Source organism: Rhinopithecus roxellana, chromosome 4 (assembly GCF_007565055.1).
Source record: "Rhinopithecus roxellana isolate Shanxi Qingling chromosome 4, ASM756505v1, whole genome shotgun sequence".
NCBI lineage: Eukaryota > Metazoa > Chordata > Mammalia > Primates > Cercopithecidae > Rhinopithecus > Rhinopithecus roxellana.
In genome coordinates this window covers 51,287,432-51,359,520 of record NC_044552.1, presented here as the reverse complement: position 1 = coordinate 51,359,520, position 72,089 = coordinate 51,287,432, and the positions used below count along the sequence as shown (strand labels likewise).

The 72,089-nt window shown below is 41.5% G+C and overlaps 2 protein-coding genes and 2 pseudogenes across 2 annotated transcripts in view; all 4 read right to left on the bottom strand.

Annotated features, from left to right (window-relative positions):
- The window catches only part of LOC104663263 (aurora kinase A-like), a 33,537-nt gene extending 3,711 nt beyond the window's left edge, over positions 1–29,826 (bottom strand). The window contains exon 1 of the mRNA XM_030929006.1: positions 29,784–29,826. The gene's annotated coding sequence lies outside the window, so the exon portion shown is untranslated. The remainder of the gene's footprint in view (positions 1–29,783) is intronic.
- On the bottom strand, positions 2,416–14,465 carry LOC104662954 (glutathione S-transferase A1). The gene is made up of 7 exons (XM_010364093.2): positions 14,289–14,465; positions 9,539–9,655; positions 7,922–7,973; positions 6,913–7,045; positions 4,858–4,999; positions 3,575–3,706; positions 2,416–2,688 (listed from the first exon to the last, which is right to left on the bottom strand). The coding sequence occupies exons 2-7, from the start codon at positions 9,623–9,625 to the stop codon at positions 2,566–2,568; spliced, it is 669 nt and encodes a 222-aa protein (XP_010362395.1). The 5' UTR covers positions 9,626–9,655; positions 14,289–14,465; the 3' UTR covers positions 2,416–2,565.
- Positions 29,827–34,582: 4,756 nt separating the features above from the next.
- Positions 34,583–54,373, bottom strand: LOC104663253 (annotated as a pseudogene).
- Positions 54,374–56,189: 1,816 nt separating this feature from the next.
- LOC104663243 lies at positions 56,190–70,424 on the bottom strand (annotated as a pseudogene).
- Positions 70,425–72,089: the final 1,665 nt, after the last annotated feature.

Here is a 72,089-nt window from a genome sequence, read left to right as displayed (position 1 = left end):
CTTTCCCTACATTAATTTGACAAGGTGTATTCAACGTCAGATTTCCCCTTAGACCTTGAGCTCCTGAGAGCAGAGCCTTCTTATTTGAGTCCAGTCCTCATTGTCGGGGACAAAACCTGGACATTGTAGGAGCTCCTAAAATAAGATAGTTTTAAAATTTACATGGAAAAATTCTAGCAAATACAAAAGTAGAGGGAATAATATAACAAGTTTGAAGGTACCCATGACCTGGATTCATCAATTTCCAGCAACATTTCTTCATCTATACCAGGTAGTGGATTAAGTTATGTTGGCTCCCAAGAAAGAGAGGTCCATGTCCAAATCCTTGGGTCCTATAAATGTGACCTTATTTGGAAAAAGGCTCTTTGCAGATGAAGTTAAGGAACTTGAGATGAACTCATCCTGGAATATCCAGATAGGCCCTAAATCCAATGACAGGTGTCCCTGCAACATAGAGAACAGAAGACACAGACACGCAGAGGGTGAGGTGCTGGAAGCCCCAGGCAGAAAGTAGAGTGATGTGGCCATGATCCATGAAAGTCCAGAAATGCCAAGAGCTCCCAGAAACTGTAGGAGGCAGGGAAGGATTGTTGCCTAGAGCTTCCAGGGGAATGTGGCCCTACTCACACCCTGACTTCAGACTTCTGACCTTCAGAATTGTAAGAAAATGCGTTTCTGTTGTTTCAAGCCACCCAGTTTGTAGGAATCTGTGACAGGAGCCACAAGAAAATGATGCAAACTCCCACATACTCCCTCCACTACCATGGAATTCTTTTCAAGCAAATCCCAGACAGCATATCATTTCATCTGTAAATACTAGTATTCATCTCTAGAAAGGAAGAACTTCTTTTCTAAACACAATTACACTGTGATTATGTTGCATATAATTTTATCATATTAAAATTCTATAATTCTCTAATTTCATCAAAGCTTCAGCATTCTAGTTCACATAAGTGTCCCATAAAAATTTCTTAGCAGTTCATTTATTTTGGTCAGCATCCAAGCAAGATCCTAACAAAACATTTGAGGGTTATGAGCCAATTTTTTTTTTTTTTTAGAAATTAATGAATAAATAGAGACAGGTAGAGTCTGTGGCGGTTTGTGTGTTCTCAAAGCCCAGTCTCATATACCTGGGTTCTGGAGGTGCATAGAGCTGTGCATGGGTCTGTGCAGATGTCACTGTCCGTTGGTGAAGAAGTACTGGGGACTCAGCAGGCCAAGCCCCATACCATGAGCTCACAGTACAGGGGAGCAGACACAGGGGCCCTCAGGTGTTATTAGAGGCTCCCTGGGGCTCTGTGGAGGGCAGAGGACAGCCCAGCACTCCTGGGAAGCAATGAGGTGGTGTTAAGTGTGTCCACTGGGAAGAAGCTTGCCAGGCAGGGCTAGCAGCTGCACCCAGGCAGGAAGGCAAGAGGCCCCACCATGCTCAGAGGGTTGATTGGGCTGGAGATCAAGAAGTGAGGACAGATGTGAGGATGCATTCTGTATGCAGTCAGGACTCACTGAAGAATTCTGTGATTTTTTTTCTGATTTGCATTTTAGAACAACCACTCTGGTTGTAAATAGAGCAGAGACTAGAGCAAAGTGGAGCTGCAGGTAGGAAGCCTGTGTGTCTGTCTGCTCCCTCAGCCACATCTGCCAACTGTGGGGAAGCTCACTCTAACAGGAGGGTAGCTCAAATTGCAGAAGCCCAGGTGTCCTGAGAGAGATTCACATTATAGGACCAGTATGTGGGCGGAGCTACAAAGCACTCCTAATCGAAGCATTCTGGTACAGTGCCACACCAGGGAAAAATGATTTTGCATATACTTATTTGTATGTAATCCACACTTACCATCTGTATCTTGACAGCCCAGGCCTGAGTGGCACTGAGGGAACTGAGGGAAGGCTCATTCTTGGGGCCCCACAGAGCCTTAAGGAGCAGAGTGAGGATGAGCCAGGAGCACATACACTGTAAGGGACAACAAGGTGGCCTGAGAGCAGAGGGTGGGTCTGTTTGCTCTTCAATATTTCCTCACCTCCTAGAAAACTGAGGAATCCACAGCAGACAATCATTATTTTGCAAATGCATAAGAAAGAACGCTTTTATCAGAAATAAAATGACTGTCCAGGAAAAGAAGAAAATGGCTTTATGCCATTACCCAGAATGGTAACTCTTCTCCTGTGCATACCTGAAAATGTCGGAAGCGCATTTCTACATTGACATTTTAATAGATTGTATGAGAAATTGTTTGTTATATATTGGAATATATATATATTCCAATTCTTGGAAAAGTCAAACAAACCACATAATCTATAGTTTCCTTTTTTACTGAATTTTTAATTCCAAGGAAGTGGTAGGTTAGGAGGAGAATGGAAATCTGAATTCACATCAGATCCTAATGAAAGCAAATCAATTTTAACTAAGTGGGCGAATAGGAGTTGTATTATTTAATTAGCATGTAATTGGAAAGAGTTCATTAGCTTCACAATAGGCACAATCAACACTTAGGTAAAGCACTTTATTGTTGCAAAACTTCAGAATATTGGTTTTGTATGTTCTTGGCCTCCATGGCTGCTTTACTAAAACTTGAAAATCTTCCTTGCTTCTTCTAAAGATTTCTGATCCATGGGAGGCTTCCTGGGGCTGCCAGGCTGCAGAAACTTCTTCACCGTGGGCAGGTTGCTGATTCTGGTTTTCAGGGCCTGTAATTCATAAAGCACAGCCTGAGAGTGAAGCCAAGGACTGACACCACCATTAACACGACCCAGGGAATCTGAGCCCCTCCTGCCAAAGACCAAGCGAGTCCCCTGCATCAGCACTAGCATGGAGGCAGAAACAGACACCCAGTGAGAAATGAAGATCAGAACAAGAACATGTAGCTCACTTTATTTTCCCCAAAGATGTCTTTAAGTTTTAAACAGTTCAGTCAACCCTATCTTTCTCCTTAAGTATTAATCCTGTAGATTAGTGACTCTCATATTATACAAGACAAAAATAATGTGCCTGTGGGATATCAACACAGATCAGTCTCTAAGCAGAAGTAAAAATATGGGGAAATTAGTTGGGAAAGGGAATAGCTATAGAAAATATAAAGACAAACCATGGGACCACCTTTTCTCTGTGAGAGATACAGCGTGGGGGGCAGAGTGCTGGAGAGCTGTGCAGGGAGCACCAAAATGTCTGACAGCAGGAGCTGGAGCCCAGGGAGGAAACCAGATGGAAAGGGCCCTGCTCAGAGCGAATCAGTGAGGGACGACAAGTGCACGTGTGGGATAAAGGACATCACAGAGAATTCAGAAACAGAAACCACATTGAAATAGAGGGATGGGGAGGATGCTGGGCCCTGGGTTCTTTCCAGAATAAAAGTCAAAATACTCTTTGTGGGGTAGCATGCACCACAAATTTCCTTTCCATAAGAAAAGTGTTTTCATTCCTCAACATTGGACTCTGGAAGCTCATTTTGGAGACCTTGCGGCACTGAAGGCCTGGAGAAGGCTGGGGTCAAAACTTGGACAGTCCCAGGGCCCAGATACAAGTTCCCAAGATGGGAGATGTGGGGCTGCCACTCTGGGCTGTGAAATGGGTCACCTTCAGCAGAGGGAAGCTGGAGATAAGGCTGGAGTCAAGCTCTTCCACGTAGTAGAGAAGTTCCACCAGGTGAATGTCAGCCCGGCTCAGCTTGTTGCCAACAAGGTAATCTTGTCCATGGCTCTTTAAGACCTGGAGAATTGGAGGAATCAGATCAGGAACACATGCCCACCCAGGGTGGGACCCCTGCTTCTTTCAGAGCCTCTCCACCCTGACTTTCCCCATCCCTGTTGCCTTACTGCATAGGTGCAGAAATCCAGAGCTTTCTCTACATTATTTGAATGAATGAGAAAGTAAGAAGTGTAACTCTGCTCACTCCTCAATTGGAGCTCAGTCTCCCATTTTCTCTTCTCATCTACATCACTGTGGCATCTATACCACCCACCCAGCTTGCTTCTTCCACATGGGCCAGGGGCATAGCACCCGCCGCCACATGTTCTGTCTGCCCCAGGCCCTACAGTGTGGAGCACTCACATTCAGGACATGGCTCTACATTCTGCTCCCTCCCTCTCCAACCTCCCTTGGACAGCAACTCCACCTTCATGACAACACTCTTTCCCCAGAAGGAGACGATTTCAGAGTCCTCATTTCTCCTTGTCTGCTCTCCTTATTCCCTGCTCTGTCTCCCTGAGATCTGTAGTAAACCTGGGTGAACCTGAATTCATCATCTTTCTTACAGCATTGACTCTCACTCCTGACTGGCACTATGTTATAATCTGCAAGCTGAAGCATTTAGGGGTGAACTGCACTGATGTCTACAACTTACTATATAATGCATTTTACAAAATCTTCCTCTGCATCCCACAATCACTCTCCTTTTAAAAGATGCCCATCCCTGAAACACTACAGTATTCTCTAGTTGGGCAATTGGGATCCTGTCTTCCTGCATATGGAGCCAGAATGTTTTCTGATGGATCATTTTCATCATGCGCCCGTTCAATCAAAGTCTGTGGGGTTCCATAGACTCAACAGCAACCTCTAGTGTGGTCCAGAGCCTTCCACAGCCCACGTTCTACTTATGAACACGAGATTTTGTTGAACAGGTAATTCCATGTTGGGGTTCAGTAAATTAAAAGTTTACTGGAAAATTATAGTGTGGGTATCAGTGATAAAATTGTTTCTCCAAGCCTATTTTCATAAAATGCCTTGAGAGTCAGAGTGCTGCGTTGGTGTTCACGAAGTCTCACTGAAAGTGAAGGTCAATGGCCCCAGGAATGCCCAGCCACTATTTTTCTACTGGCCTCTAAACTCAGTTCCCCAAAACACTGAACAGTTTCACTTACTTTTTCAAAGGCAGGGAAGTAGCGATTTTTTATTTTCTCTTTGATCAAGGCAACTTTGGCATCTTTTTCCTGAGGTGGACATATGGGCAGAAGGAGGATCATTTCACCCAAATCTGCTATACCTTCTGTATACATGTCAATCCTAAAAGACAAAAACAACCAAATAGTCAAATACTTTTTGCCTTAGATTTCATAGGTTTACAAAAACCTAAGAGAGTAGAGTAACAGGTGATGGCAAAATAATTCACCTCCAGTGAGTGCTTTTCAGAGTCTAGTCATTATGCTCTATTTTTACAGGTATATTAACATTTATTTATTAAAACAACCTATCGAGGTAGACAGATCTCTAAATTTTGTTACTCAATGACCTAATACAGGAAAAAGAGCATCGGTGGTCACAGACATGAGAGAAATCCGTGGAATCACTGCCAGTACCCACTGTTGCTGTGCCAAGATTTGTCATCTCCGTTGTGGCTTGTTCTGTGCATGAACTTAGTGTGAGTCAAATGGCCAAAGACCTGCTTCCTAAGTAATCCTAAGAGAGTCCCTGGCCATCTTAGCCAAATTCCTCATCCTCTCTCATCATTTTACACTTCCTAGGGCTCCTTCTATGCCCCATATTAGCAGTTCTTCCAATTATTACACCCATGAAACACGTTTCCACAGCCCTCTCCATGTGCTGTTGCCCAACTCTAGCTATGTGTGCCTTTCTTGAGACCCCACCTGAGAATCCCCTTCCCTGGCGAAATTCTCTATACAGTTACAACCAGTGCAAACTTTTCTTCTTTTGTGTCAAACTGGAGTTTCACAACACTTTTTAAACAAGAGGTTTATTGATGCATATTCATATACTATAATTGCCACCAGTTATATTACACTATTTAGTGGTTTTTAGTGCATTCACAGAAATCTGTAAAAATAACCACAGTCTAATTCCAGAATTATTTTTATCACACTGATAAGGACATCTGTACTATTAGCAGTATTCTTCGTTTTTCTCCACACCCCACTTCTTTAGCTCCAAGCAACCACTAATCTACTTTCTACCTCTATGGATTTGAATATCTGGACATTTCATATGAAAAGAATCCTATAGTACGTGGCCTTCTGTGTCTTGTTTGTTTTATGTAACATGTGTTGTGGTTTAACCATCTTGTAGCATGCATTGGTACTTCATTCCTTTTCATGACCAAATATCTTTCCATTGCATGGCTAAGGCGCATTTTCTCCTCCATTTATTGATTGATGAATATTTGGGTTGTTTCTACTTTTTGAATACTATGAATATTGTTATTTGCATTATTCATTTATGTAAAAAATGTATTTTTGATTGTTTGGGAATATACCCGTTAGAGGAACTGCTGGGTCATTGGTAATACTATATTAAAGTTTTGAGGAGCTGCCAGCAGTTTCATTCAGGATTTATTTGGAATCATGCAGTCTGATCACAACAGCAAGGAGACCCCTTGGCTTTGCTAGTATTGAATCAATCTGGCTGTTCTGGCCTTCTAACCATGTGTCAAGGTAACCCCAGCATCCTTGGTGCCAGCCTCTACTAGCTCTGCTCAAGTATTCCAGGTGATATAGTTGGTTGGTAATTTAGGTTCCTGGTCATCATTCTTGGAGTTACTGGGACCTAAGATTTGGCTTCTTTTCAGCTTTCCTTCCCCAGTCCTTCATCTACAGACTCTCAAATATTCTATGCCTGTCCTAAGCTGTTGGTTGGAGTCCAGCCTCTGAAGTCCTGAGCACCTGGAATTGTGATTCTCCATCCTCCTCAGTTCACGTTTCATCCGTGTTTGGAAATCACCATGAGGTGCTGGATTCATGGACTGTATCCTCTTCTAGAATCACCCTTGTCTGAACCCACCCCATGTTCACTATTCCCTCATCTCCATGGACTCTTCAATACTCTTCAATACTGGACCCCAGTGTATAAATCCAAGGCCCAGCCAGGTGTTGGTCACGATGCCCTGCCATGGTCCTACCCACTCAAGGAAGGATCTAAATCATTTTGTGTTCTCTGTGGATGGAAGAACAGAAAATATACCATACAGGGCTCTCTCCTTTATGTCTTTCCCATAGAGGTTGTATTTGCTGGCAACGTAGTTGAGAATGGCTCTGGTCTGCACCAGCTTCATCCCGTCAATCTCAACCATTGGCACTTGCTGGAACATCAAATATCCATCTTTAGAAGGAAGAAGAAAAGGAGAGTGAAATGTCTATGAAACCCAGACTTTCAGGATGAAAAAAATGGTTGTGGAAATGACTAAATTCGTAAAATGAAAAAGAAATTATTGTCTAGTAAGATTTCACTTGAAACAGCTTTTTTTATTATTATTTTTATTTTTTTGAGACAGGGTATCATTCTGTCGCCCAGGCTGGAGTGGGGTGGCATGATCTTAACTCACTATAACCTCTGCCTCCCAGGTTCAAGTGATTTTTGTGTTGATTTACCTTCATGGATATTTTAGGAAGAGGTTGGGACAAGTTACAATAGGACTGGCAACAAGATGCCATTTAAAACAGGAAGTTTCCCAGAGTAAGTCTCATGGTGTTTGTGACATTTAAGGCAGGTTCTGAGAGCTTTTTATGTAAGGGTCCCTTTCTGTGCTCTTCAAAGTCTGCAATAGTGCTGCAGTGTTACCTTGTCATGCCCCCCTGCCATGAGAGAAAAAACTCAAGACATTGGCCACATCTATTTCTCTTCCTTTGGTCTAATGCATGTTCTTGCATGTGCTTGGATGGCGAGGGCTGTATGGGATCCTGTGCTGATGACCACAACTCATTCCTGGTGCCCCAAGCACAAAAACAGAAAAGGGCTGTCTCAGGGTGCAGGAGATTGTTCCTGTAGCAAACACTCTGAGAGGTCTGGTCCTTTTAGTCTGGAGAGAGTTGCCAGACTTGATGAAAGAGCCACATCCCTTCCATCTTAACCACTTTCTCTCTCTACACCATGTCCAAATATCATGCCCCATACACATAGACATTGCCGGCTGCTCAAACATCCCCTTGTACCTTCTACTAGATACCCTCATCAGAGGCACTTAGAGATTGATCTTACCATTTCTTAACTTGTCCAAATCTTCTGCAGATTTTAGATATATCTCTTCAAACTGGAAGCAGACACAGCAAATGGGTTCTTGTTAGTTCATTCTGTTATAGACTTGTGGCCTTGGATGGCCCCATCTGGTGCATAGTTTGGAGAATATAAGATTTCTGAGTTTGGCAGGGTACCCAGAGGGGGTTGGTCATGGCCATTTGGAAATTTAGACCTAAATCATTGAGAGAAGTGCATGGGTCACAGCACATAGCTGCTCAATCTTCTAGTTCACTTCACCTTCACCCTGATCTCATGAATATCTATGATTAGGTCATGTTTTGATAAGGGACGTCACTGGAGAAAAGGCACTGAGCAGTTCTCCAAGTTATGGTGTTGTCATATCTTAGGAAAGCCTGTGTCTCTAAGTGAGATCAGACCACAACCTTGTGTGTCGCCAGCATGGGGCGTGCCATGGGCTAATGGCCATCAAATATTCTGCCACCAAGGAGCCTCTGCTGTAATTTGTATCGCCCCACTTCTCAGGAACCCTGCTAAGGGTGAAATAGGTCACCACTGTTACACAGCTTTAACACTTGCAACTATAATTTTCTCTTCCGAAGTTCGTGAGACACAATAGGGTAAAATTCTCAATTTAATAAAGGAATGAGAGTCCCACACTAATATTATTTTTAATGAAAACTTCTAGTTTCTGATGTAGTTTTGTGTCACTGGGGAATGCATGTGTATTCTAGAAGCTTCCCCACCTCGTTTTAACCACGTGTTTATTTCTCTGCATCCTCATAGACATGTAGGCCGCCCCAGGGCAGGGACTGTGTCTATCTTCTTCACTGTCTATTTCCATGACCTAGTACAGGACCTGGAATTAGTAAGTGCTCAACCAAATAATTGCTGTGAATGTAGTCAATCTTTAATAGGTAATTTGTTACAATACACTCCCTTGCATCTCTCATGTGTAGTTTGCATTTTTACCTCTAATTACAACCTTTAATTACCTCTAAAATGTTATGCATTTTTATTTTTTATTGTTGAAATTATGAACATGAATAAATATAAACAGAAAAGCATAGTGATTCTCCTTATGCTTCTCACCTAGAATCAATAATTATCAATCAAAACCAATATGGTTTCATCTGTATGCCCACCTACTTCTCCTCTTGTAATAATTCCAAAGAAATCCCAGATCCGTATGATTAATCCTTAAATACTTCAATGTGTTTTCCTAAAACACATTAAGTATTCTAAAGATAGCCATAGTACATCATCACACATGAAATATTAACAATAATTCTTCCATGTCATCAAATATTCAATCGATATTCATGTTTCTAATTGTTGTATAAATGCCATAAATGTTTTTTACACTTTGTTTAAATTCTAATCCACTTAAGTTCTACACTTTGTGATTAGTTTCTTAAATGTATTTTAATATGTATGCTTTTAGATGAGAAGAAATTTTAAGAATTACTTGGTCAAATCTGTTCGTCTTTTTCTTAATTACAGCCCATTTGTATTTAAGGCACAATGCTTCGGTAAGTAATCATCTCATAGTTTCTGTGGGAAAAGTATGTGATAACGCAATTTTAAATCCAACTTACGATGACCTAACTCAGAACCTACCTCTACTCCAGCTGCAGCCAGGAGCCACCGGATGGACTCCATTCTGCCCCGTGCATTGAAGTAGTGGAGCTTGGGTTTCTCTGCCATGATAGCAGTCTTCTGGAGGTTTCTCTAAGCCTGAATGAATGAATGAATAATTGAAGCCATAGAACAAAAAAATGTACTTTTGGTTGAAAACCACCCATAATACTGAAGAAGAACCTGCCTTCTTCATGACTTGGTTGGAGGAGTTCCTGGAATGTTTTTTTGGTTCAAATTATTACCCATCAGTGGCCACCCTCAGATTCCAGCAAACCAGTCTCAAGTCTTCATTGGCTAACTGTAACTTTTCTTGACAGCCTAAGAGGTGAGAGTATGTGGTAATAATACATGTATAGGAGTTAATGGGAAGAGGAGGAATTAAAGGACTAATACTTATTGAAAACTTCCTAATGATCCTTCCTCAATGCTAGTCCCTTTTAATATTTTATATCTTTAACCCTCCTTATAGTACCATGAAATGGTTGTTATCTCCATTTTTTAGTTAATGAAATGGAACATCAGAGAAATACAATGTTCACAGTCACACTCCGGTTGGTGATAGACATGAATATCTGCACCAAGGACTAAAATGAAGGCACGCCTCGAAGCCAGCTGGGTGAAGGCCCTGGGAATCCATGAACTGGCCATGAAACCAGAGGATGTCACTGACGGAGGACCGGCAGGGAGCTAAGTCACTCTTCAGGTCTTTGGCTGTGAGACTGCATTTGATCAAAACCAGAAATTAGCCCTCAGACTTGTTTAACTGTAGCTAGAATATCCAAATTATTTCAACAGACAACGAATGCTAATCCCTTGCTTCTTTTGGAATTCTGTATTCTAACTCTGTGGGGGGCATTTTGTTTTATAACCTGGAAAAAGAGATTTGCTGCATTAACTTTGTAGGATATGGAAGGAGCTAGCATTTGTTCAATGTCAGTCACACACTGATCATTCTTCTAAACTTCTCTTCATTTTATCTTACAAAAATCACCTAAGGTGAATGCTGTTGTTATTCTCATTTTACATTTGAGGATACTGAGGTTTTTAAAGTAACTTGCCAGAGTAAATGATGGATCTGGGATGCAGACTCACTGCTATTAAAAACCAAAAACTGCATCTTATTTTCTGTTAGTGTTTCTCAAATATGCATGGTAATCTTTCAGCAGATTGTGAAACTGCATTACTTTAAAAAATAAAATAGAAAAGAATATAATAGAAAATATCAGCGAGCATGACATGTTGAAGGGTAAGTAATGTTTCATGAGTTGTTAGTTTCAGTTATCTGCATGTTGTGTGTATGGATGTTTGCATGTGTGCATGCTCACATGGTCATTGCAAATGGTTAGAGGTAAATTGACTGGACTCATCAGTGAAGTTTGATAGCCCTTGCTCTATCCCAGGCTGTTTGGGAGGTGGAACATAGCAGAGTATTAGAGAATGAAAACCAGTGGCTGCAGGGACAGATGCAACTAATTGTATCATGAATGTGAATGGAAAGACACAGGACTCTGAAAGCAGCAATTCCAGTACCAGGACTTAGGAACAGTTGCATTTTCTGTCCAAACTCCCAGCTCTGTTATTAAACATTAAGATTCTTCTTGCAAAGTTTTGTGGTTGTTGAGTGTGGAACAAAAATATACTTGCCTTTAACAACTAATGTATTTATTAATTATTATTATTATTTTTTGAGATGGAGTTTCGCTGTTTTTGCCCAGGCTGTAGTGCAACGGTGCGATCTTGGCTCACTGCAACCTCGGCTTCCCAGGTTCAAGTGATTCTTATGCCTCAGCCTCCCGAGTAGCTGGGATTAGAGGCACCTGCCACCACACCCAGATAATTTTGTATTTTTAGTGGAGACAGGGTTTCAGCATGTTGGCCAGTCTGGTCTTGAATGCCAGACCTCAGGTGATCCACTCGCCTCAGCCTCCCAAAGTGCTAGGATTACAAGAATGAGCCACCGCACCTGGCCTCAACTAATGTATTTGTAAAAAAGTGTGTATGACTAAAATTAGGCATCAAAATCTTTTAAATGTCTACATTTTAAAATATGGGAGTCAATAGTTTAACCTTTGGAAAGTAAAGAATTATTTGAAATCGTACTGAATCAACTCACCTGTTTTGTAATTAGATATTTTGGCATTGTACTTTCTTTCTTTCTTTCTTTCTTTTTTTTTTTTTTTGTATTTTTTTAGTAGAGACGGGGTTTCACCATGTTAGCCAGGATGGTCTCGATCTCCTGACCTCGTGATCCACCCGTCTCGGCCTCCCAAAGTGCTGGGATTACAGGCTTGAGCCACCGCGCCCGGCTTGGCATTGTACTTTCTATGATAACTCCAGGAGTAAATTAAAGTAACTTGGGATATGGAAATAGCATAACTCAGAAGAATGAAAGGGAGAGTGAAGTTCACAGGAAAGTGTGGGGCGGGCTTGTTTAATTGTTTTGGACTAGAGTTCACAGTGTTGTAATTCCAATCTCCAAACTAAACTCTCTTAGCCATTGATTGAGGATCATGTTTCAAAAGGAAATGAAATTTTATCTTACATAATATTTTACCACAACACTACTGCTGATAACTAACATACCACTTTCTCCAGTGTGAGGTTTCCAAGGGTCAGGCTAAGACAGACATAGGTTACCACTGAGCTTTGTTGGGTCAACAGAAAATGAGAACCAGAGAGTTCAAGGATTTGCCACGGGTCACACACGCAGGCTGCTCATTCACGGTCAATATCTAGGGAGTGCATCTACCTTCTGCAACAACCCTGGGAAATGGCTCCTATTATCCGAATTAAAGATGGGCACACTGAGTCTCAGAGAGCTAAAGCACCTGTCCCATGCTGCACATTTGGTGAGTGTTGGGTCAGCCTGAACTTCTGATTGCAGGTCGAGAGCTTTTCCACTCCGCCCCGTAACCTGGCTCTCAGCTCCTCTCTGAGAAGTTGTTTTATATTTTCCTATTCAATGTATATTAACCAACTAAATGTTGAAAGGAGAGGGCGAGACGGGAACATCTAATTCTTGAGTTCCTCCTGTGAGCAACTTTTCAGGGGCTTGCTTGGAAGAAAAAATTAATAAAAGTGTGCCTTTCTCTGATTTGACAACCTAAAAACCAGAGTGAGTTGAGGACTAGTATAACTGGATTTACATCAATTAAAAATGGGCTTGTTTTGAAAGGAATATAAGCTCTCATAATTCCAGGAGTAAATTCAAGGAGTTCCATCTCTGAGTTGGTCCCAATGACACTGTTTCTTATCAGAGAGAAGGGAGAATGAGATAAATCACGACTCCTCCCATTATGAGATTCATAAACTCAGTAGGTTGTTTAATCTCTGAGCCTCAATTTTCTCTCCTTAGAATCGAGTTAGTTATTTCTACTTTTGCAGGTTGTTGAGAAAGTTAAATGAGATAATGTACAAAAAATTCATAGTAGGAACTCAGCAATGGGTGTTTGCTCTGGTCCCAGTGCTTGGAAGATGGGTGAGTCTCTGGACACATTGAGTAGCCCATGGATCCTCTTTCTTTGATCTATCTATCCATCAATTATTTTACCTATCAACCATCTATGTATATGTATCTATTCATAATCTCTGTCTATTCATCCATATATGTGTTATTTCATCTATCAGTTGTTCTACGTATCTATCTCTCTGTAATCTGTCTCTTCATCATCTATTATCTATCTTGTATCCATTTCTCTGGTTCTCTATATTTTGTCCATAGAACTCTAGTAGGAATAAGATTTTATATGAATCTAGACTTACATGAAATCTGTCCTATGATGACTCTCTGTTTCTGTCTCTCTCTCTTTGCTTTTTAGCTCCTGTACAGAGGTTAATGATATTCATTAATCAGTCCATGTGGATTAACAGGAAGTTTTTGGTGAACGTCCAAGCAGTGGGGCACATCAGTAACGTGGCCTTGCTTAGCCCCATGAGGTCATGTAGTCCCATGGTTCTCAACCAGGGGGATTTTGCTCCTCTGCTCTGGAGGGCATTGAGCAAGGTTTAGAGATATTTTGGGTTATCACACCTGCAGGGAGGGAGAGGGGGCTACAAATCAGGTAGGTAGAGGGCAGGGTACCTAGAAATATCCTAGAGTGGGCAGGTCTGATCTCCATACAAAGAATTACACAGTTCAAAGGGCAGCAACAGTCAGAGCCTCTTTCTTAGCTATCCTCTAGATTGGCCAGGAGTCGGTAGAACTCCAGGGACAGAATATGACTTGTCATGGAGCTAATTAGTGGCAAAGGCTCAACTAGAATCTAGTTCCCCTGACATTCAAACTAATTTACTCCAATTATAATAAACCTTAGTTTTAAATTTTCACAGCCAATATAGTATTACAGTGTCACAATTTACAATTGTGTGTTGATTACTTATACAGAGAAAGACATTTTTGCATACATTGCCACTTCTTCCAGTACTGATTATTCTCAGGTTGTTTAAAATGCTACCATTTCTTTTTTTCTCCTCATGTCATTGTTTCCCATACCATTAAATGCTGAGGCCCTGGTTTTCTAAATTCTTCATTTTTACACTTTTCTAAAGATGCATCCAACAGAATAGAAATAAACAATTCTTGAACTGTCACCCAAACACACCAAGATGGCACAATATGAGTAAAAACAGACTTTTTCTTGTCTTAAGGACACATACTAGCATATTTTTCTAGGAGGCTAGAGAGGAGAGTGTGAGGCAATGTAGAGAGATTTATAAGATCAGTACTTACTTTGTTAAACGTTGTCACTGTCGTGGCTGGTCAACTGACTTCCAGGTCCTAATGTATTTATAAGCTTGTTGTTCCTTTCAATAGTTCCCTCCCACTGAAAGAAGGATAAAGTTACAGAAAAGCAACTCCCACACATTTCATGGCCAAGGGGCCACCTACTGGATTCTAAGACATGAGTAAGTGATCTGCTTATCAGAAGAAACTGGTTAATATGTTCCATTTCAAGGTTGGCAATTAAAGTTTAAACAATACATTTCACCTGGATTTTGCTCTTTTTGCAAGTCAGCAGAAACTGGCTTTTTAAGACACTTGTTTTCATGAGTTGGATGCAAAGACTATGGCAACTGAAAAACCTCTATTGTGAGCACAGCTTGGGGGGATGTCTGTGAAGGGCAAGCTGATGCCACCCTTTTCTTACTGGGCTGACAAATAAAATATAGGACATCCATGTCAATGTGAATTTCAGGCAAACAATCAATAATTTTTTAGTTATAGCTATTTCCAAAAGTGGTATGAAACCTGATTATACTGAAATATTCTTTATTGTTTATCTGAAATTCACATTTAGGTGGGTGTCCCGTATTTTATCTGCCAAATCCGGGAACCCTATTTCCATGTGCTTTCCTCTTTATGCCACTCAAATCACCCATAATATAACAAATCTGAAAGTATCCATCACCTGGATTCATCAATTGCAAATAATCTTTCTTCATCTATAACATGCAGGGCGTTTTGTTGGCCCCCAAGAAAGATAGGTCCATATAGAAATCCCTAGACCCTGTGAACTTGATCTAATTTGGAAAAACACTCTTTGCAGATGTAATGAAGTAAAAGAATTTGAGATGAGATCGTCTTGGTATATCTGGAAAGGCCCCGAATCCATTGACAATTGTCCTCTCCGCAGAGAGAAGAAAAGACACAAGACACAGAGGGTGAGGTGCTGGAAGAGGGAGGCAGAAATTAGAGTGATGTGGTCACAATCCATGAAAGTCTAGAAAGGCCAAGAGCTCCCAGAAGCTAGAAGATGCAGGGAAGGATTCCTGGAAATCACTTCTAATCCAAGCCCGTTAGCACAATGACACACCAAAGAAAAATGATGTTGCATATACTGACTTATGTGTAATTCACATATACCATCTGTATCTTGGCAGCCCAGGCCTGAGTGGCACTGAGGGAACTGAGGGAAGGCTCATGCCTGGGGCCCCACAGAGCCTTAAGGAGCAGAGTGAGGATGAGCCAGGAACACATGCCTGTAAGGGACAACAGGGTGGCCTGAGAGCAGAGGGTGGGTCTGTTTGCTCTTCAATATTTCCTCACCTCCTAGAAAACTGAGGGATCCACAGCAGACAGAATGATTGTTTGAAAATGCGTAAGAAAAAGTGTTTTCATGAGAAATAAAATGTATGTCAAGGAAAAAAAGAAAATTTCATTTGCCATTCCCCAGAATGGTAATTGTTTTCTTGTGCAAATTGTCAGGAGAAAATTGCTACCCCTGAATTTTTGACAGGTCATTTGACATATGTTACAGGACAATTCTTGAACAAGTCAAACAACTCACATAGTCTACATTTTACGTTTTTATTGAATTTTTAATTCCAAGAAAATTTATGGGGAGATTGGAAATCTGATTTCATATCAGATACTAATGAAAAGAAATCAATTTTAACTAAATCTGGTCATGGATGTTTTACTATGTAGTTAGCATATAATTTTTAAAGCGTTTATTAACTTCACAATAGCCACAACCAACATTTAGATAATGCAATTTATTGTTGCAAAACTTTAGAATATTTGTATTATATGTTCTTGGCATCTATGCCTGCTTTATCAAACCTTGAAAATATTTGTTGCGTCTTCTAAACCTTTTGTATCTATGGGTAATTTCCTCAGGCTGCCAGGCTGCAAAAACTTCTTCACTGTGCGGAGTTTGCTGATTCTGATTTTCAGGACCCGCAATGCACAAAGCACAGCCTCAGAGTGAAGCCAAGGGCTGACACCACCATTAACACAACCCAGGAAATCTGAGTCCCTCCTACACAAAGACCAGGTGAGTTCCCTCCATCAGCACCAGTATGGAGGCAGGAACAGTCACTAAGTGAGAGATGAAGATAAGAGGAAGAACATGCAGCTCACTAGCATTTTCCCAAACAATGTCTTTAAGACTTTATTCAGTTCAGTTTTCCCACCCTCTTTCTTACACTTGAATCTTGTATATTCATGGCTCTTGCAGAAGATGAGAAAGAACAATGTGCCTGTAAGATATCAGCACAGATCAGTCTCTAAGCAGAAGAAGTGAAGATATGGGAAAATTGAGTTAGAAATGAAAATAGAAAATGTGAAAGACAAACCATGGGGCCACTTTTTCCCATAGAGAGATATAGCGTTGTCGGGCAGCGTGTTGGGAGAGCTGTACACAAGGAACACAATGATCTGGCAGCAGGAGCCAGAGCCCAAAGAAGGAACCAGACGGAAAGGGCCCTGCTCAGACACGCTTGGTGTGGGAAGACAAGGGCATATTGGGATAAAGGGCATCACAGAGAACTCAGGAGCAAAAACCACAGTGAAATAGAGGGATGAGGAGAGATGCTGGTCCCTGGGTCCTTAGCATTATAAACAGTGAAATGTTCTTCTTGGGGTAGCATGCACATCAAATTTCCTTGGCATAACAAGAGGAATTTCTATGCCTCAGAATCAGGACCTGAAACCTCATTTTGGAGACACGGGGGGTCCTGAAGACCTGGGGAAGGCTGGGATCAGAATGTGGCCAGTCCAAGTGCCCACATACTAGATACCAAGGTGGAAGATGAGGAGCTGCCTCTTGAGGGCTGGGAAATGGGTCACCTTCAGCAGAGGGAAGCTGGAGGTGAGTTCTTCCACATGGTAGAGAAGTGCCACCAGGTGAATACCAACCCAGCTCAGCTTGCTGCCAATGAGGTAGTCTTGTCCATGGCTCTTCAACACCTGAAGAATTGGAGGAATCAGGTCAGGAACACATGTGCAGTGAGGTTGGGGCCTCTGCTTCATCCCTGAATATGTCCAGCCTGACTCTCCCTCTCCCACCTCTGCTTCCTTACTGGGCAGGTGCGAAGATCCAGACCTTTCTCCATGTTCCCTGACTCAGTGAGAGAGTAAGAAGCATGGCTCCGCTCACTTCTTGGTTGGAGCCCAGGTTCCCATTTTCTCTTCTCATTCCACATCAGCTGTGGCATCCACAGCACCCACCCAGCTTGCATCTTCCACATGGGCCAGGGGCTTTTCCCCTCTTGCAGCATGTTCTGTCTGCCCCAGGCCCTACAGCGTGCAGCCCTAGTGTTCGGTGGCTTTACACTCTCTCTCTCTCCAGTCTCTCTTGGGCAGCGACTCCACCTTCATGACAACACACTTCTCCCAGGAGTAGACTCTTTCAGAATCCTCATTTCTCCTTATCTGCTCTCCTCATTTCCTGCTCTGGGATCTGAAATAAGCCTGGGTGAACTTTAATTCATCCTCTTTCTTGCAATGTTAGTTCTTACTGCTTTCACTATGCTGTAATCTGCATGCCACTGTGTCCCGGAGTGAACTGCAAAGATGTCTGCAACTTACTTTGAAATGCAAAAAAAAAAAAAAAAAAAAAAAAAAAAATTGTTTGATTGAGGCAAACGGGGTGTAGTGACTGATATGTGATAAAGCAAAGATAAAAAGTTAACTTTGCTATTTAGATTCTTGGTGTATGTAAGTTCATAAAACATTTCTTTGGACTACACTGGATGTATACATTTTTTAATAATAAAATTTTTGGGTGATATGTGATATTTATTAAAATATCTCAGCAAATTAACATCATAAATAATAAAAAGAGAAGACATATGACACCATTGATTTAAGATAATATTTTGGCAAATACCTTTTCAGACTATGTATACATACAAAAGTATGGATAATTACTTGGTACACAAAGAAAACAACTTCAATGCTATATTGTAATATACATTGTTCAAATGCACATATCATGGGCTTTTTGGTAGAACTGGTAGAATTCTTATTCACAGTCTATTTTTACACCATGCCTTGAGAGTCAGGAGCTCCATTAACATCAGGGAAGGCTTTTGGACATGAAGGTCAGTGCCCCACACATTCCCAGGCACTATTTTTCTGTTACCATATGTTATGGACTGAATGTTTATGTTTCCCATAAATTCATACATTGAGATCCTGACCCCCATGTCTTTAGAAGAGGTCCCTAAAAATATAATACTCTTTCAAGCCATTAGTAGGTGGGGCTTTCAGGAGATGATCAAGTCGTGGGGGTGGAGCACTCATGAATGACATTAGTCCCCTTATAAAAGGGACCTTAGAGAACTCCCTTGGCATGTTTGCCATGTGAGGACACAGCCAGAGATTGGTTGTCTATGAACCAAGGAACGAAAATAACCAAACTACTAAGTGCTTTCTGCCTTAGATTTTATGGTTTAAACACTTGAGACAATGGAGCGTTAGATGATAGCAAAGTAATTCAGCTCCATTGGGTGCCTTTTAAATGTCAGTCGTTAGGCTATGATTTTTATAATATATTTACATTTATTTCTCAGAACACTCTACTGTGGTAGATCTATAACTAAAATGTTTGTAATACACATGACCAAATACAGGTACAAGAAACATCGGTGACCTGTCCAGCGTCACAGTCATGAGAGAAATTAGTGGAATTACTGCAAGTAACTACTGATGCTACAAATAAGGTTTGCTCACTCTGCTGTGGTTTGTTCTATACATAAGCTTAGCATGATTCATATGACTAAAGACCTGCCATTTACGTAATCCCAAGACAGCCTCCCCAGCACAGCCATCTTCAACGTGTCCGTTTTCCTCTCTCCTCATACTACACATCCCAGGCTCATTTTTATGCCCAATGTTAGAAGTTCTTAAAAAAGAAAAAAATAAAATAACTGAATGAAAAACTAGGAAATAAGGTACGTCTTTAAAAGATATCCCTAAACAATATATTTTTTCAAACAAGCTAGTAATTTTCAAAAAAAAAAAGAAGTTCCCTCAACTATTTTCCTTAAAACATTGTTCCATTACCTTCTCCACATGATGTTGGCCAATTCTAGTCATGGTTGTGTTTCAAGACCTCACCATTGTTTACATGGTAAAATTGGTAAACATGGTAAAATTATTCATATAGTTAAAGCCAGTGCATAACTAGGACATCTTCTTTCTTCTCATTTCATAACTGTGTTTCCTACAAAACTTTTATTTATTTTGTTTGTTTATTGTTTTGTTTTGTTTTGTTTTGATACAAAGTCTTGCCCTGTCACCAGGCTGGAGTGCAGTGGGGCAGCCTTGGTTCACTGCAGCCTCTGCTTCTTGGGTACAAGTGATTCTTCTGCCTCAGCCTCCTGAGTAGCTGGGACTATAGGTGCACGCCACCACACCTGGCTAATTTATGTACTTTTAGTGGAGGCTGGGTTTCACCATGATGGCCAAGATGGTCTTGATCTTTTCACCTCGTGATCCACCCACCTCGGCTTCCCAAAGTGCTGGGATTACAGGCATGAGCCACTGCCCCTGGTCCTGTATTCTATTTTTCTTTGAGACAGAGTCTTGCTCTGTCACCTAGGTTGGAGTGCAGTGGGGCGATCTTGGCTCACTGCAACCTCCACCTCCCAGATTCAAGCGATTCTCCTGCCTCAGCCTCCCAAGTAGCTGGGATTACAGACACCTGCCACTATGCCTGGCTAATTTTTGTGTTTTGAGTAGAGATGGGGTTTCCCCATGTTGAGCAGGCTGGTCTTGAACTCCCAACCTCACGTGATCTGCCTACCTCGGCCTCCCAAAGTGCTAGGATTACAATGTAAGCCACTGTACCTGGTGAATACTTTTAAATAACAGCTTTATTGACATGTATTCACATACCATAATTGCCACCCCTTTATAGAATATTGTTCAGTAATTTTTAGTACATTTACAGAATTCTGCAAATACTGTCACTGTCTAATTCCAGAACATTTTTATCACCTGGGAAGGCAGTAGTACATGCTTTGGCAGCCATTCCCCATTGTCCCCTTTCTCCAGCCCCTGTCAACAACTGATTTCCTTTCTGGACTCAAATGGTCTGGATGGTTCATACAAAAGAATTCATGTCACATGTGGCCTTTGGTGTCTGGTTTCTTTTACAGCACATGTTTTCAAGGCTTACCAACGTTGGAGCATGCATCAGTACTTCATCTCTTTTCATAACCCAAGAATATTCCATTGTCTGCTACAGCACATCTTGTTCCTCCATTCTTCCATGGGTGGACAGTTGGGTTGTTTGCACCTTTTGCATATGATGAATAATTCTCCTATGAACATTTCCGTGCATGGATTAGTGAGGATGTGTTTTCCTTTCTCCTGGATGTAGACCTGGTAGTAGAATTGCTAGATCATTGGTAACTCTATATTGGACTTTTCAAGGAACTGCCAACAAGGGAGGAGACCCCTCCTCCCAGCTGTGCTGGTGCAAATCAGCCTGGCTGCTTAGGTCTGTATCATTTGATACCTGCTTCATTTAGGTAAGCCTAGTATCTAGAGCACTAGCCTCTCTAACCTTAGTCAAGTTGACCAGTTCATATAATTGGCTGGAAATTTAGGCTCCTGGTCATTATTCTTGGAATTACTGGAACCTGAGATTCAGCTCCTTTGCAGTCTTTCCTCCATAGACCTTCATCTACAGACTCTCAAATGTTCTATGCCTTGTCCTAAACTATTGGTTGGAGTCCAGCCTCTGAAGGCCTGAGCACCTGGAATCATGATTCCCCATCCTCCTGAGTTCACGGTTCATCAGTGTTTGGAAACCTCTGTCAGGGTCCTGGATATATAGGCTGCATTGTCTTCTAGAATCACACTCACCTGAACACTCCCCATGTTCGCTATTTCCTCATCTCCATGGAACTCTGCAATACTGGACCCAGCATACACGCCTAGGGCCCAGCCTACGGCTAGTCATGGTGCTCCTGCCATAGTTCCGCCCACACACAGAAGGACCTAAATCACTCCTGTGTTCTCTGTTGATGGAAGAACAGAAAATATACTATATGGGGCTCTCTCCTTTGTGTCTGTCTGAGAGATGCTGTATTTGCTGGCAATGTAGTTGAGAATGGCTCTGGTCTGCACCAGCTTCATCCCGTCAATCTCAACCATTGGCACTTGTTGGAACAACAAACTCCCATCTTTAGAAAATAGAAAAAAAAAAGGCAGAGTGAAATTTCTATGTATCCTACCCTTTCAGGATGAAAAAGTGGTTGTGGAAATGACTAAATGTATAAAATGAAAAAAAATATATTGCCTGGCAACTGTTCAAATGAAATAGGAATTTGTTTTTAGCTTCTGGAAGTACTTTTTCCTATCAAGCTTTCTTTTACTTTTTATCCTGTTATTTCATTTATGTTTTTATTCCCCATCCAGCTACAAAATAGGTCCCTTGTATTGTCTGTGTTGATTTATCTTCATGATATCTTAGGAAGAAGTTGGGAGAGACTGAAACAGGGCCACTGGCCAGATGCCACTTAACACGGAGATTTCTCAAAGTAAGTCTCATGCTGTTGAAGACATTAAATACAGTTCTGAGAGAAGTTTCTAGGTAGGCCCTTTGTGTGCTCTTCAATACCCCCATTAGACAGTGTGTGCAGGGCAGGCTCTGCGTTTCTTACCTCATGGCTGCTACCCTGGCTCATGTCCCTCCTCACCCTCTGACCTGGACTTCCAACCAGTTCAACACTGTGTCGTTATCTAAGTGTACAACATTGCAAAGATATCACTTTGTCAAGCTTATAAGAGAAACAAATTCAAAATGAACCTATTTCAACTCCTTTTGTCTAAAACATGTCCTTGCGTGTCTTTGGAATGGGGTGGGCTGTATGGGATCCTGAGATGATGACCACAGCTCACTCATGGTGCCAAAAGCAGGAAAGCAAGAAAAGGGATCCTCAGGGTGCTGGAGATGGTTCTCCAGCAAATACAAATAGAAATCTGGCCCTTTTTAGCCTGGAAAGAGTTGCCAGACCTACTCTAGGAGCCTATCCTTTCCATTTTACGATTTTCTCCCTCTCCACCATCACCAGCTACACCCCTTCACACGTAAGCATTCCCGGCTCTTCAAACCTCCCTGTGTACCTTCTACTAGATACCCTCCTCAGAGGCACATAGGGACTTGATCTGACTATTTCCTGACTTTTCCAAATCTTATGCAGATTCCAGAAATTTCTCTTCAAACTAGAAGCAGAAACAGTAAATTGGCTCTTGTTAATTCATTCCATAGCACTGTAGACTTTTAACCTTGAATGGCTTCTGTCCAGTACATAATTGGGAAAATATAAGATTTCTGAGCTTGGTAGAGGAGGCTGGTGGTGGCCATTCTGAAATCCACACTAGAGCATCAAGAAAAGGGCATAGATCACAGCACATAGTCGCTCAATCTTCTAGTTCACTTTACTTCCACCTTGATCACTTCCATGTCCCTGATTAGGTCATGATTTTAGAGGGGATGTCACTGGAGTTAAAGGATCATGCAGTTCTTCTAATTATGGTGTTGTCATATCTTAGGAAAGCATGTGTCTCTGAGTGAGATCAGACCACAGCCTTTGTGTCCCCAGCATGGGTATGCCATGGGCCAATGGCCACCCAAGATTCTGCCACCAAGGGCCCTCTGCTGTAATTTGCATTAGCTCAGTTTGTAGGAGTCCTGCTAAGGGTGAAATCTCAAGGTCATAGCTGTTGCACAGTTATAACTCTTGCAATTATAATTTCCCCTCCTGGAGTATACGAGACACAATAGAATAGAATTCTCAATTTTAGGAAGGAATTAAAGTCTCCACGGTAACATTATTTTTAATGAAAATCTCTGGCTTGTGACATGGCTGTGTGGGTTTAATATCACTGTTGTCATGTCCTGGCTTCTTGACTTTGGACATATTGTCAAATATCTCTGTATCTTAGTATCTAACCTATGAAGTGGGTATACTTATGGTACCTGTGTTATAGGTTGGTATGAAGATTAAATTACAAAGTCATGCAAAGCACTCAGAAAAGTAGCCAGTGTATGATAAGTGCTCATTAAACATACACTATTAGGATTCTGAGAGATGGCTGCTCTTTTATATCATCCTTAATAAAATTAAATCAATCTAATATTGATGAAAATAGACTGCACTATTGATCTAGATCCAGTGATTTAAACTTTGAAATAAATCACACCTTGTCCTGAGAGCAGTCATGTTGGTTGGAATGGCAGCCAGCAATAAGGCTGTCTCAATCTGATCAGAAGCTCTGAGTGGATGCAGGTACTTAATACAAATATGAAAACCAGTTATTGCATAACAATGCAGTTGACTTAATAGGCAGAATCTATAAAAGTAAAAGTCAAAGTAGACACTTATCAAGATTTCCTGTATTTCACTGTTGATATGATCTGGTACCAATCTTGACTCTGCCTCAAAATAGCTGTGTGATCTGGGAATCGTCACTTAACATCTTGAAGCCTAGTTTCCTCATCTGCAAAATGGGAATAGAACATTTTCTTAAACAGAATATTGTAATGTTTCAAAATGCAAGATACAGGGCCTGACCCACATACAACAAGTAATAAACGGTAGTAGTGTTTGCAGTGGTTACTTACAGTTTAATGGAGTTCTTTATGGTGACAGGTCAGGAATGTGGGGGTTTCTAGCTTACTCCATGCAACAGAGTTTGCTATGGATCTATGATCACACAGGACCAGGATCTATAGATCATGGGTGTGTGTGTGTGTGTGTGTGTGTGTATGTGTGTGCTAGACATTAATAAAGTGTACAGTTCAGGAAAAATCTAAGGAAAGGTGTGTGATCCTGGCAGGAGGGTGACCGAGGTGGGGTGGGGTTGGCAAGTGAAATGTTCTTGTGAGGCTGAGGACTGGGTTGTGATCATCAACCTTAGGGCACTGAGACCCCAGAAGCCCAAGCAAGGGCTGCAGTCAGCCCTGCCCCCGCCTTCAAGTCAGGCTGGATGGAGACCGGGGAGCCTGGGTTCCTCCCAGCCTTGCCCCTCCCTCCCTCCTACTGAACTCTTCCTACCCGGGCTCTGAACACATCCCAGAGCTGCAGAGCTGATGTCTGGGTAACAGTGAAACAGGGTATTCATTTGTACAAAGAAAACAACCTGCAATGGCAGTGTTTGGATTTCTTGTGTGCTTATTTCTTCATAGGATTGAGAAAGGCTGAGGCTAAAGTCTCAGGCTCATGTGAAGCAATGGAGAAAGTGCCGTCCCGAGGTTCAGGTCCACACTGGGCTGTGAGGCTGAAGGGACGCGCTAGAAGTTCCCTTCACAGGACGCCACCTCGCCTGAAACCCTCCTTTTCGGCTGCTACCCGAGGGTCAAGATTTCCTGAGTTTATCCATGACTTACCCCCAAGGAAAACCCTCAGGTAGTGACTCTAGTCTGGACTGGGAGGTGTTTTTCTCAGTGACACCTCTAGAGGGCAGCACTTAGCAGCGTCCCACAGACACCTCCCAGCATTTCCTGCTCAAACACTGGAGGATGACCTGGTAACACTGGGGAATGCTTGGTTGTTCTCCTGGAAGCTCCTGATTTTAATCACCTGTTTACTTGTCTCCATTCTTATAGATGTGTAGGCTACTCAAGAGCAGGAACTGAGTCTGTCTTGTTCACTGTCTACCCTCAAAACCTCACACAGCACCTGGCACTTAGTAGGTGCACAATAAAATAATCATTAAATTAATATACTCAGTCTTTAACAGGTTATTTGTTTTAATCCACTGTCTTCCACCTCTCATATGTAGTGTGCATTTTAACTTTACATTTACTTTCTGGCATACATTTTATCCTCTTATTATATAAATTACTAACATGTATAAGAATAACACAAAAGTATCACTACCTTCCTTGTATTCCTATCATAGAATCAGTAACTACCAACGTTAGTGAAAAGAGTCAAACTTTGTGAAATATTTGAAGATTTACTCTGAGCCAAATATGAGTGTCGAATACCTGAGACACAGCCCTCAGGAGATTCTGAGAATGTGTGGTCAAGGTTGTGATGGTACAGCTTAATTTTGCACATTGTAGGGAGACATAAGTCATCAATCAAATATATATAGATGTACATTGGTTTGGTCTGAAAAGTGGGGACAACTGGAAGTGTGGGCTTCCAGGTTGTGTGTAGATTTAAAATTTATCTGATTGGCAATTGGTTGAAAGGGTTAAGTTACTATCTAACCACCTGGAATCAATAGAAAGGAATGTGTAATTTAGGATAATATGGGGTTGTAGAGAACAAAGTTCTCTACATCATGGAGATGAAGTCACCCAGTAGCAGGCTTCAGAGAAAATAGATTGTAAATATTTCTTATCAGACTAAAAATGTTTGTTCTGTTAGTAATTCCAAAAGAGAAGAGGTATAATGAGATTTGTCCAACCCCCCAACTTCCCATCATGGCCTGAATTCATTTTTCAGGTTAGCTTTGGAATGGCCTTGCTGAGAAGAGAGGTCCGTTCAGATGGTCAGAGTGAGGGAGGGGGCTTAGAATTTTATATATGGTTTACACCAACTAAAGCCAATATGTTTTCATGTACATGCCCACCCACTTCCCCAATCTTGTAATAATGTGAGGAAAGCCCAAATATCATATATTCCATCCTTAGATACTTCAAAGTGTTTCCCTAAAACATAAAAACTATGATTCCAGCAAACCAGTCTCAGATTCCAGCAAACCAGTCTCATGTGCCCATTGGTTAAATGTGACCATTCTTGCCATGCTAAGAGGTGAGACTCTGTGGTAATAATGCATGTACGGAAGTTAGTGGGAAGAGGAAGAATTCAAGAACTAATATTTATTGAAAACTTTCGACTGATCCTTCCTTCCCCAATGCTAGTCTCTTTCAATATGTTATATTTTGACTCCTCCTTAGAGTCCCATTAAATGCTTGTTATTATCTCCATTCTTTAGTTAGTGAAATGGAACATCAGAAAAGTTAAATGCAGTGTCCACTATCACACTCCATGTGGTGATGAACTTGAAAATCCACACCCAGGACGAAAACGAAGATAGGCCTGGAACCCACCCAGGTGAAGGCCCTGGGAATCCATGAAGGGGCTGGGAAACCAGAGGATGTCACTGACAAGGAGGACCGGCTCTTTGGCTGTTAGGCTGAATTTGATGAAAAGCAGAAAGTAGGCCTCAGGCTTGCTTAACTGTAGCTAGAAGAACTAAATTCTTTCAACAGACAGAAGACCCTAATTTCTTGCTCCTTTTGGTTTTCTATATTCTACCTCTTTGGGGTGCATTTTGTTTTATAACCTGGAAATACATGTATTGCCTCATCAACTTTGCAGGATAGAAAAGGAGATAGTATTTCTTCAGCATCAGTCACACACTGGCCATTCCTCCACATTTATCTTCATTTTATCCTACAAAAATCACCTAAGTTGAATGTTATTATTATTATTCTCATTTTACAATTGGTGATACTGAGATTTTTTAAGCAACTTGCCCAGAGTAAGTGGTGGATCTGGGATTCAATCCCATTGCTATTCAAAACCAATGACTGAGCCTTATTTTCTAAGTTTGTGTTTCTCAAATATGCATGGTAATTTTTCAGCGAATTACGAAATCCACATATTTTTTAAAGAAAATAGGAAACAATAAAAAATGCCAGTGAGCATGACATGCTGGAGAGTAAGTAATATTTCATGAGTTTTTAGTTTCAGTTACATGTATGTTATGTGTATGGATGTTTGCATGCGTGCACACTCATTTGGCCATTGTAAATGGTTAGAGATGAATTCATTGTGGATCATCAAGGAAGTTTGATGGCCCTTGCTCTATCCCAGCCTGCTTGCGAGGTGGAACATAGCAGAGAACCAGAAAATGAAAACGGAGTGTACAGGGACAGGCCATAAATAATTGTATCATGAATGCGAGTGGAAACACACAGGACTCATTGAAAGCAGGAGTTCCAAGACTTAGAAACAGTGGCATTTTTTTCTCCAAACCCCCAGCTGTGTTATAACATATTAAGATTCTTCTTGCAAAGTTTTGTGGTCGTCAAGGTTGATACATTGGTACAAAAATATACTTGTCCTTACCAACAGATGTATTTCTAAAAAAGCATGTATGACTTGAATTTAGACATTAAAATCTGGAACTAAATAGTCTAACTTTTAGAAAGTAAATAATTCTTTGGAACATACTTAATCAACTCATCTGTCTTGTAATTAGAGACTTTGCACATTGCACTTTCCTCCCGTTGGAAATGGAAATAGCGTGATTCAGCAGAAGGAAAGGGAGAATGAACCTCACAAAGAGTGGAGTATGCTTCTTTAATTGTTATGGACTAGAGTGATTGAAATCACACAGTTACACCCTTAGCCATTACTGAGGATCATGTTTCAAAGGGAAATGAATTATTATCATCTCACATAACATTTTATCATAATGCTCTTGCTTATATGTAACATATCACCTTCACAATATGAGGTTTCCAAAGGCCAGGCAAACACTGAGGCAAAGGTTACCATTGAGCTTCATTGGGTCAACAGAAAATGAGAACCAGAGAGGCTCAAAGATTTGCCGTGGGTCTCACACACACGTGCTCCTCATTCATGGTCAATACCTAGGGAGTGTATCTACCTTTTGCAACAACCCAGGGAAATGGCTCCTAATAGCCTAATGAAAGATGGGCACACTGAGGGTCAGAGAGTTAAAGCGACTGGCCCACGCTGCACACTTGCTGAGTGTTGGGCCAGCCCAAACTCCTGATTGCAGGTCCGGAGCTTTTCCACTTCACCCTGTAACCTGGCTCCGCTTCTGTCTGAGAAATTGTTTCATATTTTCCCATTCAGACTCCATTAACCAACTAAAGATTGGAAGGGAAGGGTGAGAGGGGGACATCTGAATTTTGAGTTCCTTTCTGTTAGCAACTTTTCAGGAGCTTGATTGGAGAAAAAATAATAATAAAAATGTTTCTTTCTCTACTTTGACAACCTAAAAACTTGAGTGAGTTGAGGACTAGTATAACTGTATTTTCCTCAACTGGAAAATGGGCTTGTTTTGAAAGGAATACAAATGGTGAAATTCCAGTAGTAAATTAGAGTTAATATACTCTTGATCCCTGGGTGGTCCTAATTACTGTTTCTTGTCAGAGAGAAGGGAGACTGAGATAAATCACAACTCCTGCCATTATGTGGTTCATAGATTCAGTAGGCTCTTTAAATTCTGAGCTCAAGTTTCTTCTTTCAAAATCAGGAGAGTTATATCTATTTTTGAGGGCTGTTGAGAAAGTTAAATGAGATATTGCATATAAAATTTATAATAAGAACTGAATAATGAGAGTGACCTCCTGCCCCCACTTCTTGGGATGTGGATGAGTCTCTCTGAACACACTGGGTAGCGCATGAATCTCCTCTCTCTCTTTTAACTCTTTATCTCTTAACCCATCAAGCTCTGATAAAAATAAGATTTTATGTATATCTAGATTTCTTTTTGAATAAGGCATATCATAGGTCTGTTTTTTTAAAGCTCCTGTACAGAGGTTAATAATAGGCACTGATCCAGTCAACCTGGGTTAACAACATTTTCAGTAAAGGTTCAGGGAGGCCTGATCTGTCATTAACACAGTCTTGTTTAACACAGAGTTAAACAATATCATTCCACCCCTGGCCCCTAACATTTCAAAACACAGTCATGCCTTCCCAATAGTCCCCCAAAATCTTAACTCATTCCAGCATTAACTAAAAAGTCCAAGTCCAAAGTCTCATCTGAGACTAGGTAAGTCCCTTCTGCCTACAAGCCTGTAAGATCAAGAACAAGGTGATTACTCACAAGATACTATAGGAGCACAGGCATTGGGTAAATGCTCTCATTTCAAAAGGGAGAAGTCAGTCAAAACAAAAGAGCTGCTGGCCTCATGCAAGTCCGAAACCCAGCAGGGAAGTCATTACATCTTAAAGCTTCACAATAATCCTCTTCAACTTCTTTGACTCTGTCTCACATCTTACAATCATGGTGGAAAGTGAAGGAGAAGCAAGCACACGGCTGGCAGGAGAGAGAGAGTGAACGGGAAGGTTCACTTTCAAACAACCAGATCTCATGAGAATTCTATCAGGAGACAGCACGAGGGGGATGCTACCAAACCATTAGATAATACCCCATGGTCGAATCACCTCCCACCAGGTCCCACCTCCAACACTGGGAATGACAATTCAATATGAGATTTGGGTGGGGACACAGAACCAAACTATATCAAGTGTCATATTTTTTTTTTCTTGTGTCTTATTTTATAGCCTGGACAGGTCTCACATCCAGATCCAAAAGGAGGATATCACTGAAGCTCCTAATCTTTCCTTTATATTTTTCCCCAATATTAAACATTTATTCCAGGACATTGTTGACTTATATTCTAATGGCACCATACACATTAGCCGGATTCCTTTGGGTGCATTTTAAAAACTAGTTATAAAGGCTGGGTATGGTCCCTTACACCTGTAATCCCAGCACTTTGGGAGACAGCGGTGGGAGGATCACTTGAGCCAGGAGCTTGAGTGCAGCATGAGCAACATAGAGAGACCATGTCTCTACAAAAATAACAAATTAGTCAGGTGTAATGGCGCGCACCTGTGGTCCCAGCTACCCAGTAGACTGAGCTGGGAGGACTGATTGAGCCCAGGAGGTTGTGATTGCAGCGAGCCGTGATTGTGCCACTGCCCTCCAGCCTGGGCCATGGAGCAAGACCCTGTCTCTAAAACAAAGCAAAACAAAGCGAGTTAAATGCTGCAGTAATTATGTAGTTATTCTATCAGGAATTCTGAATTTTAACACTTGAGAAGTCATGTAGTCTACAGATTCCAAACCAGAAAATATTTTCTCCCATAGCACAGAGGACATTCAGCAATATCTGGAGTGATTTTTGGTTGTCACATCAGGACAGAAGGTGCTGGGTAGGGCTTCAGCATTGGTAGGCGGAGGCCGGTGATGCCTTGGAACATCCTATCGTGAACAGGACAGCCCCTGCACCCACAGAACTACCCAGCCCAAGGCGTGCCAAGGGGAAGATGAGAGACTTTTCCTTAGCCATTTTCAAGGTTTGCTGTGAGTTGGTTGAACCCTAGATAGAGAATGTGACTTGTCATCTAGCTAATTAGTGGGAAAGACTGAATCAGATTCTAGTTTTTCTGATATTCAGAAATCAATTTATTCCTATTACAAATTAACCTTAATTTTGAATTTTCACAGCTATAAAGTATCATAGTTACTTATGTACACATTGTGTCCCCACTAAATTATGAGGTTCCCAAAGAGCAGAGAGGTCTCACAGTATGTTTTAGCACAGTGTATTGCACTGTGCTAAAGTGCATTGTAGTATTACAATATCACTGATAGTTGGATAGATCACATAGCAATGCTAGACATTTTAGCAGTCACAGAGATTTCTATAATTTCATCTTTTGAACTTTCTTGATGAGAAAATCAAATGATATGGAAAAAATTAAATAGAAAAATTAAATAATAGATTCAAGATAATGGATCAACCAATCCTGATTATCAGACTCAATTTTCTACAATTCAACAGAATTAATAAAGATATGCATGTGGCTCACTGAGTAGACCCAGAAGGACTAAGGAAGAAGGAATTTGGAAAGAGCAAGGCTATCAGGCAAGTGTTTACTTGGGCAAAGGACAAAGATGAACAGGTAATTGTTGAATCGGGAATGTGAAAATTCACAAGAAGGGCATTATTGTTTTTAATTTTGTTAGTCCTTAATCTAAGTCATCTTGCTTTATAGAACTAAAAGTTCTGAAGACTTAGATTCACCTGTAAGTTCTAGAAAATTGCTCTCAAAAGATTCTGCCTGCCGTTTGGAGCATAACCACCTTAAAGAAATATTGAAGAGCCAATGGCATCAACACTTGACAACAAATCACAAAGCACTTCCCGAAGGAAGCATTAATGTGTGATATCTACCATCAAGTTGTAAATTAGAATTCTGTTTGGCAGGTGTTGGTGGCTCTTTTCTCAGCAGGAGATGGAGGTTTGGAGAAGCAACTGCAGACATGGAACTGTCCAGTTGTATGCCACTTTTACCAGTCATTGGGAATTCCCAAGTCTGTGATCTTGCCAAATGTAAGTTCACAATAATTGTGTATTGATTACTTGTCTAGAGAATGTAACTTTAGCATAAATACCTACCTTTCCTCTGGCAATGATCATATTCTCAGATTACCTACAATGACATCATCACTATTTTTTCCCCTCATGGCATTAATTTTTCTACTATCAATAAATTAGCTTTCTAAATTTTTCATTTTTGCATTTCTTTAACGATTGTGAGAGTTGTCAGAGTCAAAAGGAGTCAAAATGTTAGGAAAACTCTGACAAACAGAACTGAAAAAGGCCATGAAGAGAATGTTCTTACTCTTTTGTATCTGATAACAAAACAAACTAGGAAAAACACAACCTTGAACCAAGGCCATTGCAATCTTATAAAAGAATACTTCTGTGCACTTGCCCTTCAACTGCCTGTTTAAACTTGGCCTGGCATTACCCTTGTTATTGATGTTTGTAGTGAATGATAAGTATTTCAAAATGTTTATTTAATCCTCATTTTTTTCCCTTAAAAACATTTGTCTTTCTTAACTTCCCTGAATACATGCATAGTTTACTATGATAAACATATACCCATTACAACGCTTAATTCTGAAGTAAATATCTTTTATTTGAAAGGGTCTCTGTTCATTATTTAAGTTGAAACAATGTATCCAAAATCAGGTGAATGTAGAACTTTTAAACTGTCATCCAAGCATACAGAGAAAGCATTAATATGAGTATAAAACAGATTTTTCTTGTGCCAAGGACACATTTTAAAGTATTTTTTAGTGAGCTAGATGGGAGAACATGTGTAATATAGGGAGATGTCTAAGATCAGTATTTACTTTGTTAAAGGCTGTCACCCTTGTGGCTCAACAACTTACTCTGAGGTCCTAATGTGGTTTATAAACTACATGTTCATTTCAATAGCTCCCTCCCACTGAAAGGAATAGAGTCAAGTTAAAAACCGCCACTCCCACACATTTCAGGGCCACAGGACTGCCTACTAGATTCTGAGAAAAATGGCAAGTCATCCTCTTATCACAAGGTAACTGGTTAATACGTTCCTTTTCAAGGTGGGCAATAAAAGTCTAACCAAAAATTTCAGCAGGTTTTGCTCTCTGTACAGTAGGTCAGTAGAAACTGGCTTTTGAAGACGATCACTTTTAGTGACTTGAATGTAAGGACTAAAGCAGATGAGAAATCTCTGCTGGGAGCATAGCTGGGAGGGTACGTCTGTGAAGGGCAGGCTGATGGCCCTCTGGAAGGCTTCTCTTACTGGGTTGCCACATAAAATACAGGGCACCCAGGTAAATGTGAGTTCCAGGCAAAGGATCAGTCATTTTTAGTATAAATATGTTCCAAAAACTGTAGGAAACTTGTTTGTACTAAAAAAGTATTGATTGTTTATCTAAAATTCACATTTATTTTGCTGTTCTGTATCTTATCCGCCAAATCTGGCCACCCTATTTTTATGTTCTTTCCTCTCTGCATTGCTCAAGTCACCCTTCCTGGCCTCTGGGCCTTTGCATATGGTATTTGTCCTGACTGGAATACTCTACTTTCAGCTCCTACTGCATTTTCTCTATTGTGTCTTTCCCTACATTAATTTGACAAGGTGTATTCAACGTCAGATTTCCCCTTAGACCTTGAGCTCCTGAGAGCAGAGCCTTCTTGTTTGAGTCCAGTCCTTATTGTCTGGGACAAAACCTGGACATTGTAGGAGCTCCTAAAATGAGATAGTTTTAAAATTTACTTGGAAAAATTCTAGCAAATACAAAAGTAGAGGGAATAATATAACAAGCTTGAAGGTACCCATGACCTGGATTCATCAATTTCCAGCAACATTTCTTCATCTATACCAGGTAGTGGATTAAGTTATGTTGACTCCCAAGAAAGAGAGGTCCATGTCCAAATCCTTGGGTCCTATAAATGTGACCTTATTTGGAAAAAGGCTCTTTGCAGATGAAGTTAAGGAACTTGAGATGAGCTCATCCTGGAATATCTAGAGAGGCCCTGAAGAAGCTTGCCAGGCAGGGCTAGCAGATGCATCCAGGCAGGAAGGCAAGAGGCCCCACCATGCTCAGAGGGTTGACTGAGCTGGAGATCAAGGAGTGAGGATGGGTGTGAGGATGCATTCTATGTGCAGTCAGGTCTCACTGAAGAATTCTGTGGTTTTATTTTCCTATTTGCATTTTAGAACAACCACTCTGGCTGTAAATGGAGCAGAGACTAGAGCAAAGCGCAGCTGCAGGTAGGAAGTCTGTGTGTCTGTCTTCTCTCTCACCCACCTCTGCCGACTGTGGGGAAGCTCACTCTAACAGGAGGAGAGCTCAAATCGCAAAAGTCCAGGTGTCCTGAGAGAGATTCACATCATAAGCCCAGTATGTGGGTGGAGCTAGAAAGCACTCCTAATCTAAGCATTCTGGCACAATGACACACCAGGGAAAAATGATTTTGCATATACTTATTTGTATGTAATTCACACGTACCATCTGTATCTTGGCAACCCAGGCCTGAGTGGCACTGAGAGAACTAGGAGAAAGCTTATGCCTGGGTCCCCACAGAACCTTAAGGAGCAGAGTGAGGATGAGCCAGGAGCACACGCCTGTAAGGGACAATAGGGTGGCCTGAGAGCAGAGGGTGGGTCTGTTTGCTCTTCAGTATTTCGTCATCTCCTAGAAAACTGAGGAATCTGCAGCAAACAGAATCATTATTTTGCAAATGCATAAGAAAGAACGCTTCTATCAGAAATAAAGTGACTGTCCAGGAAAAGAAGAAAATGTCTTTATGTCATTACCCAGAATGGTAACTCTTCTGTGCATACCTGAAAATGTCAGGGGCACATTTCTACATTGACATTTTAATAGATGATATGACAAATGTATAAGACAATTCTTGGAAAAGTCAGACAAACCACATAATCTATAGTTTCTTCTTTTTACCAAATTTTTAATCCCAAGGAAGTGGTAGGTTAGGAGGAGACTGGAAATCTGAATTCGTATCAGATCCTAATGAAAACAAGTCAATTTTAACTAAGTCGACAAATAAGAGTTATTTATTATTTAATTAGCATGTAATTGGAAAGAGTTTATTAGCTTTACAAGAGGCACAGTCCACACATAGGTAAAGCACTTCATTGTTGCAAACTTTGGAATATTGGTCTTGCATGTCCTTGGCCTCCATGGCTGCTTTATTACAACCTGAAAATCTTCCTTACTTCTTCTAAACATTTCACATCCATGGGAGGCTTCCTGGGGCTGCCAGGTTGCAGAAACTTCTTCACCGTGGGCAGGTTGCTGATTCTTGTTTTCAGGGCCTGTAATTCACAAAGCACAGCCTCAGAGTGAAGCCAAGGCCTGCCATCACCATTTATACCACCCAGGGAATCTGGCCCCTCCTGCCAAAGACCAAGCGAGTCCCCTCCATCAGCACCAGCATGAAGGCAGAAACAGACACCAGTGAGATATGAAGATAAGAGGAAGGACATGTAGCTCACTTGTATTTTCCCCAAAGATATCGTTCAGATTTTAAGCAGCTCAGTCATCCCTTTCTCCTTACATATTAATCCTATAGATTAGTGACTCTTGTATAAGACAAGAAAAATCAATGTGCCTGTGGGATATCAACACAGATCAGTCTCTAAGCAGAAGTAAAAATATGGGGAAATTAGTTGGAAAGGAAAATGTTATAGAAAATATTAAAGACAAACCATGGGACCACCTTTTCTCAGTGAGAGATACAGTGTAGGGGGCAGAGTGCTGGAGAGCTGTGCAGAGAGGAACACAATGTCTGACAGCAGGAGCCGGAGCCCAGAGAGAAAACCAGATGGAAAGGGCCCTACTCAGACTGACTGAATGTGGGAAGACAAGGACACATATGGGATAAAGGACGTCACAGAGAATTCAGGAACAGAAACCACATTGAAACAGGGGGATGGGGAGGATGCTGAGCCCTGGGTCCTTCCCATGATAAAAGGCAAAATACTCTTTGTGGGGTAGCATGCACCACAAATTTCCTTTCCATAACAAAAGTGTTTTCATTCCTCAACATTGGAGCCTGGAAGCTGATTTTGGAGACCCTGGGGCACTGAAGGCCTAGAGAAGGCTGGCATCAAAACATGGTCAGTACAGGACCCAGATACAAGATCCCAAGATGGGAGATGTGGGGCTGCCTCTCTGAGGGCTGTGAAATGGGTCACCTTCAGCAGAGGGAAGCTGGAGATAAGGCTGGAGTCAAGCTCTTCCACGTAGTAGAGAAGTTCCACCAGGTGAATGTCAGCCCGGCTCAGCTTGTTGCCAACAAGATAGTCTTGTCCATGGCTCTTTAAGACCTGGAGAATTGGAGGAATCAGATCAGGAACACATGCCCACCCAGGCTGGGACCCCTGCTTCTTTCAGAGCCTCTCCACCCTGACTTTCCCCACCTCTGTTGCCTTACTGCATGGGTGCAGAAATCCAGAGCTTTCCCCACATTATCTGAATGAATGAGAGAGTAAGAAGTGTGACTCTACTCACTCCTCAGTTGGAGCTCAGACTCCCATTTTCTCTTCTCATTCCACATCGCTGTGGCATCTACACCACCCACCCAGCTTGCTTCTTCCACATGGGCCAGGGGCATAGCACCTGCCACCACATGTTCTGTCTGCCTCAGGTCCTACAGTGTGGAGCCCTCACATTCAGGACATGGCTCTACATTCTGCTCCCTCCCTCTCCAATCTCCCTTGGACAGCGACTCCACCTTCATGACAACACTCTTCCCCTAGAAGGAGACTATTTCAGAGTCCTCATTTCTCCTTGTCTGCTCTCCTCATTCCCTGCTCTGTCTCCCTGGGATCTGTAGTAAACCTGGGTGAACCTGAGTTCATCATCTTTCTTACAGCATTGACTCTCACTCCTGACTGGCACTATGTTATAATCTGCAAGCTGAAGCATTTAGGGGTGAACTGCACTGATGTCTACAACTTACTATATAATGCATTTTACAAAATCTTCCTCTGCATCCCACAATCACTCTCCTTTTAAAAGATACCCATCCCTGAAACACTACAGTATTCTCTAGTTGGGCAATTGGTCTCCTGTCTTCCTGCACATGGTACCAGAATGTTTTCTGATGGATCATTTTCATCATGTTCATCTTCAATCAAAGTCCATGGGGTTCCATAGACTCAACAGCAACCTCTAGTGTGGTCAAGAGCCTTCCACAGCCCACGTTCTACTTATGAACATGAAATTTTGTTGAACAGAGAATTTAATGTTGGCGTCCATAAATTAACATTTTACTGGAAAATTATAGCTTGGGTATAAGTGATACAATTGCTTCTCCAAGCCTATTTTCATAAAATGCCTTGAGAGTCAGAGCACTGCATTGGTGTTCACGAAGTCTCACTGAAAGTGAAGGTCAGTGTCCCAGGAATGCCCAGCCACTATTTTTCTACTAGCCTGTAAACTCAGTTCCCCAAGACACTGAACAGTTTCGCTTACTTTTTCAAAGGCAGGGAAATAGCGGTTTTTAATTTTCTCTTTGACCAAGGCAGTCTTGGCATCCCTCCATGTGCTGTTGCCCAACTTTAGCCATGTGTGACTTTCTGGAGACCCCACCTAAGAATCCCCTTCCCTGGTGAAATTCTCTATTCAGTTACAACCAGTGCAAACTTTTCTTCTTTTGTGTCAAACTGGAGTTTCACAATACTTTTTAAAACAGCTTTATTGATGTATGTGCACATACTATAATTGCAATCTGTTAAATTATACTACTGAGTGGTTTTTGGTGCATTCACAGAATTCTGTAAAAATCATCACAGTCTAATTCCAGAATTATTCTTATCACCCTGATAAGGACATCTGTACCATTAGCAGTATTCATTTTTCCTCAAGCCCCACTTCTTTAGCTCCAGGCAACCACTAATCTACTTTCTACCTCTATGGATTTGAATATCTGGACATTTCATACAAAAAGAATCCTATAATGCATGGCCTTCTGTATCTCATTTCTTTTATGTAACATGTCTTTATGGTTTAACCATCTTGTAGCATGCATCACTACTTCATTACTTTTCATGACCAAACATCGTTCCATGGCATGGCTAAGGCACATTTTTCTCCTCCATTTATTGATTGATGGATATTTGGGTTGTTTCCACTTTTTGAATACTATGAGTATTGTTATTTGCATTGTTCATTTATGTAAGAGATGTAGTGTGGATGTATTTTTGATTGTTTGGGGATGTACCTACTAGAGCAACTGCTGGGTCATTGGTAATACTATGTTAAAGTTTTTGAGAAGCTGCCAACCGTTCCATTCAGGATTTATTTGGAATCATGCGGTCTCCTCACAACAGAAAGGAGACCCCAGGGCTTTGCTGGTATTGAATCAGTCTGGCTGTTTCAGCCTTCTATCCATGTGTCAAGGTAACCCCAGCATCCTGGGCACCAGCCTCTACTAGCCCTGCTCAAGTATTCCAGTCCATATAATTGGTTGGTAATTTAGGCTCCTGGTCATAATTCTTGGAATTACTGGGATCTGAGATTCAGCTTATTTGCAGTCTTCCCTCCCCAGGCCTTCATCTACAGACTCTCAAACATTCTATGCCTTGCCCTACGCTATTGGCTGGAGTCTAGCCCCTGAAGCTCTGAGTACCTGAATCATGATTCCCTATCCTCCTTAGTTCATATGGTTTATGAGTGTTTGGAAACCTCTGTCAGGGTGCTGGATCCATGGACTGCATCCTTTTCTAGAATCACCCTCGCCAAACCCTCCCCATGTTCACTATTCCCTCATCTCCATGGGACTCTGCAATACTGCACCTCAGTATGTACGCCCCAGGCCCAGCCTGCTGCTAGTCATGATGCCCTGCCATGGTCCTGCCCACTCAAGGAAGGACCCAGATCACTCTGTGTTCTCTGTGGATGGAAGAACAGAAAATATACCGTACAGGGCTCTCTCCTTTATGTCTTTCCCATAGAGGTTGTATTTGCTGGCAATGTAGTTGAGAATGGCTCTGGTCTGCACTAGCTTCATCCCGTCAATCTCGACCATTGGTACTTGCTGGAACAGCAAACTCCCATCTTTAGAAAGAAGGAAAAAAAGGAGCATGAAATGTCTATGAAACCCACCCTTTCAGGATGAAAAAAATGGTTATGGAAATGACTAAATTAGTGAAAGGAAAAAGAAATTATTGCCTGGTAAGATTTCAGTTGAAACAACTTTTTTCCTTGTTTTGTTTTTTGAGACAGAGTCTTACTCTGTCACCCAGGCTGGAATGCAGTGGGACAGTCTCAGCTCACTGTAACCTTCTCCTCCTGGGTTCAAGCACTTCTCCTACCTCAGCCTCCTGAGTAGCTGGGATTACAGGCATGCACCAACGTACCTGGCTAATTTTTGTATTTTTAGTAGAGATGGGGTCTCATCATGTTGGCCAAACAGTTCTCGAACTCCTGACCTCAAATGATCCACCCGCCTCAGCCGCCCACCAAGAGCTGGGATTACAGGCCTGAGCCACCACACCCGGCCCAAACAACATTTTTAAAAAGCTTCCTGTTGTTCTTCTTTTTCTTAAGAAGCTTCCATTTACTTTTTATCCTGTTATTTCATTTTTGGGACTCTTGTATTTTTTGTGTTGATTTATCTTCATGGATAATTTAGGAAGAGGTTGGGACAAGTTACAATAGTACTGGCAACAAGATGCCATTTAAAACGGGAAGTTCGCAGGGTAAGTTTCATGGTGTCTGTAACATTTAAGGCAGGTTCTGAGAGGTTTTTATGCAAGGGTCCCTTTCTCTGGTCTTCAAAGCCTGCAATAGTGCTGCAGTGTTACTTTGTCACGCTCTGCCCCAAGAAAGAAAAACCTCAAGGCAATGGCCACATTGATTTCCCCTCCTTTCATCTAGCACATGTTCTTGCATGTGCTTGGATGGGGAGGGCTGTATGGGATCCTGTGCTGATGACCTCAGCTCATTCATGGTGCCCCAAGCATGAAAACAAAGAAAGGACTTTCTCCGGGGTCGGGAGATCATTCCTCTAACAAATAGTCTGAGAGGTCTGGTCCTTTCAGCCTGGAGAGAGTTGCCAGACCTGTTCAAGGGGCCACATCCTTTCCATTTCAACCACTTTCTCTCTCTGCACCATGTCCAAATACCACTGCCTACACACATAGGCATTCCCGGCTTCTCAAGCTTCCCTCTGTACCTTCTACTAGATACCCTCATCAGAGGCACTTAGAGATTGATCTTACCATTTCTTAACTTGTCCAAATCTTCTGCAGATTCTAGACATTTCTCTTCAAACTGGAAGCAGAAACAGTAAATGGATTCTTGTTAGTTCATTCTATTATAGACTTGTGACCTTGATGGCCCCATCTGGTGCATGATTTGGAGAATATGAGATTTCTGAGTTTGTCAGGATACACTGAGGGGTCTGGTCATGGTCATTTGGAAATTTAGACCTAAATCACTGAGAGAAGTGCATGGGTCACAGCACATAGCTGCTCAATCTTCTAGTTCACTTCACCTCCACCCTGATCTCATGAATGTCTACGATTAGGTCATGTTTTGAGAGGGGACGTCACTGGAGAAAAGGCACTGAGCAGTTCTTCTAGTTATGGTGTTGTCATATCTTAGGAAAGCCTGTGTCTCCAGGTGAGATTAGACCACAGCCTTGTTTGTCCCCAGTATGGGGTATGCCATGGGCTAATGGCCATCAAATATTCTGCCACCAAGGAGCCTCTGCTGTAATTTATATCGCCCCACTTCTTGGCAACCCTGCTAAGGGTGAAATAGGTCGCCGCTGTTGCACAGCTTTAACACTTGTAATTCTAACTTTCTCTTCTGAAGTACATGGAACCCAATAGGGTAGAATTCTCAATTTAATAAAGGAATTAGAGTCCCACACTAACATTATTTTAAATGAAAGCTTCTGGTTTCTGATGTGGTTTTGTGGGTTCAATATCACCATTTTCATGTACTGGCTTCTTGACTTTGGACATGTACCGAATCTGTGTCTGAGTATGCTAATCTATGAAATGGGCATACTTACGGTACCTATGGTATGGGATGATATCAAGATTAAATTGTAAGGTCACACAAAGCACTTAGAAAAGTAGCAGGTGTATAGTAACTGCTCATTAAATATAAGTTATCTTTAGAATTTTGAAACTGTACTTAGTTCTTGATCTACATCCAGTAACTTAAACCTGGGAGTAAATTCCACCTTGTCCTGGACAAGTCACTTTGGTGGAAATGGCAGCCAGCAACGAGACTGTCTCAATCTGACCAGAATCTATGGGTGGATGCAGGTATTTAATACAGATATGAAATTCAGTTATTACATGATGATGCAGTTGACTTAAATAGGCAGAATCTGTCAAACCAAAAGTCTAAGCAAAAGTTCTCAAGGTTTTTTGGATTTCAATGTTGTTATAATCTGGTTCCAATCTTGACTCTGCCTCAAAATAGCTGTGTGATCTAGGAATTATTACTTAAAATCTTCAAGCCTTACATTCTTCATCTGCAATATTTTCTTAAATGGAATTTTGTAATGTTTTCAAAATGCAAGATTCAGGGCCTGACCCACATACATCAAGTAATAAACAGTAGTGGGGTTTGCAGTAGTTAATTATACTTTAGGGAGTTCTTTACGGTGAAATGTCAGGAATTTGGGGGTTTCTAGCTTGCTCCATGGAACAGAGTTTGTTGTGGATCTATGATCACACAGGACCAGGATCTAGATGTCATGGGGGTGTGTGCCAACAATTAACAAAGCGTCCAGTTCAGGACAAACCTAAGGAACGGTGGGTGGTCCAGGCAGGAGGGTGGCCGAGGTGCGGTGGGGTTGGCAAGTGGGATGTGCTTGTGAGGCTGAGGACTGGGTTGTGATCATCAGCTTTAGGGCACTGAGACCCCAGAAGCCTGAGCAAGGTCTGCAGTCAGGCGGGATGGAGACCAGGGAGCCTGGGTTCCTCTCAGCCTTGCCCCTCCCTCCCTCCTGCTGAACTCTTTCTACCCGGGCTCTGAACCATCCCAGAGCTGCAGAGCTGATGTCTGGGTGACAGTGAAACAGGGTGTTCATTTGTACAAAGGAAACAACCTGGAATGATAGTGTTTGGATTTCTTGTGTGCTTATTTCTTCATAGAATTGAGAAAGGTGAGGCTAAAGTCCCGAGCCTTCGTGAAGCAATGGACAAAGTGCCGTCCCGAGGTTCAGGTCCACATGGCGCTGTGAGGCTGTGAGGCGCTGTGAAGCGCTAGAAGTTCCCTTCACAGGACGCCACCTCCCCTGAAACCCTCCTTTTCTGCTGACACCCGAGGGACAAGATCTCCTGAGTTTGTCCGTGACTCACTTCCCAGGAAAACCCTTAGGCAGTCGCTGAAGAACTCTGGTCTGGACTTGGAAGTGTTTTTCTCAGTGACACCTCTAGAGGGCAGCACTCAGCGGAGTCCCACAGACACCTCCCAGCGTTTCCTGCTCAAACATCCAGGAAGATGGCCTGGTAACACTGGGGAATGCTTGGGAGTTCTAGAAGCCTCCACCCCTCATTTTAACCACGTGTTTACTTGTCTGCATCCTCATAGAGATGTAGGCCGCCCCAGGGCAGGGTCTATGTCTGTCTTCTTCACTGTCTATCTCCATGACCTAGTACAGAACCTGGACCAAATAATTGCTGTGAATGTAGTCAATCTTTAATAGGTAGTTTGCTACAATCCACTTCCTTCCGCCTCTCATTTGTAGTTTACATTTTGCATTTTACCTCTAACTACAACCTTCTTTTAATATTATGTATTTTTATTGTTTTAGTGTGGAAATTATGAACAAGAATAAAAATAAACAGAAAAGCATAATAATTCTGCTTATACTTCTCACCTAGAATAAATAATTATCAACTAAAACCAATGTGATATCAACCAAAACCAATGTGATATTATATATATATATACACACATATATATATATGCCCACCTACTTCTCCTCTTGTAATAATTCCAAGGAAATCCTAGATCCATATGATTAATCCTTAAATACTTCAACGCATTTTCCTAAAACACATAAACGATTCTAAAGACAGCCATAGTACATTATCACACATTAAATATTAACAATAATTCTTTCATGTCATCAAATATTCAGTCAATATTCATGTTTCTAATTGTTGTATGAATGCCATAAATTATTTTTTACAGTTTGTTTAAATTCTAATCCACTTAAGCCCTACACTTTGTGATTAATTTCTTAATTGTATTTTAATATGTATGCTCTTAGATGAGAAGAAATTTTAACAATTGTTAGGTCAAATCTGTTCATCTTTTTCTTAATTACAGTCCATTTTTATTTAAGGCACAATGCTTCAGTAAGTAATCATTGCATAGTTTCAGTGGGAAAAGTATGTGATAATACAATTTTAAATCCAACTTAAGATGACATAACTCAGAACCTACCTCTACTCCAGCTGCAGCCAGGAGCCACCGGATGGACTCCATTCTGCCCCGTGCATTGAGGTAGTGGAGCTTTGGTTTCTCTGTCGTGATAGCAGTCTCCTGGAGGTTTCTCCAAGCCTGAATGAATGAATGAATAATTGAAGCCATAGAATCAAAATGTACTTTGGAATGTGTAGTTGAAAACCACCAACAATGCTAAAGAACAACCTGCCTTCTTCATGACTGGGTTGGAGGAGTTCCTGGAGTGTTTCCTTGGCCCGAATTGTTACCCATCAGTGGCCACCCTCAGATTCCAGCAAACCAGTCTCAAGTCTTCACTGGCTAACTGTGACTTCCCTTGGCAGCCTAAGGGGTGAGAGTATTTGGTAATAATACATGTAATGGAGTTAATGGGAAGAGGAAGAATTCAATAACTAGTATTTATTGAAAACTTCCTAATGATCCTTCCTCAATGCTAGTCCCTTTTAATATTTTATATCTTTAACCCTCCTTATAGTACCATGAAATGGTTATCTCCATTTTTTAGTTAATGGAATGGAACATCAGAGAAATGCAATGTTCACAGTCACACTCCAGTTGGTGATGGACATGAATATCTACACCAAGGACTAAAATGAAGGCATGCCTGGAAGCCAGCTGGGTGAATGCCCTGGGAACCCATGAACCGGCTGTGAACCCAGAGGATATCACTGACAGGGAGGACCAGCAGGGAGCTAAGTCACCCTTCAGCTCTTTGGCTGTGAGACTGCATTTGATCAAAACCAGAAATTAGCCTTCAGACTTGTTTAACTATCGCCAAAATATCCAAATTATTTCAACATACAGAGAATGCTAATCCCTTGCTTCTTTTGGCATTCTATATTCTAACTCTGTGGGGGGCATTTTATTTTATAATCTGGCAAAAGAGATGCTGCTGCATTAACTTTGCAAGATATGGAAGGAGCTAGCATTTGTTCAATGTCAGTCACTCACTGGTCATTCTTCTAAACTTCTCTCATTTTATCCTACAAAAATCACCTAAGGTGAATGCTGTAGCTATTCTCATTTTACAGTTGAGGATACTGAGGTTTTTAAAGTAACTTGCCCAGATTAAGTGGTGGATCTGGGATGCAGACTCACTGCTATTAAAAACCAAGGACTGAGTCTTATTTTCTATGTTAGTGTTTCTCAAATATGCATGGTAATCTTTCAGTAGACTGTGAAATCCCACTACTTTTTAAAATAAAATAGAAAATATCAGTGAGCCTGACATGTGGAAGGGTAAGTAATGTTTCATGAGTTGTTAGTTTCAGTTATTTGTATGTTGTGTGTATGGATGTTTGCATGTGTGCACGCTGACTTGGTCATTGTAAATGGTTAGAGATAAATTGACTGGGCTCATTAGTGAAGTTTGATAGCCCTTGCTCTATCCCAGGCTGTTTGGGAGGTGGAACACAGCACAGTATCAGAAAATGAAAACCAGTGGCTGCAGGGACAGATGCAACTAATTGTATCATGAATGTGAATGGAAAGATACAGGACTCATTGAAAGCAGGAGTTCCAGTGCCAGGACTTAGGAACAGTTGCATTTTCTCTCCAAACCCCTAGCTCTGATATTAAACATTAAGATTCTTCTTGCAATGTTTTGTGGTTGTTGAGTTTAGAAGAAAAATATACTTGCCTTTAACAACTAATGTATTTCTTTCTTTCTTTCTTTTCTTTTTTTTTTTTTTTTTTTTGAGACGGAGTTTCACTGTTTTTTCCCAGGCTAGAGTACAATGGCGTGATCTCAGCTCATGCAACCTCAGCCTCCCAGTTTCAAGTGATTCTCCTGCCTCAGCCTCCCAAGTAGCTTGGACTACCAGCACATGCCACCACACCCAGCTGATTTTGTATTTATTATTATTATTATTATTATTATTATTATTATACTTTAAGTTCTAGGGTACATGTGCATAACGTGCAGGTTTGTTACATATGTATACTTGTGCCATGTTGTTGTGCTGCACCCATCAACTCGTCAGCACCCATCAACTCGTCATTTACATCAGGTATAACTCCCAATGCAATCCCTCCTCCCCCCTCCCCCCTCCCCATGATAGGTCCCAGTGTGTGATGTTCCCCTTCCTGAGTCCAAGTGATCTCATTGTTCAGTTCCCACCTATGAGTGAGAACATGCAGTGTTTGGCTTTCTGTTCTTGCGATAGTTTGCTGAGAATGATGGTTTCCAGCTGCATCCATGTCGCTACAAAGGACACAAACTCATCCTTTTTTATGGCTGCATAGTATTCCATGGTGTATGTGTGCCACATTTTCTTAATCCAGTCTGTCACTGATGGACATTTGGGTTGATTCCAAGGTCTTTGCTATTATGAATGGTGCCGCAAAAAACATACGTGTGCATGTGTCCTTATAGCAGCATGATTTATAATCCTTTGGGTATATACCCAGTAATGGGATGGCAGGGTCACATGGTACTTCTAGTTCTAGATCCTTGAGGAATTGCCGTACTGTTTTCCAAAATGGTTGAACTAGTTTACAATCCCACCAACAGTGTAAAATTGTTCCTATTTCTCCACATCCTCTCCAGCACCTGTTGTTTCCTGAGTTTTTTATGATTGCCATTCTAACTGGTGTGAGATGGTATCTCATTGTGGTTTTGATTTGCATTTCTCTGATGGCCAGTGATGATGAGCATTTTTTCATGTGTCTGTTGGCTGTATGAATGTCTTCTTTTGAGAAATGTCTGTTCATATCCTTTGCCCACTTTTTGATGGGGTTGTTTTTTTCTTTCTTGTAAATTTGTTTGAGTTATTTGTAGGTTCTGGATATTAGCCCTTTATCAGATGAGTAGATTGCAAAAATTTTCTCCTATTCTGTAGGTTGCCTGTTCACTCTGATGGTAGTTTCTTTTGCTGTGCAGAAGCTCTTTAGTTTCATTAGATCCCATTTGTCAATTTTGGTTTTTTTTGCCATTGCTTTTGGTGTTTTAGACATGAAGTCCTTGCCCATGCCTATGTCCTGAATGGTATTACCTAGGTTTTCTTCTAGGGTTTTTATGGTATTAGGGTCTAACATTTAAGTCTCTAATCCATCTTGAATTCATTTTCGTATAAGGAGTAAGGAAAGGATCCACTTTCAGCTTTCTATTTATGGTTAGCCAATTTTCTCAGCACCATTTATTAAACAGGGAATCCTTTCCCCATTTCTTGTTTTTCTCAGGTTTGTCAAAGATCAGATGGCTGTAGATGTGTGGTATTATTTCTGAGGATTCTGTTCTGTTCCATTGGTCTATATCTCTGTTTTGGTACCAGTACCATGCTGTTTTGGTTACTGTAGCCTTGTAGTATAGTTTGAAGTGAGGTAGCGTAATGCCTCCAGCTTTGTTCTTTTGACTTAGGATTGTCTTGGCAATGCGGGGTCTTTTTTGGTTCCATATGAACTTTAAAGCAGTTTTTTCCAATTCTGTGAAGAAACTCATTGGTAGCTTGATGGGGATGGCGTTGAATCTATAAATTACCTTGGGCAGTATAGCCATTTTCACGATATTGATTCTTCCTATCCATGAGCATGGTATGCTCTTCCATTTGTTTGTGTCCTCTTTTATTTCACTGAGCAGTGGTTTGTAGTTCTCCTTGAAGAGGTCCTTTACATCCCTTGTAAGTTGGATTCCTAGGTATTTTATTCTCTTTGAAGCAATTGTGAATGGAAGTTCATTCATGATTTGGCTCTCTGTCTGTTACTGGTGTATAAGAATGCTTATGATTTTTGCACATTAATTATGTATCCTGAGACTTTGCTGAAGTTTCTTATCAGCTTAAGGAGATTTTGGGCTGAGACAATGGGGTTTTCTAAATATACAATCATGTCAGCTGCAAACAGGGACAATTTGACTTCTTCTTTTCCTAACTGGATACCCTTTATTTCTTTCTCTTGCCTGATTGCCCTAGCCAGAACTTCCAACACTATGTTGAATAGGAGTGGTGAGAGAGGGCATCCCTATCTTGTGCCAGTTTTCAAAGGGAATTTTTCCAGTTTTTGCCCATTCAGTATGATATTGGCTGTGGGTTTGTCATAAATAGCTCTTATGATTTTGAGATACGTTCCACCAATACCGAATTTATTGAGCGTTTTTAGCATGAAGGGCTATTGAATTTTGTCAAAGGTCTTTTCTGCATCTATTGAGATAATCATGTGGTTTTTGTCTTTGGTTCTGTTTATTTGCTGGATAACATTTATTGATTTGCATATGTTGAACCAGCCTTGCATCCCAGGGATGAAGCCCACTTGATCATGGTGGATAAACTTTTAATGTGCTGCTGGATCTGGTTTGCCAGTATTTTATTGAGGATTTTTGCATCGATGTTCATCAGGGATATTGGTCTAAAATTCTCTTTTTTTGTTGTGTCTCTGCCAGGCTTTGGTATCAGGATGATGTTGACCTCATAAAATGAGTTAGGGAGGATTCCCTCTTTTTCAATTGATTGGAATAGTTTCAGAAGGAATGGTACCAGCTCCTCCTTGTACCTCTGGTAGAATTCAGCTGTGAATCCATCTGGTCCTGGACTTTTTTTGGTTGGTAGGCTATTAATTATTGCCTCAGTTTCAGAGCCTGCTGTTGGTCTATTCAGGGATTCAGCTTCTTCCTGGTTTAGTCTTGGGAGAGTGTAAGTGTCCAGGAAATTATCCATTTCTTCTAGATTTTCTAGTTTATTTGCATAGAGGTGTTTATAGTATTCTCTGATGATAGTTTGTATTTCTGTGGGGTCGGTCGTGATATCCCCTTTATCATTTTTTATTGCATCTATTTGATTCTTCTCTCTTTTCTTCTTTATTAGTCTTGCTAGCGGTCCATCAATTTTACTGATCTTTTCAAAAAACCAACTCCTGGATTCATTGATTTTTTGAAGGGTTTTTTGTGTCTCTATCTCCTTCAGTTCTGCTCTGATCTTAGTTATTTCTTGCCTTCTGCTAGCTTTTGAATGTGTTTGCTCTTGCTTCTCTAGTTCTTTTAATTGTGATGTTAGAGTGTCAATTTTAGATCTTTCCAGCTTTCTCTTGTGGGCATTTAGTGCTATAAATTTCCCTCTACACACTGTTTTAAATGTGTCCCAGAGATTCTGGTATGTTGTATCTTTGTTCTCATTGGTTTCAAAGAACATCTTTATTTCTGCCTTCATTTCGTTATGTACCCAGTAGTCATTCAGGAGCAGGTTATTCAGTTTCCATGTAGTTGAGCGGTTTTGATTGAGTTTCTTAGTCCTGAGTTCTAGTTTGATTGCACTGTGGTCTGAGAGACAGTTTGTTATAATTTCTGTTCTTGTACATTTGCTGAGGAGTGCTTTACTTCCAATTATGTGGTCAATTTTGGAATAAGTGTGATGTGGTGCTGAGAAGAATGTATATTCTGTTGATTTGGGGTGGAGAGTTCTGTAGATGTCTATTAGGTCTGCTTGCTGCAGAGATGAGTTCAATTCCTGGATATCCTTGTTAACTTTCTGTCTCGTTGATCTGTCTAATGTTGACAGTGGGGTGTTGAAGTCTCCCATTATTATTGTATGGGATTCTAAGTCTCTTTGTAAGTCTCTAAGGACTTGCTTTATGAATCTGGGTGCTCCTGTATTGGGTGCATATATATTTAGGATAGTTAGCTCTTCCTGTTGAATTGATCCCTTTACCATTATGTGATGGACTTCTTTGTCTCTTTTGATCTTTGATGGTTTAAAGTCTATTTTATCAGAGACTAGTATTGCAACCCCTGCTTTTTTTTGTTCTCCATTTGCTTGGTAGATCTTCCTCCATCCCTTTATTTTGAGCCTATGTATGTCTCTGCATGTGAGATGGGTCTCCTGAATACAGCAGACTGATGGGTCTTGACTCTTTATCCAGTTTGCCAGTCTGTGTCTTTTAATTGGACCATTTAGTCCAGTTACATTTAAGGTTAATATTGTTATGTGTGAACTTGATCCTGCCATTATGATATTAACTGGTTATTTTGCTCGTTAGTTGATGCAGTTTCTTCCTAGCCTCGATGGTCTTTACATTTTGGCATGTTTTTGCAATGGCTGGTACCGGTTGTTCCATTCCATGTTTAGGGCTTCCTTCAGGATCTCTTGTAAGGCAGGCCTGGTGGTGACAAAATCTCTAAGCGTTTGCTTATCTGTAAAGGATTTTATTTCTCCTTCACTGATGAAACTTAGTTTGGCTGGATATGAAATTCTGGGTTTAAAATTCTTTTCTTTAAGAACATTGAATATTGGCCCCCACTCTCTTCTGGCTTGTAGAGTTTCTGCCGAGAGGTCTGCTGTTAGTCTGATGAGCTTCCCTTTATGGGTAACTCGACCATTCTCTCTGGCTGCCCTTAAGATTTTTTCCTTCATTTCAACTTTGGTGAATCTGGCAATTATGTGTCTTGGAGTTGCTCTTCTCGAGGAGTATCTTTGTGGCGTTCTCTGTATTTCCTGAATTTGAATGTTGGCCTCCCCTACTAGGTTGGGGAAGTTCTCCTGGATGATATCCTGAAGAGTATTTTCCAACTTGGTTCCATTTTCCCCCTCACTTTCAGGCACCCCAATCAGACGTAGATTTGGTCTTTTTACATAATCCCATACTTCTTGCAGGCTTTGTTCATTTCTTTTTCTTCTTTTTTCTTTAGATTTCTCTTCTCGCTTCATTTCATTCATTTGATCCTCAATCACTGATACTCTTTCTTCCAGTTGATCGAGTTGGTTATTGAAGCTTGTGCATTTGTCACGCATTTCTCGTGTCATGGTTTTCATCTCTGTCATTTTGTTTATGGCCTTCTCTGCATTAATTATTCTAGTTATCAATTCTCCCACTCTTTTTTCAAGATTTTTAGTTTCTTTGCGCTGGGTACATAATTCCTCCTTTAGCTCTGAGAAGTTTGATGGACTGAAGCCTTCTTCTCTCATCTCGTCAAAGTCATTCTCCGTCCAACTTTGATCCATTGCTGGCGATGAGCTGCGTTCCTTTGGAGGGGGAGATGCGCTCTTATTTTTTGAATTTCCAGCTTTTCTGCCCTGCTTTTCCCCCATCTTTGTGATTTTATCTGCCTCTGGTCTTTGATGATGGTGACGTACTGATGGGGTTTTGGTGTGGGTGTCCTTCCTGTTTGTTAGTTTTCCTTCTAACAGTCAGGACCCTCAGCTGCAGGTCTGTTGGAGATTGCTTGAGGTCCACTCCAGACCCTGTTTGCCTGGGTGTCAGCAGCAGAGGTTGCAGAAGATAGAATATTGCTGAACAGCGAGTGTACCTGTCTGATTCTTGCTTTGGAAGCTTCCTCTCAGGGCTGTACTCCACCATGTGAGGTGTGGGGTGTCGGTCTGCCCCTGGGGGGGATGTCTCCCAGTTAGGCTACTCAGGGGTCAGGGACCCACTTGATCAGGCAGTCTGTCCATTCTCAGATCTCATCCTCCGTGTTAGGAGATCCACTGCTCTCTTCAAAGCTGTCAGACAGTCGTTTGCATCTGCAGAGGTGTCTGCTGCTTTTGTTGTTGTTGTTATTTAGCTGTGCCCTGTCCCCAGAGGTGGAGTCTACAGAGACAGGCAGGCCTCCTTGAGCTGCTGTGAGCTCCACCCAGTTCAAGCTTCCCAGTGGCTTTGTTTGCCTACTTAAGCCTCAGCAATGGCAGGGCGCCCCTCCCCCAGCCTTGCTGCTGCCTTGCTGTTAGATCGCAGACTGCTGTGCTAGCAATGAGGGAGGCTCCATGGGCGTGGGACCCTCCCGGCCAGGTGTGGGATATAAACTCCTGGTGTGCCGGTTTGCTGAGACCCTTGGTAAAGCGCAGTATTGGGGTGGGAGTTACCTGATTTTCCAGGTGTTGTGTGTCTCACTTCCCCTGGCTAGGAAAAGGGATTCCCTTCCCCCTTGTGCTTCCCAGGTGAGGTGATGCCTCGCCCTGCTTCAGCTCTCACTGATCGGGCTGCAGCAGCTGACCAGCACTGATTGTCCAGCACTCCCTAGTGAGATGAACCCAATACCTCAGTTGAAAATGCAGAAATCACCTGTCTTCTGTGACGCTCACACTGGAAGCTGGAGACTGGAGCTGTTCCTATTCAGCCATCTTGCTCTGCCCCCAATTTTGTATTTTTAGTAGAGACAGGGTTTCAGCATGTTGGCCAGGCTGGTCTCGAATGCCCGACCTCAGGTGATCCGCTTACCTCAACCTTCCAAAGTGCTGGAATTACAGGCATGAGCCACTGCACCTGCCCTCAACTAATGTACTTCTAAAAATGTATGTATGACTTAAATTTAGACATCAAAATCTTTTTTATATACTTTAAATTCTGAGGTACATGTGCAGAATATGCAGGTTTGTTACATAGGTATGCATGTGCCATGCTGGTTTGCTGCACCTATCAACCAGTCATCTACATTAGGTATTTCTCCTAATGCTATCCCTCCTCAACACCCCCACCCCACTATAGGTCCCGGTGTGTGATGTTCCCCTCCCTGTGTCCATGTATTCTCCTTGTTCAACTCCCACTTATGAGTGGGAACATGCAGTGTTTTGTTTTCTGTTCTTGTGTTAGTTTACTGAGAATGATGGTTTCCAGCATCATCCATGTCCCTGCAAAGGATATGAACTCATCCTTTTTTATGGCTGCATAGTATTCCATGGTGTATATGTGCCACATTTTCTTTATCCATTCTATCATTGATGGGCATTTAGGTTGGTTCCAAGTCTTTGCTATTGTGAAAAGTGCCGCAAGAAACATAAATGTGCGTGAGTCTTTATAGTAGAATGATTTATAATCCTTTGAGTATATACCCAGTAATGGGATTGCTGGGTCAAATGGTATTTCTAGTTCTAGCTCCTTGAGGAAGCACCACACTGTCTTCCATAATGGTTGAACTAATTTACACTCCTACCAACAGTGTATAAGTGTTCCTATTTCTCCACATCCTCTCCAGCATCTGTTGTTTCCTGACTTTTTAAGGATCACCATTCTGACTAGCATGAGATGGTATCTCATTGTGATCTTGATTTGTATTTCTCTAATGACCAGTGATCATGAGCTTTTTTTCATATGTTAGTTGGCTGCATAAATAGAAATTAAAATCTTTTAAATGTCTACATTTTAAAAAGTGGGAGTCAATAGTTTAGCCTTTGAAAAGTAGAGAGTTCTTTGAAATCATACTGAATCAACTCACCTGTTTTGTACCTAGATATTTTGACATTGTACTTTCCTAACTTGGGAAATGGAAATAGCATTATTCAGCAGAAAGAAAGGGAGAGTGAAGTTCACACAAAAGTGTGGGGTGTGGTTGTTTAATTGTTATGGATTAGTTCACAGTGTCGTAACTCTAATCCCCACACTAAGCTCCCTTAGTCATTGATTGAGGATCATGTTTCAACAGGAAATAAATTTTTATCTTACATAATATTTTATCACAATTCTCCTCTGATAACTAACATTTCATCTTCTCAATATGAGGTTTCCAAGGGTCAGGTTAAGACTGGGACAAAGGTTACCGTTGAGCTTTGTTGGGTCAACAGACAATGAGTACTAGAGAGCTCAAGGATTTGCCACGGGTCACACACACATGCTGCTCATTCATGGTCAATATCTAGGGAGTGTGTCTACCTTCTGCAACAACCCTGGGAAAAGGCTCCTATTATCCAAATTAAAGATGGGCACACTGAGTCTCAGAGAGCTAAAGCACCTGTCCCATGCTGCACACTTGGTGAGTGTTGGGTCAGCCTGAACTTCTGATTGCAGGTCCAGAGCTTTTCCACTCCACCCCGTAACCCGGCTCTCAGCTCCTCTCTGAGAAGTTGTTCCTATTCAGAGTATATTAGCCAACTAGATGTTGGAAGGAGAGGGCGAGACAGGAATGTCTAATTCCCCAGTTCCTCCTGTTAGCAACTTTTCAGGGGCTTGCTTGGAAGAAAAAATTAATAAAAGTGTGCCTTTCTCTACTTTGACAACCTAAAATCCAGAGTGAGTTGAAGACTAGTATAATTGTATTTACATCAATTAAAAATGGGCTTGTTTTTAACGGAATGTAAGCTCTCATAATTCCAGGAGTTAATTAAAAGAGTTACATCTCTGAGTTGGTCCCAATGACACTGTTTCTTATCAGAGAGAAGAGAGAATGAGACAAACCAGGACTCCTCCTATTTTGAGGTTCATAAAAGCTGTAGGTTGTTTAATCTCTTTAATTCTTAGAATAGAGGTAGTTATTTCTACTTTTGAGGGTTGTTGAGAGAGTTAATGAGATAACGTACAAAAAATTCATAGTAGGAACTCAGCAATGGGTGTTTGCTCTTGTCCCAGTGGTTAGAAGATGGGTAAGTTGCTGGACACATTGAGTAGCCCATGGATCCTTTTTCTTTGATCTATCTATCCATCAATTATTTTACCTATCAACAATCTATGTATATGTATCTATTTATAATCCCTATCTGTCTGCCCATCCACGTATGTATTATTTTATCTATCTGTCGTTCTATGCAGCTATCTGTAATCTGTCTCTTCATCATCTATTATCTATCTTGTATCCATCTCTCTATATCTCTATATTTTGGCCATAGAACTCTAATAGGAATACATTTTTATATGAATCCAGACATATCAAATCTGTCATATGATGGCTCTGTTTCTCTCTTTCCTTTCTAGCTCCTGTACAGAGATTAATGATATTCACTAATCAGTCCACGTGGATTAACAGGAAGTTTTCAGTGAACATCCAAGCAGTGGGGCACATCAGTAACACGGTCTTGCTTAGCCCCATGAGGTCATGTAGTCCCATGGTTCTCAACCAGGGGGATTTTGCTCCTCTGCTCCAGAGGACATTGAGCAAGGTCTAGAGACATTTTGGGTTGTCACATCTGCAGGGAGGGAGAGGGGGCTACAAATCAGATAGGTAGAGGGCAGGGATGCCTGGAAACATCCTAGAGTGGGCAGGGTCAGATCTCCATACAAAGAATTATACCATTCAAAGGGCAGCAACAGTCAGAGCCTCTTTCTTAGCTATCCTTTAGATTGGCCATGAGTCGGTAGAACTCCAGGGACAGGATATGACTTGTCATGGAGCTAATTAGTGGCAAAGGCTCAACTAGAATCTAGTTCCCCTGACATTCAAACTAATTTACTCCAATTATAATAAACCTTAGTTTTAAATTTTCACAGCCAATATAGTATAACAGTATCGCAATTTACAGCAATTGTGTTTTGACTACTTACATAAAGAAATTTTGCATACATTGCCACTTCTTCCAGCACTGATTATTCTCAGATTGTTTAAAATGCTACCATTTCGTTTTTTCTCCTCATGTCATTGTTTCCCATACCATTAAATGCTGAGGCCCTGGTTTTTTAAATTCTTCATTTTCACATTCTGTAAAGATGTATTCAACAGAAAAGAAATAAACAATACTTGAACTGTCACCCAAACACACCAAGATGGTACAATATGAGTAAAAACAGACTTTTTCTTGTGCTAAGGACACATACTAGCAAATTTTTCTAGGAAGGCTAGAGACAAGAGTGTGAGGCAATGTAGAGAGATTTATAAGATCAGTGCTTACTTTGTTAAACGCTGTCACTGTCATGGCTCGACAACTGAATTCCAGGTCCTAATGTATTTATAAGCTCGTTGTTCCTTTCAATAGTTCCCTCCCACTGAAAGGAGAAGGGTGAAGTTAGGGAGAAGCAACTCCCACACATTTCATGGCCAAGGGACCACCTACTGGATTCTAAGATGTGAGTAAGTGATCTGCTTATCAGAAGAAACTGGTTAAACTTGTTCCTTTTCAAGGTTGGCAATTAAAGTTCAAATAATACATTTCACCTGGATTTTGCTCTCTCTACAAGTCAGCAGAAACTGGCTTTTTAAAGATGGTTTTTTTCGTGAGTTGGATGCAAGGACTAGGGCAACTGAAAAACCTCTATTGTGAGCATAGCTGGGGGGGGGCTGTCTGTGGAGGGCAAATTGATGGCACTCTTTTCTTACCAAGTTGCCAAATAAAGTATAGGACATCCATGTCAATGTGAATTTCAGGCATTCAGTCAATAATTTTGTAGTTATAGCTATTTCCAAACACGGCATGAAACATGATTTTACTGAAATATTCTTTATTGTTTATCTGAAATTCACATTTAGGTGGGTGTCCTGTATTTTATCTGCCAAATCTGGGAACCCTATTTGCATATGCTTTCCTCTTTGCATCACTCAAATTGCCCATAATATAACAAATCTGAAAGTACCCATCACCTGGATTCATCAATTGCAAATAATCTTTCTTCGTCTGTCCCATGTAGGGGGTTATGTTGGCCCCCAAGAAAGATAGGTCCAAACAGAAATCCCAAGACCCTGTGAATGTGATCTTGTTTGGAAAAAGGCTCATTTGCTGATGTAATGAAGTAAAAGAATTTGAGATGAGATCATCTCGGTATATCCGGATAAGCCCTGAATCCAATGACAATTATCCTCACAGCAGAGTGAAGAGAAGACACAAGATGGTGAGGGTGAGGTGCAGGAAGACAGAGGCAGAAATTAGAGTGATGTGGCCACTATCCCTGAAAGTCCAGAAAGGCCAAGAGCCCCTAGAAGCTAGAAGATGCAGGGAAAGATTCCTGGAAATCACTTCTAATCCAAGCACTCTGGCGCAATGACACACCAGGGAAAAATGATTTTGCATATAGTTATTTGTATGTAATTCACATAAACCATCTGTGTCTTGGCAGCCCTGGCCTGAGTAGCACTGAGGGAACTGAGGGAAGGCTCATGACTGGGGCCCCACAGAGCCTTAAGGAGCAGAGTGAGGATGAGCCAGGAGCACCTGCCTGTAAGGGACAACAGGGTGGCCTGAGAGCGGAGAGTGGGTCTGTTTGCTCTTCAATATTTCCTCACCTCCTAGAAAACTGAGGAATCCACAGCAGAAAGAATGGTTATTTTGCAAATGGTTAAGGAAGAACACTTTTATCAGAAATAAAATGACTCCAGGAAAAGAAGAAAATGTCTTTATGCCATTACCCAGTATGGTAACTCTTCTACTGTGTATACGTGAAAATGTCAGGAGCGCATTTCTACATTGACATTTTAATAGATTGTATGACAAATATTACAGGACAATTCTTGGAAAAGTCAAACCACATAATCTACAGTAATTTTTTACTAAACTTTTAATTTCACGAAAGTGGTAAGTTAGGAGGAGACTGGAAATCTGAATTCATATCAGATTCTAATGAAAAGAAATTAATTTTAACCAAATCAACAAGTAGGAGTTTTATTATTTAATTAGCATTTGATTGGAAAGAGTTCATTAGCTTCACAATAGGAACAATCAATACTTAGGTAAAGTACTTTATTGTTGCAAAACTTTAGAATATCGGTTTTGCATGTTCTTGGCCTGCATGGCTGTTTTATTAAAACCTGAAAGCCTTCCTGGCTTCTTCTGAAGTTTTCACATCCATGGGAGGCTTCCTTGGGTTGCCAGGCTGTAGAAACTTCTTCACTGTGGGCAAGTTGCTGATTCTGGTTTTCAGACCTGTAATTCACAAAGCACAGCCTCAGAGTGAAGCCAAGACCTGCCACCATTTATACCGCCCAGGGAATCTGAGACCCTTCTACACAAAGACCAAGCAAGTCTGCGCCATCAGCACCAGCATGGAGGCAGAAACAGACATTGAGTGAGAAATAAAGATAAAAGCAAGAACATGTAGCTCACTTGTATTTTCCCCAAAGATGTTGTTCAGTCAGATTTTAATCCACTCAGTTATCCCTATCTTTCTCCTTACATATTAATCCTATAGATTAGTGACTCTTGTATAAGACAAGAAAAATCAATGTGCCTGTGAGATATCAACACAGATCAGTCTCTAAGCAGAAGAAAAATATGGGGAAATGAGTTGGAAAGGAAAATGTTATAGAAAATATTAAAGACAAACCGTGGGACCACCTTTTCTCAGTGAGAGATACAGTGTGGGGGGCAGAGTTCTAGAGAGCTGTGCAGAGAGGAACACAATGTCTGACAGCAGGAGACAGAGCCCAGGGAGGAAACCAGATGGAAAGGGCCCTGCTCAGACACACTTGGTGCGGGAAGACAAGGGGACATGTGTGATAAGGACATCACAAAGAACTCAGGAACAGAAACCACACTGAAATAGAGGGATGGGGAGAGATGCTGGGCCCTGGGTCGTTTCCATGATAAAAGGCAAGTGCTGTTCATGAGGTAGCATGCACCACACATTTCATGAACGTAACAAGAATCTTTCCCTGCTTGTGAGGAACAAGACATAACAAGAATCTTTCCCTGATTGTGAGGAATCAGGGCCTGGAAGCTCACTTTGGAGACCTGAGGGCACTGAAGGCCTGGAGAAGGCTGGGTCAGAATGTGGCCAGTTCCAGGGCCCAGATACGAGATCCCAAGATGGGAGATGTGGGGCTGCCTCTCTGGGCTGTGAAATGGGTCACCTTCAGCAGAGGAAAGCTGGAGATAAGGCTGGAGTCAAGCTCTTCCATGTAGTATAGAAATTCCACCAGGTGAATGTCAGCCCTGCTCAGCTCGTTGCCAACAAGGTAATCTTGCCCGTGGCTCTTTCACACCTGGATAATTGGAGGAATCAGATCAGGAACACATGCGCAATCAGGCTGGGGCCCCTGCTTCTTCCTGAGTTTCTCCAGCCTGACTCTTCCACCTCTGCTGCCTCACTGAATGCGTGGAGAGACCCGGAGCTTTCTCCATGTTCCCTGACTCATTGAGAAAGTAAGAAGTGTAGCTCTGCTAATTCCTTGGTTGGAGCCCAGGCTCTCATTGTCTCTTCTCATTCCACCTCACTGCGGCATCCACACCACCCACTTGGCTTGCATCTTCCACATGGGCCAGGGGCTCAGCACCTGCTACAACATGTTCTGGCTTCCCTAGACCCTACAGCGTGCAGCCCTGACTTTCAGGGCATGATTCTACACTCTGCTATCTCTCTCCAATATCTCTTGGGCAATGACTCCACCTTCATGACAGCACTCCTCCCCCAGGAGGAGACTATGTCAGAGTCCTCATTTCTCCTTGTATGCTCTGCTTATTTCCTGCTCTAGGATCTGAAGTAAACCTGGGTGAACTTGAATTCATCCCCTTTCTTGCAACATTGGCACTTACTGATTTCACTGTGTTATAATCTGCGTGCCACAGTATCCAGGGTGAACTGCATTGATATCTGCAACTTACTTTGAAATGCAAAAAAAAAAAAAAAAATTGTGTTTGACTGAGGGAGACAGGGGTGGAGTGACTGCCACATGTGATAAAGCCCAGATGAGATGTTAATTTTGCTCTCTAGGTGGTTGGTGTATATATGGTCTTAAAATATTTCTTTCAACTATTGTGAATGTATAAAATGTTTCATAACAAAATTTTTAGTGATATGTGATATTTATTAAAATATTTCAGCACATTCACATCATAAATAATAAAATGAGAAAACATACAACATCACTGATTTAAGGTAACATTTTGGCAAATACCCTTTCAGACTGTGTATACATATCTAAGTGTAAATAATTACTTGATACATAAAGAAAATGCAACATCAAATGCTATATTGTAGCATACATAGTTCAGATTCATGTATCACGGGACTCTTTGGTAGGACCTGTGAAATTCTTCCTCACAGTCTATTTTTATACCATGCCTTGAGAGTCAAGTGCTCAATTAACATCAAGGAAGGCTTTTTGGACACGAAGGTCAATGTCCCACAAATGCACAGGCACTATTTCTCTGTTGCCTTATGTTATTGACTGAATGTTTATGTTTCCCCAAAATTCATATGTTGGGATCCTGACCCCCGATGTGATGCTGTTAGTAGGTGGGGCTTTCAGGAGTTGTGGGGGTGGAGCTCTCATGAATGACATTAGTCCCCTTATAAAAGGGACCATAGAGAACTCCCTTGGCATGTTTGCCATGTGAGGACACAGTCAGAGATTAGTTGTCTATGAACCAAGGAACAGGCACTCCCCAGATGTGGAATCTGCTGGCACATTGATCTTGTACTTCCCAGCCTACAGAGCTGTGAGATAGAAACATCTGTTCTTTACCCAGTCTATGATGTTTTTGTTACAGCAGCCAAACTGCTAAGACACCCTCTAAACTCTTAGTGCCCTTATAGACTAAACAGCTTCTATCATGACCTTTACAACAGTGAAATATGCCAGCATTTGGTCAATAACTGCCAACTTTCCTAATTTTTGCCTCCACTATCAGTTTATGACCAAACACAGAAAGTAAATCTGACCTATCATACAGAAATTCACACTTCTAGTTAGCCAGCTTATAGCATCTTCATGCCAACAACCTGCAATCGGGGCATAAGTTTTTCCACCATAAATCTCTCAGACTTTCCTAACTGCTTCTGAATCTCTGGCAAATGCAAGTGATGGTTTCTGACTTCCTTACTATAGCAAGCTCAAAATAAACACCTTTTGCTTATTCTCATTTGGGTTGTCTTCGTTCACTTTCACAGTTTTTCTGAAGGTTGCGACAAGACATGGTCTATGTTGCCCATTGTCATGGACCCCAGCCTTCAACCAGGTGCAGTATCCACAAAGGCTCCTTGTGCCTTGTGGCAAGTCTGCACCTGGGCTGAACTCTTTTCTCTTTGCTTTGAGCTCTTTCACTTTTTATTCTCAGTTTGGACCTTGGTTTTGTATTGGTTCCCATCTGCTTACCATCCTTAATAGAACCAGGCCTTTTCTGCCTGTTTGTTTCTTTTCAGTCTTTCGTGGTACTGCTTTGTGTTATGCTATCAAGAAGTGTTTGTCATTAAAAAAAAAAAAAAAAGAGGCAGCACATAGGCATAGGCCCAGAAGCCTGTTTTTCAAGACAACCTCACAGTACACTGAGTTTGAGGTTCTCACTGGACCTCTGTCCATGTGTACAAACTCTGCTGTGGGTCATCCCTGAAACTAAAAGAAGTTCTTCACTCTTGGCTTTTGTTCTTGTCATTCTTTGAAATTGGCAGTGATCCAGGCAGAAGATTACAGTTTCTACTTGGGGCAGAGTACTGACTGTGACTTTAGGTTTTCTTTATCCCCATTAGGTGGTAATCCATATGGTTGGGTGAAAAAAAATCTCTTTTGTAGTTTGGAAGCTCAAATCATGTAGCCACTGAAAAGATAAAGACATGCCTAGGGCGAGAGATGGGACTCTGGAATACTGTACCTCAGCATACATGCCCAAGGCCCAGCCTGTTGCTGACCATAATGCCCCTGCCACAGTCCCGCCCACTCAGGGAAGGACCTAAATCACTCTGTGTTCTCTGTTATGGAAGAACAGAAAATATACCGTACAGGGCTCTCTCCTTTATGTCTTTCCCATAGAGGTTGTGTTTGCTGGCAATGTAGTTGAGAATGGCTCTGGTCTGCACCAGCTTCACCTCGTCAATCTCAACTATTGGCACTTGCTGGAACATCAAACTCCCATCTTTAGAAAGAAGAAAAAAAAAAGGAGAGTGAGATGTCTATGAATCCCAGTCTTTCAGCGTGAAGAAATGTTCACTGAAATGACTAAATTTATAAAACAGAAAAGAAATTATTGCCTGGTATAACCTCTCAATGGAAATAGAATTTGTTTTTAGCTTCCTGTAGTCCTTTTTCTTATTAATCTTCCTCTTGCCTTTTAACCTGTTATTTCATTTATGTTTTTATTCCTCATCCAGATACATAATAGGTCTCTTGTATTTTTTGTGTTGATATATCTTCATAGATATTTTAGGAAGAAGCTGGGAGAGGCTGCTGCAAGCCCACCAGTCAGATGCCATTTAACATGGGAATTTTTCAGAGTAAATCTCATGATGTAAAGACATTAAACACAGTTCTGAGAGAAGTTTCTATGTAGGCCCTTTGTGTGCTCTTCAATACCCCCACTGGACAGTGTGCACAGGGTGGGTGCTGTGTTCCTCACCCTACTGCTGCTGCCCCGGCTCATGTCCCTCCTCACCCTCTGACCTGGGCTTCCAACCAATTCAACACTGTCTCATCATCTAAGCCTATGTTGCAAGAATATCACCTTGTCAAATTCATAAGAGAAATGAATTCAAGATGGACCTATTTCAATTCCTTTCCTCCAATGCATGTCCATGCATGTCCTTGGATGGGGAGGGATATGTGGGATCCTGAACCAACCACAGCTCATTCACAGTGTCGAAAGCATGAAAGCAAGGAGAGGCCATTCTCAAGTCGCTGGGGATGGCTCCTCTAGCAAATACTCTAAGAGGTTTGGCCCTTTTAGCCTGGAGAGAGTTGACAGACCTGCTCAAGGAGCCCCACCCTTTCTACTTTAACCACTTTTTTCTCTCTCCACCACCCCAACCACCACCTTTCACACACATAGACACGGCCTGGTATTAAAACCTTCAAGTGTACTTTCTACTAGATACCTTCGTCAGAGACACGTAGAGACTTGATCTTACCATTTCTTAACTTTTCCAAATCTTCTGCAGATTCTAGAAATTTCTCTTCAAACCAAAAGCAGAGTCAGTAAATGGGCTCCTGATAGGTCATTCTATAGCATTATAGACTTTTAACTTTGAATGGCTAATGTCTGGTAAACAATTTGGAGGCTATAAGATTTCTGAGTTTGGCAGTGCACACAGAGGGGTCTGGTCATGGCCATTTGGAAATTTAGACTAGATTCATCAAGAAAAAGGCATGGATCACAGCACATAGCCACTCAATCTTTTAGTTCACTTCATGTACACCCTGATCGCTCCCATGTCCGTGATTAGGTCATGATTTGAGAGAGGATGTCACTGGAGTTAAGGGATCAGGCAGTTCTTCTAGTCATGGTGTTGTCATATCATAGGAAAGCATGTGTCTCTGCGTGAGATCAGACCACAGCCTTTGTGTCCCCAGTGTGGGCTATGCAATGGGCTAATGACCATCAAGAATTCTGCCACCAAGGAATCTCTGCTGTAGTTTATATCACCCTGCTTGTTAGGAGCCCTACTAAGCAGGAGATAGGTCCTGCTATTGCACAACTTTAACTCTTGCAATGATAATTTCCCCTCCTGGAGTAAATGGAACACAATAGAGTAGAATTCTCAATTTGAGGAAGGAATTAGGGTCCCCATAATAGTGTTATTTTTAATGAAAATCTCTGGTTTATGATATGGCTGTGTGGGTTTAATATCACTATTTTCATATCCTGGCTTCTTGATTTTGGACACATTGTTGAATCTCTCTGTGTCTCAGTATCCTAACCTATGAAATGGATACACTTATGATGGTTTTGTTAAAGATTGGTATGAAAATTAAATTACAAAGTCACTTGGAAAAGTAGCAGGTATATAATAAATGCTCATTAAATATACGTTTTGGAACTCTGAGAGATGGCTGCTATTTCATAGCACCCTTTTCAAAAAACTTAAATCAATCTAAGATCACTGAATATATACTCTCTTGTTGACCTGTGTCCAGTAATTTAAACTTTGAAATAAATTACACCTTGTCCTGAGGGTAGCTGGAATGGCAGCCAGCAAGGTTGTCTAAATCTGATCAGAAACTCTGAGTGGATGCAGGTATTTAATATAAATATGAAAATCAGTTATTACATAATGATGCAGTTGACTTAATAGGCAGAATCTATAAAAATAAAAGTTAAAGCAGACACTTACAAAGATTTTCAGGATTTCACTGTTAATATGATCTGGTTCCAATCTTGGCTCTGCCTCATAATAGCTGTGTGATCTGGGAATCAGCACTTAACATCTTTAAGCGTTAGTTCCCTCATCTGCAAAATGGGCATAGAACGTTTTCTTAACAGAATGTCTTAATGTTTTCAAAATGCATCATACAGGGCCGGACCCACATACATCAAGTAATAAACAGTAGTGGCGTTTGAAGTGGCTAATTATGCTTTAATAGACTTCTTTATGGTGAAATGTCAGCAAATTGGGGGTTTCTAGCTTGCTCCGTGGAACAGAGTTTGTTGTGGATCTGTGATCACACAGGACCAGGATCTAGAGGTCATGGTGGGGTGGGGCGGGGTGGGGAGGTGTAGACCGGTGCAGGAAGGGTGTGCCAGCAATTAATACAGCGTCCAGTTCAGGAAAAACCTTAGGAATGGTGGGTGGTCCTGGCAGGAGGGTGACAGAGGTGGTGGGACTGGCAAGTGAGATGTGCTTGTGAGGCTGAGGACTAGGTTGTGATCATCAGCCTTAGGGCACTGAGACCCCAGAAGCCTGAGCAAGGGCTGCAGTGAGCCCTGCCCCCGCCTTCAAGTCAGACTGGAAGGAGACCAGGGAGCCTGGGTTCCTCCCTGCCTTGCCCCTGCCTCGCTCCCTCCTGCTGAACTCTTCCTGCCCGGGCTCTGAACATATCCCTGAGCTGCAGAGCTGACGTCTGGGTAACAGTGAAACGGGGTATTCATTTGTACAAAAGAAAAAAAAAATTAAAAAAAAACCCTGAAATGACAGTGTGTGGATTTTTTGTGTGCTTGTTTATTCGTAGGATTGAGAAAGAGTGAGGCTAAAGTCCCAAGCCTTCGTGAAGCAATGGAGAAAGTGCCGTCCCGAGGTTCAGGTCCACACGGCGCTGTAAGGCTGAAGGGGCTCGCTGGAAGTTCCCCTCACAGGACACCACCGCACCTGAAACCCTCTTTTTCTGCTACCATCCAGGGGACAAGATCTCCTGAGTTTGTGCAAGACTTACTCCGGAAGAAAACCCTCAGACAGTTACTGAGGGACTCTGGTCTGGACTGGGAAGTGTTTTTCTCAGTGACACCTCTAGAGGGCAGCACTCAACGGAGTCCCAGAGACACCTCCCAGCATTTCCTCCTCAGACGCTGGGTGGATGATCTGGTAACACTGAGGAATGCTTGGGTGTTCTCCTAGAAGCTCCTGATTTTAATCACCTGTTCACTTGTCTCCATTCTTATAGATATATAGGCTACCCGAGGGCAGAGACTGAGTCTGTCTTGTTCACTCTCTACGTCCAGAACCTCACACAGAATCTGGCACTTAGTAGGTGCACAACAAAATAATCATTGAATTAATATTCTGAGTCTTTATCAGGTGAGTATGCAGTTTCACTTTACATTCACTTTCTAATTTTATGCCTTTTTATCCTCTTATTGTATAAATTTCTAACATGTATAAAAATAACACAAAAGTATAATGGCCTTTCTTATATTCCTCACATAGAATCAATGATTATCAATATTAGGGAAAAGAGTGAAACGCTGTAAAATATTTGGAGAGATTTATTCTGAGCCAAATATGAGTGACCAATGGCCCGTGATACAGTCCTCAGGAGATTCTGGGAACGTGTACTCAAGGTGATTGGGATATAGCTTAATTTTAGGGAGATATGAGACATCAATCAATTATAGAGATGTACGTTGGTTCAGTCCAGAAAGGCAGGATAACTGGAAGTGTGGGCTTCCAGGTTTTGTGTAGATTTAAAATTTTCCAATTGGCAGTTGATTGAAAGAGTTATGATCTAAAGACCTGGGATCAATAGAAAGGAATATCTAGGTTAGGATAATACGGGGGTGTGAAGACCAAAGTTTTATCATGCAGATGAAGCATCCAGGTAGCAGGCTTCAGAGAGAATAAATTGTATTAGGTTGGTCCAAAAGTCATTGCGGTTTTTACCATTGAAAGTTATGTTTCTTATCAGATTTAGAGTCTGTTCTATCAGTAATTCCAAAAGAGAGGAAGGCATGTCCAATTCCCCACTTCCCCTCATGGCCTAAATTGGTTTTTCAGGTTAACTTAGTAATGCCCTTGCTGAGAAGAGGGTCCATTCAGATGGCTGGGTCTGGGGAAGAGGCTTAGAATTTTATATTTGGTTTACACCAACTAAAGCCAATGTGTTTTCATCTACATGCCCACCCACTTTCTCCTTGTAATGATGTGAGGAAATCCCAGATACCATATATTTTATTCTTAGATACCTCAATGTATTTCTCTAAAACAGAAGAATGATTTTAAGTATAGCCGTAGTACATTATCACACACGAAACATTAACAATAATTTTTTCATGACATCAAACATTCAATCAATATCTATGTTTCTAACTGTTATATAAATGCCATAAATTATTTTTTATAGTTTGTTTAAATCCAAGTTCAGTTAAGGTTCACACATTTTGATTAGTTTCTTAAATGTATCTTGATGTTTATGCTCTTAGATGAAAAGATATTTTAACCATTTATTAGATCAAATTCATCATCTCTTTCTTAATAACTGCCAATTTTCATTTAAGGTACAACACTTGACAAGTCATTTAGTAAGAAACATCTCATAGTTTCTGAGGGAAAAGTATCCGGTAAGGTCAATTTTAGATCCAATTTAAGATGACCTCTCAGAACCTACCTGTACTCCAGCTGTAGCTAGGCACCACCAGATGGACTCCATTCTGCCCCGTCCATTGTGGTAGTAGAGCTTGGGTTTCCCACCATGATAGCAGACTCCCGGAGGTTTCTCTAAGCATGAATGAATGAATGAATGAATGAGTGACTGAAGCCATAGAATAAAAAATGTTCATTAGGATGTATGGTTGAAAACCACCAGCAATACTGAAGATGAATCTGCCTTCTTCATGACTGGGTTGGAGGAATTCCTCGAATATTTTCTTGGCCCAAATTGTTACCCATCGGTGACCACCCTCAGATTCTAGCAAACCAGTCTCACGTGCCCATTGGTTAAATGTAACCATTCTTGTCATGCTAAGAGGTGAGAGTTTGTGGTAATAACGCATATATGGAAGGTAGCAGGAAGAGGAAGAATTCAAGAACTAATATTTATTAAAAACATCCTAGTGATACTTCCCCAATGCTAGTTCCTTTTAATATGTTATATCTTTAATCCTCCTAAGTCTCATGAAATGCCTATTAGTATCTCCATTTTTTGGTTAATGAAATGGAACATCAGAGAAGTGAAATGCAATGTCCACAATCACACTCTAGGTGGTGATAAACATGAAAATCCACACCCAGGACTAAAATGAAGGCAGATCTGGAACCCACCTAGGTGAAGGCCCTGGGAACCCAGTAAGTGACGAAGAAACCAGAGGATGTCATGACAGGGAGGACCAGGAAGGAGCAAAGTCACTCTTCAGCTCTTTGGCTGTTAGGCTACCGATATGGTTTGGCTCTGTGTCCCCACCTAAATCTCATCTCAAATTGTAATCCCCATAATCCCCACATGTTGAGGGATGGACCTGGTGGGAGGTGATTGGATCGTGGAGGCGGTTTCCCCCATACTGTTCTCCTGAGAGTGAGTTCTCATGAGATCTGTTGGTTTTATAAAGGGCAGTTCCCCCTTCTCTCTCTCTCTCTGTCTCTGCTGCTGCTGCCTTGTGAAGAAGATGCCTGCTTCCGCTTCACCTTCCACCATGCCTGTAAGTTTCCTGAAACTTCCCCAGCCGTGTGGAACTGTGAGTCAGTTAAAATTCTTTCCTTTATAAATTACTCAGGCTCAGGGAAGTTCTTTATAGCAGTGTGAAAATGGACTAATACAGCTACGTTTGATCAAAGGGAGAAATAAGGCCTTAGACTTGCTTAACTGTAACTATGAGATCCAAATTCTTAACAGAGAATCATAATTTTCTTGATTCTCTTGGAATTCTATTTTCTACCTCTATAGGGTGCATTTTGTTTTATAACCTGGAAAAAGAGATGCTGCATTAATTTTGCAGGGAATGGAAGGAGCTGGCATTTGTTCAATGTCAGTCACACACTGGCCATTCTTACAAATTTATCTTCATTTTATTCCACAAAAATCACCTAAGGTGAGTGCTGTTGTTAACGTCATTTTACAGTTGAGAATACTGAGGTTTTTTGAATAACTTGCCCAAAGTAAGTGGTGGATCTGGGATTCAAATCCATTGCTATTCAAAACCAAAGACTGGCCAGGCGCAGTGGCTCACACCTGTAATCCCAACACTTTGGGAGGCCGAGGCAGGTGGATCACCTGAAGTCAGGAGTTTGAGACCAACCTGGCCACATTGGTGAAACCTTGTCTCCATTAAAAATACCAAAAAATTATCCAGGCATGGTGGTGCACGCCTCTAATTCCAGCTACTAAGGAGGCTGAGGCACAAGAACTGCTTGAACCCAGGAGGTAGAGGCTGCTGTAGTCCAGCCTGGGTGACAGAGTGAGACTCTGTCTCAAAAAAGAAAATAAAAAAAAAAAGACTGGGACTTATTTTTTGTGTTAATGTCTCTCAAATATGCATGGTAATCTTTCAGCAGACTGTGAAACCCAATACTTTAAAAATAAGATATAAAAGAATAAAAAATACCAGAGAGCATGACATGTTGAAGGGTAAGTAATGTTTCATGTTTTTAGTTTCAGTTATATGTATGTTATGTGTATGGATGTTTGCATGCATGCAGCTCATTTTGGCCATTGCAAATGGTTAGAGATAAATTTATCAGGGCTCGTCAAGGAAGTTTGATAGCCTTTGCTCTCTCCTAGCCTGCTTGGGAGGTGGAACATAGCAGAGTATCAGAGAATGAAAACCAAGTCTACCGGGACAGACCATAAATAATTGTATCATGAGTTTGAATGGAAACACACAAGACTCATTGAAAGCAGGCATTCCAGTGCCAGGACTTAGGAACAGTGGGATTTTCTTTCCAAACTCCCAGCTCTGTTATAAAATATTAAGATTCTTCCTGCAAACTTTTGTGGTCGTCAAGGTTGGTATATTGGTACAAAAATATACTTGTCTTTACCAACAGATGTATTTCTAAAAAAGTATGTATGACTTGAATTTGGAAATCAAAATCTCTTAAATATCTACATTTTAAAATGTGGAACTCAGCCTAACTTTTAGAAAGTAAAGAATTCTTTGAACATACTTAATCAACTCATCTGTCTTGTAATTAGAGACTTTGCACATTGCACTTTCCTCTCATTGGAAATGCAAATAGCGTGATTCAGCAGAAGGAAAGGGAGAGTGAACCTCACCCAGAGAGTGGGTGTGCTTGTTTAATTGTTATCAACTAGAGTTCACAGAGTGACTCAAGTCGCACACTTGTACCCTTAGCCATTACTGAGGATCATGTTTCGAAGGGAAATGAATTGTTATCTTACATAGCATTTTATCATAATGCTCTCGCTTATAAGTAACATATCACCTTCCCAATATGAGGTTTCCAAAAGCCAGACCAAGACTGGGACAAACTTGACCACAGAGCTTTGCTGGGTGAACAGAATTTGAGAACCAGAGAGCTCAAAGATTTGCCATGGGTCACACACACATGCTCCTCATTCATGGTCAATACCTAGGGAGTGTGTCTACCTTCTGCAACAACCCTGGGAAATGGCTCCTAATATCCTAATGAAAGATGGGCACACTGAGGTTCAAGAGCTAAAGCGACTGACCCACGCTGCACACGTGGTGCCTGTTGGGTCAGCCTGAACTCCTTCTAATTGCAGGTCCAGAGCTTTTCCACTCCACCCTATAAGCTGGCTCTGCTTCTGTCTGAGAAATTGTTTCATATTTTCCCATTCAGACTCCATTAGCCAGCTAAAGGTTTAAAGGCGAGCGCAAGAGACAAACATCTGAATCTTGAGTTCCTTTCTGTTAGCAGCTTTTCAGGAGCTTGATTAGAAGAAAAAATTAATGAAAGTGTGCCTTTCCCTGATACGACAACCTAAAACCCTGAGTGAGTTGAGGACTAGTATATTTACCTCAATTAGAAAATGAGCTTGTATTGAAAGAAATATAACCTATGATAATCCCAGTAGTAAATTAAAAGAGTTAGGTCTCTGGGTGGTCCTAATTACACTGTTTCTTGTCAGAGAGAAGGCACACTGAGATAAACCACAACTCCTTCCATTATGGGGTTCATAAACTCAGCAGGCTCTCTGAATTCTGAGTTTAATTTTCTCTTTTCAAAATAGGGATTGTTGGCCAGGTGTGGTGGCTCACGCCTGTACTCCCAGCACTTTGGGAGGCCAAGATGGGCAGAGAGATCAGGAGTTCGAGACCAGCCAGGCTAACATGGTGAAACCCCATCTCTACTAAAAACAAAAAAATTAGCCAGGTGTGGTGGCGGGCACCTGTAGTCCCAGCTGCTAGGGAGGCTGAGGCAGGAGAATTTCTTGAACCCAGGAGATGGAGGTTACAGTGAGCTGAGATTGCACCACTGCACTCCAGCCTGGGTGACACAGAGAGATTCTGTCTAAAATAAACAAACAAAAAATAGGGATTTCCATACCTATTTTTGAGGGCTGTTGAGAAAGTTAAATGAAATAATTGATCTGGTTTGGCTCTGTGTCCCCACCCAAATCTCATCTCAAATTGTAATCTCTATAATCCCCTCATGTTGAGGAAGAGACCTGGTGGAGGTGATTGGATCTTGGGGGCGGTTTCCCCCATGTTGATCTCACGATAGTGAGTGAGTTCTAATGAGATCTGATGGTTTTATAAGCGGTGGTTTCTCCTGCTCTCTCCTTTCCCTGCTGCGTTGTGAAGAAGGTACTTTCTTCTCCTTCACCTTCCACCATGATTGTTAAGTTTCCTTAGGCCTCCCCAGCCATGCAGAATTGTGAGCCAATCAAACCACTTTTCTTTATAAATTACCCAGTTTCGGGTATTTTTTATAGCAGTGTGAAAACAGACTAATAAAATAATGTACATAAAATTCATAATAGGAACTGAGTAATGAGAATGTCCTCCGACCCCCACTTCTTGGGATGTGGATGAGTCTCTCTGAACACACTGGGTAGTACATGGGTCTCCTCTCTCTCTCTCTCTGTCTCTCTTAACCCATCAAGCTCTGGTAAAAAAAGATTTTATGTATATCCAGATTTTTTTTCAAAGAAGTCACACAATGGGTCTTTTCTATAAAGCTCCTGTACAGAGGTTAATGATATTCACTAATCCAGTCAACCTGGGTGATATGGTTTGGCTGTGTCTCCATCCAAATCTCATCTTGAATTGTAGCTCTTATAATTCCCACGTGTCACGGGAGGAACCCAGAGAGAGATAATTGACTCATGGGGGTGGGTCTTTCCATGCTGTTCTGATAGTGAGTAAGCCTCGCAAGATCTGTAGGTTTTATAAAGGGGAGCTCCCCTGTACACACTCTCTTGCCTGCTGCCATGTAAGAGGTCCCTTTACTCTTCCTTCGTCTTCTACCATGATTGTGAGGCCTCCCACCCACATGAAACTATGAGTCCATTAAACCTTTTTACTTTATAAATGACTCAGTCTCAGGTATGTCCTTATTAGTAGCATGAGAACAGACTAATACACTGGATTAACAGGAAGTTTTCAGTGAAGGTTCAGGGAGGCCTGACCCGTCGTTAACACAGTCTTGCTTAACTCCTAGACTGTAGCAGATCCCTGGTTCCCAGGTTGTTTTATAACCTTGAAAAAGAGATGATTTATATCCCAGAAAAAGGCTCCCATACCCTGCACCTGGTGGGCCTCTCTCCTCAGACCAGGCCCGGTTACCACTCACCCCCTGCTCAGGGCAGTCTGAGCCTTTCCTACTGCCAGGCCCCCTTTGCATGAACTCCAGCCATGCATGTGGGAGCCCCACTGCCTCTCTCCAGCTATTCATAGCTCTTGAGCAGGGTCTCACTCTTAACACTTGATGAAAACAGTCACTTCTCTACACCATCCTGTTACTTACCTGGAATGTAGACATTTTGCTGATCCTTCCTCAATTCCTTGTTTCTGGAGTATTCTCCTCTTTTAAAAACAGTTTCAGTGTCTCAATGATGATGGCTTGTAGCAAAAAATATTTGGTCTGATTTGGTCCTTACCCTAAAGGGTTTAAATCTAGTCAGAAAAATAGCTTTATGGGGCCGAGTGTGGCGGCTCATGCCTCTAATTGCAGCACATTCAGAGGCCAAGACAGGTGATCACTTGAGCCCAGGAGTTCGAGACCAGCCTGGGCAACATGCTGAAACCTCATCTCTACCAAAAATGCCCCCCCCCCAAAAATTGTCTGGCATGGTGGCATGTGCCTGTAGTCCCAGCTACTAGGGAGGGTGAAGTGGGAGAATCACTTGAATCCAGGAGGTGGAGATTGCAGTGAGCCTAGATCATGCCACTGTACCCCACCCTGGGTGACAGAGCAAGACTGTCTCAAGAAAAAAAAAAAAAGAGAGAAAAGAAAAAAGAAAAACAGGCTTGTGGACAACTAACAGAGCAGAATGTGCTCAGCAGTGACTTCATTTTAATGGGTTCCTGAAAATCCCAACCCAAGAATCATAATTCTCTTAGTCAAGCAAATCAGAGCAAGGGGAGAAGGCTGCCAGACTCAGAAAAAGCTGAGGACCCAGTCTCTTCTGCCCAGGTGGGCTCCTTTTTTCCACAGTAGCATCTCAATCTGCAGGTTCAGTGGATTTTGTATCTCCCAAATGTCTGCTTTCCTACCCTTCAAAGTAGGATCACTCATCTGTATTTAAACATTGCTCTCTGTAACCTCTTGCAACTCTCATTTCAGTATCTTCTCACATGGGTGCTATATTTCTTTCCTGTGAATTATTTTATAGCTTGCATAGCTCTCAAATCTGGATCTGAAAAGAGGATCTCACTGAAACTCCTGGTCTTCCTTTTATAACATCTGCCGCCCCTCAATATTAAACATTTATTCCAGGCCATCGTCGACTCTTGTACTCTAATGACCTCATACATTCTAGTCAGATGCCTTTTGGTGCTTCTTAAAAACTAGTTGTATGCTCGAATGACTATGTAGTTCTCCTATCAGGACTTCTGACTTTTAATACTTTGAGAAGTCATGTAGTCAAGTGATTCTAAACCAGGAGAGATTTTACTCCCCTATCCCATTCAGCAATGTCTGCAGACATTTTTGGTTGTCACAACTTGGGGGTACATAGTGCTACAAGATCAGGTAGGTAGAGGCCAGTGATGCCTTGAAATGTCCTCTCATGCACAAGGCAGCTCTTGCACACAAATAATTACCCAACCCAAGGGATGCCAAGGGTGAGAGACTTTTTCTTAGCTATTTTCTAGGTTTGTCATGAGTTGGTTGAACCCCAGAGAGAGAATGTGACTTGTCATCCAGCTAATTAGTAGCAAAGACTAAATTAGATTCTAGTTTTCCTGACATTCAGAGACTAATTTATTCTGATAGGAATAACACTGCTATACATTTTAGTGGTCACAGAGATTTCTCCAATTTCCACTTTTGAGCTTGCTTGATGTGAAAATTAAATAATATAGAAAAAATTAAATAGAAAAATTAAATAATAGAATCATGAAAATGGGTCAACCAATCCTGATTATCAGACTCAATTTTCTGCAGTTTAAGCAGAATTACTAAAGAAATGGGATTGTTCCACTA

Excerpts from the sequence above, each read along its gene's own strand:
- LOC104662954 (XM_010364093.2), bottom strand. The coding sequence starts at position 9,625 with ATGGCAGAGAAACCCAAGCTCCACTACTTCAATGCACGGGGCAGAATG. Across the intron at positions 7,046-7,921 it reads TTTGGACAAGTTAAGAAATG|ATGGATATTTGATGTTCCAG; the intron begins GTAAGATCAATC and ends TTCCTTCTAAAG. Across the intron at positions 5,000-6,912 it reads GACATAAAGGAGAGAGCCCT|GATTGACATGTATACAGAAG; the intron begins GTATGGTATATT and ends TTTGTCTTTTAG.